Raw genomic sequence first — 72,089 nt, 5'->3', positions numbered from 1 at the left:
CCACTCATAAGGGTAGTTTCAAGAAACTCTTCAATATTAATTAGTAGGCTGTGAATCCAGTTCTATGCAATTATGATGAGCCAGTTTTGGGAGCATGAAAGAGCTAACTTATCATATTTTTGAATTACCCATCTAGAAGCCTGAATATTTTTATATTTCCATATTTCTCGAGTAGCACTTAATTTAATCTTAGCCCCATTGATTTCAATAAACCATTGTTGCGTCTCATAAGCAGCACAGCTTCTTCCTCTAACTCATCTCCCCGTGAAATTGGTTTAATGAAGCAGAAAGGTATGAAGCATTAGCAACAGTGGAATCCATGTGGTAGCACTTCATTTTTCAGAGGCACTCACATTTCCACCCTAATTTATAAAATCAGCACACAAATGATTTTTATCACGGCCATTACATCAGTATAAATTACTGCCTTTTCTATAACACGGCAGTTAGTCAAACTGTTGAAATGATATCTATTAGTCAAGGAACGGGGGTGGGGGAGAGGTTGGAAAGAGTTAGTGAAAATGAGGGCTGATGGTTGTCTTACAGAACTACTAACATTAATTTACCATAATGAACACCGATGGGGTATTTTGCAAATGTACAGATGAAAATTAAATTCACGAAGTGAAGCAAATAGGTCAATTTGTTCAGGACAAAGAAGGGAACCTTCAATAAACAAACGGTGCTATGTGGAGACAGGCAGCAATGCAATTAGTCAGGCACTCCTCCTGTCCGGTGGGCAGACTGCAGCCACCCTGGGCAGGAGCCATTGTTGTTCTCTCCCTCGTGGGTGTCTTCATTTATCTCATTGTAGGAACTGTCATCCTGGTTTTGTACCCCTCAGCTTCATGATGTCAAATCCATCCTGCCAGAGCCTCCTTGGAGAGTGCTACCCACTGGCATCCCTTCTTTTCACTATTGCCACCTAGGTTGCTTGCCAGAACCTACTTGTCCCCTCCCCGCCCCACTTTCAAGTTAGGCAAACCTCAGCCATCTGACCTCACTAATATGGGCCATGTGATTATTTGAGTGGGATTGAGTTGACGGGCTCCTTTGCTCTCACTGTGAACAACAGTTTACTAAGCAATTGATTAGCATGACAGTTTCTTTTGGAGAGAGGGTATGCATGGATAGATACAGGAAGAGTTTAACCTGCAGAGAATAGATTGTCCACATGCTTCAGAAGTGACATTTAAACATAAACAATGTGTGGACAAATTGGAAGTCATTCTTGTCTATTGAGTGACATGGTCAGGCAATCCAATGGAGGATGGTATTTTCAAAGAGGCAGATCTTCAGCAGTTGTGATATAGATTTCAATGAAGTTTGGTATTCTGGTCAACATCACAGATATTTGTTTGTATGAAATGAGGTCAGTAGTCCACAGACCTACTAATCTTTTTTTTTTTTTTTTTTTTTTTTTTTTTGAGATGGAGTCTCGCTCTGTTGCCCAGGCTGGAGTGCAGTGGCTGGATCTCAGCTCACTGCAAGCTCCGCCTCCCGGGTTTACGCCATTCTCCTGCCTCAGCCTCCCGAGTAGCTGGGACTACAGACGCCCGCCACCTCGCCCGGCTAGTTTTTTGTATTTTTTTTAGTAGAGACGGGGTTTCACCGTATTAGCCAGGATGGTCTCGATCTCCTGACCTCGTGATCCACCTGTCTCGGCCTCCCAAAGTGCTGGGATTACAGGCTTGAGCCACCGCGCCCGGCCAGACCTACTAATCTTAATCTTTGACAAACCAAAATGAGTGATATCTGGTATCAGGAGTGCTATAATAGAATCTAAAAACTTTTTGCTTTGGTTTTAAGATAATCATCATTTGAGTTTATGTGTTTTTATTGCCTGTCCTCATCTAATTAGGAAGATGGTCTCTTCTTTAAATGATGACTTTAGAGATGTAACTCATTCCTTAATTCCTTAAGTACTCTTTACTCCTAACCAATGGGGAAAATACTACGTTCTGTCAGTGATTTTAGACCAGGCTAGAAAAACTTTTTCTGTAAAAAACGGCCAGCAATAAATATTTTTGGCTCTGTAGGCCATACAGTGTCTGACTTAACCCACCTATTGTTACACAAAAGCAACCATAGGCAATGCATAAAAACCATGTGGCTCTGTTCCAATAAAACTATATTTATAAAAATTGGTGGTAGCCCCGATTCGGCCTATAGGCCATAGTTTGCTGACCCTGGTTTTGGAGCATAAGAAACTTTCATGGTATTAGGAAAATAAACACAAACCAAAGATAAAACCGCAAAGCATGGTCATGAAGCTTCATCAAGCTACACTTGCAGGGAGGTTCCCTTTGCTTAGTTACCCCTCCCCTTTCTTAGGAAGCACAGTTTCCGATTCACAGCTAAACTTCAGTGTTATGTAAAACCTTTGGAGCTGCACGTATGCACCTAGCTTTCTTCTTCTAGTCTTCATACATTTTTATACTATCATCTTTTTTAATCTTGAGTTTTTAATTGTAACTTTTAAATTTTCTCACTATGTTGCCCAAGCTGATCTTGAACTCCTGGGCTTAAGCGATCCTCCTGCCTCAGCCTTCCAAAGTGCTGGGATTACAGGTGTGAACCACTGAGACTGGCTGAGCTTTTAATTTTTGATTTATGGTCTTCTACAGTATTGTCTTTTGCTCCTGGACTTTATGGAGGGTGTGCCCTTTCTGATTGGTTCTTCAGGCCTGACTCTTGAGTTCAAATAAAACCCATCTCTTGGCAGTTCTCTTTTTCCCATAGCTCAGATTTCCCTTGCCCCAAAATAAGGTATTCGTTCAACTCAGTTCTTTCCTAAGATTCAACCCTGTTCAACCCCTTAGATGTTCTTTCTTGCATCTCTTGCTTTGTTTAACTTAGCATCCTTCTTAGCCCTGAAGAATTATATACAGGTGAGTCTAGTATCACAAAATGTGCTATACAGGGCTCCATGCTCCAAAGAGCCCTAGCAAGTGATACATGAGTGACACATGTGCATACCTGTTCTCTGTCTCTTGCTTTCTTTTCACAATGCACATGCATACATACACACATATACACATTTTTAAAATATTTACTATCTGCTAAGCATTCTCGTAAGTATTTTACATACATTAGCTCAGTTACTATAAACACTCTGTTAAGGCATGTTTTATATTATTAATATTATTTTTATCAACATCATCATTATTTTCATCATCTCTATTTTACAGATGAGAAAATGGAGACCCAGAGCAATTTAACCTTCCCAAGGTCACACAGTGAGAAAGTAACACAGCCCAGATTTACATTCAGGTTGGCCTGAACCAGAGCTTCTGATCTCATTATCATGACAACAGAATGAGAGTGGTCAGTGCTCTGCTGCTACAGTTTCCCCAGAGATGCTCATAAGAGAAATGCAAATCAAAACCATAATGAGATACTACTTTATATACACTAGGATTATTATAATTTTAAAAAGCAGATAAGTGTTGGCTAGGATGTGGAGAAATTGGAACCCTTATATATTGCTGATGGAAATGTAAAATATTACAAACACTGTGGGAAACCTTACCTCAGAAGATTAAACATACCATATAATCCAGCAATTCCATTTCTGGGTATATACCCCAAAGAAATGAAGGCATATGCTTATATAAAAATTTGTATTCAAATGTTTATAGCAGAATTATTCATAATAGCTAGAGAATAAATAGCCCAAATGTCCATTAACTAATGAGTGGATAAAAAACATGTATTATATCCACATAATGGAATATTGTTTGGCAATTAATGAATCTTGAAAACATTATGCTAATTAAAAGAGGCTAGTCATAGGCCAAACATGGTGGCTTACAGCTATAATCTCAGTATTTTGGGAGGCTGAGGCAGGAGGATTGAGTAACAGGGACTTGACTGCTAGATGTTTGAGCCCTCTTCCTGTCTTCCTGTGTTATCTCTATGTTGTTGTCACTCTGTCTTCTGATGCTACATAAATAAGTCTACAGGCCTTAGAGAAGCCTCTCCTAATTCTTGATCCAGGCCTCTAGTGTCATGTAGACAGCATGGACTACAGTTATACAAACCTGATTCAATATCTGGTTCTGACCCTTACTAGCTATGTAATGCTGGAAAGGTTACTTAACCTCTCCAAGACTCAGTTTCTTCATTTTTAAAAGAAGGGACAATAATAGAAACTACCTCACATAGTTGTTATGAGGAAAGAAAGAAATGAACATAAAGCTCTTGGACCAATATCTGGCACAAAGTCTTTGCTATATACATCTTGGCTATCTTGGATGCTGTCTGTATTCTATTTCCCTACCTACTTCAATCACCACTGCTTCCCATCCACCCCACACAATTTTCTTCAATCCCATGCCATCAACTATGATGAATTTATCATCTATTTTGGCTTCTGAGGGACATCCTGAACATTATACTCTGGGTGACCCATATAGCCATTCACTTAAGCCATCATTCACTCAATATTATCATATATTAAATAACATTTTTATTCAGATAGAAGCAAACATAATAAAATTCATCAATTTAAAGTGTACAATTTTATGGTTTTTAGTATATTTACAAACTTTTTGTATTCGTCTGCTCAGGCTACCATAATAAAATACCATAGACCAGGTGGCTCAAACCATAGAAACTCATCTCACAGATTTGGAGGCTAAGTCTAAGATCAAGGTGCCAGATCATTTGGCTCCTGGTCAGGGCTCTGTTCCTGGCTTGTAGACGGCTGCCTTCTTGTGTCCTCCCACTGGATCTGCTGGTACCTTGGTCTTGGACTTCCCAGCTTCCAGAACTGTGAGAGACAAATGTTTATTGTTTAAGCCACCCAGTCTATGGTGACTTCTTACAGCAGCCTGAATTGACTATGACACTAGTCATTAGGAAAATGCAAATTAAAACCACTGCAACATTATTGCATACCTGTCAGAAAGACTAAAATGAAAAATAATGACAATACCAAATGCTAATGAGGATGAAGAGAACCTATCTGTCTCATACATTGATGGTAGGAATCTGAAATGGTATAGATTCTCTTTAAAGTTGTTTTGCCAAGCCAATTATTTTGCCATGCCAATATAATCACGACTGGCCTTGCCCCCCACACCTGCCCGAGATGGAGCACACAGACCAGGGTCCTGTGGATTGCCATACCTATTCCACCACCTTGGGCACCTGAGCACTATTGCTGGGGGCCTGAAGTTGGACCTAAATTCCTGGACACCACAACTTCATTTGGTGCCTACCTACAAGCACCACCTATGGGCCTGGAGCCTGGCCTGCCCAGACAATCACGACCATCTCCAAGATCAATGCACACTCCTTGGGATTCAAAGAATCATTCTACCACTACTATTGCCATTGTCCATGCCACATTGGCTGCCTGTGGTCCCAATAACCCACCCACCCACCAGATACAGTGTTTTCACTACTGGCATCCAAGCAAATCACCTGGAGGCTCAAGAATTGTCATGCCTATAACTGCCAACACAGGTGCCAGTGTATACCACCCTGGGGCATATAATAAATATAAAAGTGCCCAGCTCACTGCTTCCACCACTGACTCCTGGAGACTGGTCTACCTGGCATCCCAGTGCCAGCACAACCTCACCATAGCCAATACTAATAACTTTACCCTAACCTACCAAGTAAATCACAGATGCCATCAATGCTGTTTACAGGCAAAGAAATCGTAGAGACTGTACAACTACATGAACTGAGAATCAAAGACAAGGTACCCTACCCAACCAGCACCAAAGATATATCTTCAGGAAAAAGTTATTCCCTATGAAGATAAATTCAAAATAGGAAGAAGCAATTGCTATACCAGATGTGCAGATTTCAAGGTAATGACATAAGAAACATGTAAAAGCAAGGAAATATGCCACCTCCAAAGGAACACAATAATTCTCCAGCAATAGATCATACTCAAAAATCCCAGATAAATAATTCAAAATGTTAATTTTAACGCAGCTCAGTGAAATACAAAATAATAATGAAAAAACAATACAAAGAAATCAGAGAAACAATTAAGGATATGAATGAGAAATTTACCAAAGTGATAGATATTTTTTAAAAGAACCAAATAGAAATTCTGAAACTGAAGAATTCATTGAAGAAAATACAAAGTACATTTGAAATCTTCAAAAAAGACTAGAACAGGTGAAAGAAAGAAGTTATGCAGGCGAAGAAAGGTCTTTTGAAATAACGTAGTTAGATAAACTTATTTTAAAAAGAATAAAAAATAATGAACAAAACCTCCCTAACATTTGGGACAATATGAGGGGACTGACTATTCAAATTATCAGTATTCTCAAGGGTGAAGAGACAAAGAAAGGATTAGGAAACCTATTTAATGAAATATTAGACTAAAACTTCCCAGGTGTAGCAAGAGATTTAGACATTCAGATACAGAAGGCTCAGCAATCCCTAAGCAGATACACTGCAAAAACTTCTGCATGACACATTATATTCAGAATGCCTAAAATCAAAGATAAAAACTGCAAGAGAAAAGCATCTAGTCTCTGTAAGGGAAATCCCATCAAATTAACCATGGATTACTCAGCAGAAACTTTACAGAGCAGATGAGAATGGGATGCTATCTTCAAAGTGAGGAAAGAAAAAAACTGTCACCCTGAATACTATATTGAGAAAAATTATCCTTTATAAATAAAGGCAAAATAAAATCTTTCCCAGACAAGCACATACTGAGGGAATTTGTTACCTCTAGACTAATCCTACAAGAAATGCTCAAAGGAGTCCTAAACCTAGAAGTGAAAGGATGACATTTACCATCATTAAAACACAAGAAAGTTTAATACTCGCTGGTAAGGAAATCACACAAAGGAGACAGAGGGAGTCAAAAGGTATAGAAAATATACTCTGTAGAAATCCAACAATGATTATTAATAGGAGAACAAGAAGAAAAAACAAATAATATGTAAAACAAACAGAAAACAATTAACATTATGATGGAAACAAAACCTCACATGTCAATAATAACCTTGAATGTAAATGGATTAAGTTCTCCAAATAAAAGACATAGAATAGCTGAATGGATTAAAAATATAACAAAACTATATGCTGCTTACAAGAAACTTACAAGTAAAGACACATATTAACTAAAAGGAAAGTTTGGAGAAATATATTCCATGCAAATAAAAACCAAAAGCAAGCAGGAGTAGCTATACTGGGATAAAACAGACTTTATGTCAAGAACAGTTTAAAAAAAGACAAAGAACATCATTATATAAAGGGATCAATTCGGCAAGATAATATAATTCTAAATACTTATGCACCCAACACTGGAGCACCCCAATTCATAAAGCAAATATTACTAGATCTAAACAGAGAAATAACCTGCAATACAATAATAGTGGGGAATTTCAACACCCTGTTCTCAGCATTAGACAGATTATCTAACCAGAAAATCAACAAAGAAACACTGGATTTAAAATGAACTTTAGATGAAATGGAACTAACAGACATTTACAGAATATTCTATCCAACAACTGCAAAATATATATTCTCTTCATCAGCATATGAAACATTCTCCAGGGTAGACCATAAGTATTCCACAAAATGAGTCTCAACAAATTGTAAAAATCGAAAATCTTTCAAGTATCTTTGCAGACTGCAATGGAAAAAAGCTATAAATCAATACAAAGAAGAATTTTGTAAACTATACAAATACATAGAAATTAAACAACATGCTCCTGAATGACCTTTTGGTCAATGAATAAATTAAGATGGAAATTTTAAAAAAGTTTATTGAAGTCAATGATAATTGAAACAACATACAAAAAAACTATAGGATACAGCAAAAGCAGTGCTAAGAGGAAAGTTTATAGCAATAAATGCCTACATCAAAAAAGTAGAAATATTACAAATTACTAATCTAATGATTTGCATCAAGGAACTAGAAAAGCAATGACAAACCCCAAGCAAAGAAACAAAGAAACAAAAAAAAACCCAAATCAGGGTAGAACTAAATGAAATAGAGACTAAGTGTATCTCATAAATTTGTAAAAATAAGAAACATAATTTTGCAACTTCTTGCAAAACAAAACCATACGACCCACAGCCTCACTCTTGAGGATTTATCCCAGAGAAATGAAAACTTACGTTAACACAAATGCCTCTACACAAAAGTTTATTGCAGCTGTATAGTAGCAAAAATTGGGGAAATACCCAGATATCTTTCAATGGGTGAATAAACACTCTTTAGTATATTCATACCATGAAATACTATTCAGCAATAAAAAACAATAAACTGTCAATATATGAAACATGATTCTCCAGGGACTTACAATTTTGTACTTAAAAGTAAAAAAAACAAAACACCTTTTCCAAAAGGCTACATGCAGAATGATTCTATTTGTATAACATGCATGATATGATAAAGTTTTAAAAATGGACAGATTAGTGGTTGCATCAGTAGGAAAAGATAAACCAACAGAAACTTTTCCTGAGGAAGCTAAACTTTTTAGACAAAATCTTTAAATCAACTGTCTTAAAAATACTTGAAGATCCAATGGAAGCCATGGAAAAAGAACTAAAGGAAACCAAAACAGTGTGTCACCAAATAGAGAATTATCATAAAAAGTTAATAATTATTTAAAAATGTAATAGAAAAATTTGAGCTGAAAAATATAACTGAAATGAAAACTGTAGTAGAGAGGTTGCACAGTAGATTTGGTTATGGTGAAAAAATAATTATCAAACTTGAAAATAGCTCAGTTGAGATTATTCAGTCCAAGAAACAGAAAAAAAAAAATTAAAGAAAAATGAACAGGCTAGGAGACCTGTGGAATACCTTCAAGCAAATGAATGTGCTGTTAATGGGTATCTCAGAGGGAGAAAAGAGAGATTAAGGAGGCAGAAAAAGTATTTGAAGGATTAGTGGCTGAAAAGTACCCTCATTTGATAAAGATTTGCATCTATACCTCCAAAAAACTAAATGAACCGCTATTATAAACTCAAAGAGGTCCTCACTGAAAAAACGTTATTGTTAAATTGTTGAAGTCAGGGCAAGAGAAAATCTTAAAATCAGCAAAAGAAAAGCAACTCATTACATATATGAGAAACAAAAAGATTAACAGCCACTTTCATCTCAGAAACCATGCAGGTCAGAAAGCACTGTGATTACATATTTAAAGTGCTATAAAAGCTATAAACTAAAATTTTTATATGTGGTCAAATTATCCTTCACAAATAAAGGAGAAATTAAGGCATTTCCAGATAAAAGCTGAAGAATTCTGTCCCTAGTAGACCTGCCCTACAAAAAATGCAAAAAGGGAATCTTCCAGGCTGAAATGAGAGGACATTAGACAATAAAGCCAAACAAAGAAATAAAGAAGAACACTAAAGATAGCTACATAAATAAATGGGAAAGAAAAGTATCGCACATTTTGTTTTAAATCCTCCTTTTTCCCTATATGATTTTAAAGGCAAATATATAAAACAATAATTATAAATCTTTGTTAAGGGAGATACAAAGTATGAAGAGGTAATTTGTGACAATAACAACATGTAGGGTAGACAGAGCTATAAAGCAGCAGAATTTTACATACTGTTGAAAGGAGGGAAAAACTGATATAATTGAAGAGAACAAGACAGTTGTCCAATAATAGTTGGAAACTTCAATATCCCACTTTAAGTCCTGGATAGGACTAGAAGACTGAAGATGAATAAGAAAACAGGGGAATTGAACAAAACTATGAACTTATTAGGCCATATATATATATACACACACACACATATACATATATATATATGAATTCACTCAACAATGGGAAAATATATGTTCTTCTGAAGTATACATGAAACATTCTCCAGGATAGACTGCATGTTAGGCCACAAAAAATGTTTCACTAACTTAAAAATGTTTTAAATCATACAAAGAATCTTCTCTAACCACAATGGAAGCAAACAATAACAGAAGGAAAATAAGAAAGTAAAATACATGTGAAAATTGAAAAACACAATCATAAAATTGGATTGAAGAAGAAATTACAAGTAAAATTAGAAAATACATTGAGATTAATGTAAAGAATTCACAGCAATCGACATGTATGAGATACAACAAAATTAGTGCCTGGAGGGACATTTATGGCTGAAAGTGCTTGGATTTAATAAGGAGAATGATCCCAAGTTAATAACCTAACATTATATGTTAAGAAACTAGAAAAAGAAGAGCAAGCTAAACCAAAAGGTACAAGAAGGAGGGAAATAATAAATATTAGAGTAGAGAAAATAAAAATAGAGAATAGAGAAATAATAGGGATGATTATATTATTCTTCTTTCATTCTGTTAATATATTGTATCATGTTGATTGATTCACACAGATTCAAACATCCTTGTATCATTGGGATAAATTCTACTTGGTCATGATGTATAATCGTATAAATGTGCTGTTGAAGTTTGTTTTTTAGTATTTTATTAAAGATTTTTGCATTCATGTTTATCAGGAATATTGTCTTGTAGTTTCATTTCTTGTAGTGCTATTGCCTAGTTTTCATATCAGGGTAATGCTGGCCTCATAAAATGCATATGAAAGTGTTCCTTCTTCTGTTTGTTGAAAGAGTTCAAGAAGAATTGGTATTCATTCCTCTGCTTTTTTCTGGGTAGACTGACTAAGAAAAAAGAAGGCTCAAATTAACAAAATCATAAATAAAAGTGGCATTATTACTATCTATACATTACAGAAATAAAAAGGATTACATTTCCTATATGATTTTAAAGATAAATACATAAAACAATAATTATAAATATTTATACTTATAGATTATAACTGTTTATAGATAATACTGGAAGCAGAAAATGGAACAGGAGGGAACACTTTCTAACTCATTCTATGAGGCCTGCATTACCATATAGATGCAAATATTCTCAACAAAATACTAACAAACTGAATACAGCAGCATATTAAGAAAATATACATCACAACCAAGTAGGATCTTTCCTAAGAATCCAAGTGTGTTTCAACGTATGAAAGCCAATCAAACTAATACATCACATTAACAGAACAAAAAAATTACATAATTATCAATTAACCCAGAAAAGGCATTTCACAAAAACCAACACCTTATCATAATAAAAACCCTCAACAAACTGTAGAAATAGAGGCAACTTCCTCAACATGATAAGGCCATATGTGAAAAACTCACAGCTAAGGTAATACTCGATATCATAAGACTAAAAGCTTTTCCTCTGAGATCAGGAATAAAACCAGGATGTCCACTGTCACCACTTCTGTTCAACATGGTATTGGAAGTTCTATCCAGGACAATTAGACAAAAATGTAGTCCAAATTTGAAATTAAGAAATTTGCAGATGATATAATCTTCTGCATTAAAATCCTAAGAATCCACAAAAAAGTTAGAGCTAATAAATGAATTCAGCAAAATTGTAAAATACAATATCAATATGTACAAATCTGTTCTATTTCTATACACTAGGAATTAACAATTTGAAATAAAATTATGAAAACAATTCCTTGTACAATAGAAAATAAAAGTCAAAAATTCATAAAGTAAAATTTCAGGATACAAAATTAATGTACAAAAATAAGTAGCATTTCCATACACCAATAATGTTCAAGCTGAGAGCCAAATCAAGAATGCAATCCTATTTACAATAGCCACAGAAAGAAATACTTAGGAATACATCTAACAAAGGAGGTGAAAGATCTTTTCAAGGAGGACTATAAAACACTGCTGAAAGAAATTATAGATGACACAAATGAAAAACCATTCCTTGCTCATAGATTGGAAGAATCAATGTCATTCAAATGACCATACTGCCCAAAGCAATCTACAGATTCAACGTTATTCTTATGAAATTACCGACATCATTTTCCACAAAATTAGAAAAAAACAAATCTAAAATTTATATGGAACCAAAAAAGAGCCTGAGTAGCCAAAGCAATCCTAAGCAATAAGATCAAAGCCAGAATCACCACATTACTTAACATTAAACTGTACTATAAGGCTACAGTAACCAAAACAGCATGTACTGATACAAAAACAAACATAGATAAATTAATTAGAATAGGGAACCCAGAAACAAATCTGTACATCTACAGTGAACTCACTTTTGGCAAAGGCTTCAAAAACACACTGGGGAAAGAACAGTCTTTTCAATAAATGGTGTTGGGATAGCTAGCTATCCTGATGCAGAAGAATGAAACTGAACCCATACCTGTCACTGTATACAAACAATAACTCATGATATATTAAAGATTTTAAATTTAAGACATCAAACTATAAGAATCCTAGAAGAAAACCTAGGAAACATCATTCTGGACATAGGCCTTGGAAAAGAATGTATGACTAAGTCCTGAAAAGCAATTGCAACAACAAAAAAAATTGACAAGTGGGACCTAACTAAACCAAAGAGCTTCTACACAGCAAAAGAAACTATCAATAGAGTATACATAAATGCACAAAATGGGAGAAAATATTTGCAAACTATGTATCCAACAAAAATAATAATAATAATAATAACCGTATTAAAAATGGGCAAAAGGCATGAACAGACACTTATCCACAGGAGACATACAAGTGGCCAACAAACACGAAAAAATAGTCAACATCACTGATCATCAGAGAAATACAAATAAAAACTATAATGAGGTATCATCTCATCCCAATCAGAACCCCTATTATTGAAAAGTCAAAAACCGACAGATGCTGGTGAAGCTGTGGAGCAAAGGGAATACTTATACACTTTCAGGGAAATGTAAATTAGTTCAGCCATTGTGGAAAACAGTTTGGAGACTTCTCAAAGAACTTAGAACTACCATTCGACTCAGCAATCCCATTACTGGGTATATATCCAAGAGAAAATAAATTGTTCTACCAAAAAGACACATGTACTCATATGTTCATCACAGCACTATTCACAATAGAAAAGACATGGAATCAACCTAGGTGCCCATCAACAGTGGATTGGATAAAGAAAATGAGGTATATATACAACATGGAACACTGCACAGCCATAAAAAAGAATGAAATCATGTTCTTTGCAGCAACATGGAGGCAGCTGGAACAGAAAACTAAGTACTGCATGTTCTCACAAGTGAGAGCTAAACATTGGTTATTTACAGACTTGAAGGTGACAATAAGAGACACTGGGGACTACTAGAAGGGGGAGGGAGGGAGAGGGGTAAGAGTTGAGAAACTAAGTATTGGGTACTATGCTCTTGGACTGGTAGACTTACTATTGTTAAAATGGCAAAGCTACCCAAGTTAATCAAATTCATTGCAATTGCTACAAAAGTCCTTTTATAAACTTTTTTTTGCAGAAATGGAAGAGCAGATTCTAAAACTCATGCAGAAAGTCAAGGGACTTCAAGTAGCCAAGACCATATTGAAAAAGAAAAATAATGTTGAATGATTCACATTTCCCAATTTGAAAACTTACTGCAAAGCTACAGAAATCAAAACAGTATGCTACTGGCAAATGGATAGACACACAGATCAATGAAATAGCACTGAAAGTCCAGAAATAATCATGTACATATATATCTCCAGTTAATTTTAAACAAGGGTTTTAAGACCATTCAATTAGGAAAGAATGATCTTTTCAATAAATGGTACCTGGACAACTGGATATTCACATGCAAAAGACTGAAGTTGGATCCCACTATGTACAAAAATTAACTCAAAATGGGTGAAAGACATATATGTAAGAACTAATAATATGAAACTCTTAGAAGAAAACACAGAGGTAAATCTTCATGACCTTGGATTTGGCAATGGGTTCTTAGATATGTCACCAAAACATAAGCAACAAAATTAAAAAGTAGATAAGCTAGAATTCATCAAAATTCACAGCTTTTGCGATTCAAAAGTTACTGTCAAGACAGTCAAAAAACAACCTACAGAATGGAAGAAAATATTTGTGAATCATATATCTATTAAGGGTTTAGTAAACCATAATTGATAATGACCTCTTACAAATCAACAGTGAAAAACAAGGACAGGCAAGCAGAGCAAGACGGCAGAATAGAAGGCTCCATGGATCATCCACCCTGCAAGTACACCAACTTAATACTTACATACACAGGAAAAAACACCTTCATAAGAACAAAAATTAGGGGAACCCTTATAGGGCCTGATGTTAACTTTGTATCACTGAAAGAAGCACTAAAGAAATAGAAAAAACAGTCATGAATCACCAACAATACCCCCCACCCCAACAGTGGCAGCCTGGTAGGGACACATCTCTGGGTACTAGGGGAAAGAGAGCACAGAAATCATGAGGCATTGAGCTCAGTGCTGTCTTGTTCAAGCAGAAAGGAAAATCTGACCAAACTCAGATGACATCTACCCATGGAGGGAGCATTTAAACCAGCCCTAGCCAGAGGGGAATCTCCATTCCCAGTGCCCCAGTGGTAGGAACTTGAGTTTTCCACAAACCTTGCCACTGAGGGCCAAAGGGCTCTGGGTCTCTAAGTAAACTTGAAAGGCAGTCCAGGCCACAGGGACTGAGACTCCTAGGTGAGTCCCGGTGCTAAACTGGGCCCAGAGACAGTGCACTGGGGGTGTGGGGCACACAACCTATTGAGACACCAGCCGGGGTGGCTATGAGAGTGTTATCATCGCCCTTCCCTAACCCCAGGCTGCATAGCTTGTGGCTCCAAAGGAGACCCCTTCCTTCCAAATAATGAGAGGAGATGAAAGAGAGGGGAGGACTTTATCTTGCATTTTAGATACTAGCTCAGCACAGCAGGATAGGGCAGCAGTCAGAGTCATGAGGCCCCCGTTCCAGGCCCTACCTCTGGGATGACATTTCTAGACACACTGTGGGTCACAAGGGAACCCACTGCTTTGAAGGGAAGAACCCAATCCTGGCAGCATTTATCACCTGCTATTTGAAGGGCCATTGGTCCCCGAATAACCAACAGCAGTACCCAGGTACTGTGTCGAGGGCCTTAGGTAAGCATCTGAGACTTGCTGGTTTTAGATACCACATGGCTACAGGGAGATAAAACATGTAGTGGGCTCTTGGGGTCCCTGATTCCAAGCCTTGACTCTTGCACAGCATTTCTGGACCTGCCCTGGGCCAGAAGGGAGCTCACTGTCCTGAAGGGTGAGTCCTAGGCCAGGCGGCATTTACCAGAAGCTGACTTAAAAGCCCTTTGGCCTTAAGGGAACATCAGTGGTAGTCTGGCAGTACCCCATGTGGCCTGTGGTGGCTATGGGGTGAGGCTCCTCTGCCTTTGGAAAGGAGAAGGAAGAGTGAGAAGGATTGTGTCTTATGGTTTGAGTGCCAGCTCAGCTACAGTACAACAGAACACCAGGTAGACTTCTAAGGTTTTTGACTAGTCCATGACTCCCAGATAGCACCTCTGGACCCACCCAGGGCCTGAGGAAGCTTGCCACCCTGAAGGGAGAGACACAGAACTGGCTGGCTCTGCCACCTGCTGATTGCCTAGCCCCAGGGCCTTGACTGAACATAAGCCATATTCAGGGAGTGGTTACAGCAGGCCTTGGGTAAGACCCAGTACTGTGCTGACTTCAGGTCTGACCCAGTGCAGTCCTAGCAGTGGTGGCCATGGTGGTGGCATGTCCACTCCACCTCCAACTTTAAGTGGCTCAGAATAGAGAGAGAGACTCCATTTCTTTGAGACAAAGAAAGGTAAGAGGACAAGAGTCTCTTGCTGGTAATCCAGAGAATTCTCCAAAATCTTGTCCAAGATCGTAAAGATACAGCTTAGAGCACCACATCCAAGTCCTTTCAAATATCTAGAAAGCCTTCCCAAGAAGGACAGGCACAAACAATCCCAGGCAGTGAAGACTACAATGAATACCTAATTCTTCAATGCCCAGACACCAAAGAACATCTATTAGTATAAGTACCATCCTTGAAAACATGACCTCAAACAAATAAACTAAATAAGTCACCAGGGACCAATCCTGGAGAAACAGAGATATGTAACATTTCAGACAGAGAATTCAAAATAGCTGTGTTGAGGAAACTCAAAGAAATTCAAGATAACACAGAGAAGGAATTCAGAATTCTATAAGATAAATCTAATAAAGAAATCCAAATAATTAGAAAAAATCAAGCTGAAATTTTGGAGCTGAAAAATTCAACTGGCATACTGAAAAATGCATCAGACTGTTTCATTAGCAGAACTCATCAAGCAGAAGAAAGAATTAGTAAGCTTGAAGATAGACTACTTGAAAATACACAGTGAAGAGGAAAGAAAAAAAGAATAAGAACAATGAAGCATGCCTAGAGAACCTAGAAAATAATATCAAAAGGGCAAATCTAGGTGTTATTGGCCTTAACGAAGTAGAGAAAGTGATAGGGGCAGAAAACATATTCAAAGAAATAGTAACAGAGAACTTCCTAAACCTAGAGAAACATATCAACATCCACGTACAAGAAGGTTATAGAACATTAAGCAACTTTAACCCAAAGAAGACTACTTCTAGGCATGTAATAAACTAACTCCCAAAGATCAAGGATGAAGAAAGGATCCTAAAAGTAGAAAGAGAAAAGAAACAAGTAACATAAAATGGAGTGCCAATACATCTGAAAGCAGACTTCTCAGTGGAAACTTTACATGCCAGGAGAGAGTGGCATGACATATTTAAAGTGCTGAAGGAAAAAAAATTACCCTAGAATAGTATATCTGGTGAAAATATCATTTAAAGATTAAGGAGAAATAAAGACTTTCCCCGACAAACAAAAGCTGAGGAATTTCATCCATACGAGACCTGTCCTACAAGAAATACTAAAGGGAGTACTGCAATCAGAAAGAAAAGGATATTAATGAGCAATAGGTAATCACCTGAAAATATAAGACTTACTGGTAATAGTATGTACACAGAAAAACACAGACTATTATAACACTGTAACTGTGGTGTGTAAACTACTCTTATCGTAAGTAGAAAGACTAAACCATGTGTATTAGTCCGATTTCCTGCTGCTGATAGAGACATATCCAAGACTGGGCAATTTACAAAAGAAAGAAGTTTATTGGACTTACAGTTCCACATGGCTGGGGAGGCCTCACAATCATGGTGGAAGGCAAAGAGAAACAAGTCACATCTTACATGGATGGCAGCAGGCAAAGAGAGAGCTTGTACGGGGAAACTTCCCCTTATGAAACCATCCTATCTCCTGAGACTTATTCACTATCAGGAGAACACCGTGAGAAAGATCTGCCCTCATGATTCAACCACTTCCCACCAGGTCCCTCCCACAGCACATGGGAATTTAAGATGAGATTTGGGTGGTGATGCAGCCAAACCATATTACCATGAATCAATCAAAATCAATAACTGCAACAACTATTCAAGACATAGACAGTACAATGAAATATTCTCCATGGTGTGCTTATTTCACATTGCATACCTGTATCAAAACATCTCATGTGTCCCATAAATATATACACCTACTATGTATCCACAAACATTAAAAATTTAAAATATTAAAAAAAAAAAAAAAACAAGGCCGGGCGCGGTGGCTCACGCCTGTAATCCCAGCACTTTGGGAGGCCGAGGCGGGCAGATCACGAGGTCAGGAGATCGAGATCATCCTGGCGAACACAGTGAAACCCCATCTCTACTAAAAATACAAAAAAATTAGCCAGGCGTGGTGGCGGGCACCTGTAGTCCCAGCTTCTCGGGAGGCCGAGGCAGGAAAATGGCGTGAACCCGGTAGGCGGAGCTTGCAGTGAGCCGAGATCGTGCCACTGCACTCCAGCCTGGGCGACAGAGCAAGACTCCGTCTCAAAAAAAAAAAAAAAAAAAGCCAAACAACCCAATTAAAATGTGGGCAAAGAATTCAAATAGAATCCAGTACTCCAAGGAATACATATGAATGGCAAACAAGCTGATGGTGGGATTACAAAATGATACAGCTGCTACTTTTAAAAACACTATAACATTTGTCCCAAAAAGTGCAACATAGAATTACCATATGACCCAGAATGCCAAACCTCATACCCAGGAGAATAGAAAGCAGGTATTTAAACAAAAACATGCACATGAATGTTCATAGCAGCACTATTCATAATAGCCTCAGGGTAGGAAAAACTCCAAATGTTTATCAAGTGATGAATAGATAAACAAAATGTGGAATATCCATATAAAAATATTATTCAGCCATGGAAAAGAATAATGTACTGATATATATTAAAACATGAATGAACCTCATAAGCATTATGCTAAGTGAAAGAAAACAGAAAAGGTCATTGTACTATACAATTCTGTTTATATGAAGTATATATAATAGGCAAATCCATAGAGACAAAAAGCAGGTTCATGGTTTCCAGGGGCTGGGAGAAGGAGAGGGGATGGGTGGCAATTCCGGGGGATGATTAATGTGTATAGGGTTTCGTTTTGGGCTGATGAAAATGTTTTTGAATTAGATAAAGGTGATGGTTGCACAAAATTGGTAATGTGCCAAACACCTTTGAACTGTACATTTAAAATACTTAATTTCATGTTATATGAATTTTACATCAATTTAATAAGTGATCATTCTAGCTGCCACAAAAAGAATGGATTTGAAAATAGCATGAATGGAAGTAAGACTAGTTAGAAGGTCATCACAGTGGTCCAGATGAGAGATAATGGTGGCCTGAATTAAGGTGCTGGCAGTAGGGTTGGAGAGAGGGAAATAAAATTGCTGTTTAGGGGCCATTATGTATAGGATTTGGCAGCCAATAAGATGAGGTATGGGTCATAGGCATTGAGGATGTCTCCTGGGTTTTGAGACTGGGCATCTGGGTGAACAGCATCACCACTGGGATTAAAACCCATTTTACAGAGGCAAAACTGGAGAGGCCATTGGCTTGTCCACTGTCACAAATCAGCCAGTAAGAGAAATCTCCCGAGCCACCACTCTCCTGAGTTCTCCTGATTCTGGTTCAGGAGGCTTTGCATAAAATATAGCAAATATGAGGAGGGGTTGTTTTAAAAAAATTACATAAATATTTTCAAACAATTGTATGACTGGTATCTTATTTACATTTATTTTAATACCTATGTTTGAATCATAATGTTATAGCCATGATCATATTCTAATGAAACCACATCACCCCTCCCTGAGACCTCCGCCCCCTAGTGTCTGCCACTTACCTCTATAATGCTTTTATATAGTACTGACAACCCTGAAAAACTCTTCTGTTATTGATCCCCCAACACAACTGAGTGAACATGCCATAGCCCCTAATTCTTTCTCTGAAGCAACCCCATTGTAAGGGACTGAATTTTCATAGCTTTGAGCCTTCTGATACTGGAATAAGGATGATCCACTCAGAGCACCCTCAGATATAGGGATGAGTAGAAGAGGGGGCCAGGTGGAAGGAAGGAGACAAACCAAGTGACTTATCATGGGGGACAGGTGGCAGGAGGCAGAAGGAGTGGGGGCACAGCAAAACCTCAGCTGCTGGAGTGGAAGAGCCAGGACCTTTTGTCTCATAATGTATGGAAGAGTGTGTGCGTGTATGTGATGATGATGATTAAATGGTACATGGTATCAGGGAGAATTGTCAGAGCTGATGCTGATTAGGGATGCTGGAAAACTAATAGTAAGGAAGGAAACTAGAAAAATTGGTCTGAATGTGGAAAAGTAATACTAATTACAATCATTTATGCGAACTGCTTACCATTTATTACTAATTCCCATCCAACAAAATAACTATTAGGTGTATCATTAAATATGTGTTAGATTAACTTTGTCGTCACTTTTATTTGTAATTAGAACAGTAAACTCTGCATGTATGCTCAGGCTTAATAGTTTGTTGCTCATGCAAGCATGGCTGTCAGCTCACAATTAGAAAAAAAAAAAAACTATTATGTTAGGGCTGGAGCATGGCAGGCTTTGAATTCCAGGCTAAGCAGTTTATAGTTAATTTAAGAGGCAATGGGGAGCCTTTACAGAATGATCAATGGCTGGGTGGGCGGGGGGGGCGGGGGTTGCTCGTTACACGATCAGCACTGTATTTTAGGAATCACAGATTGACTGGGCTGGGAGATTGCTTAAAGATTACTCACCCAGTGATGACTAGCCAGGGAGCACGGGCAACCACGCTGCGGGTTCTGGATGGATTATGAAGATTTCAGAAAGCCTAAAGGAACCACTGTATTTCTCTATAATAAGGCTATGGAATCCAACCACAGTGTCAGTATTATTATTTGCTTTGGGCTAGAATTAATCAAATGGGACACTGATCAGAAGAGATGATTGGTGGTTATGAAGTCATATTTTCATGTTTTTGATGGCAAAACAAGCTGAGTGATCAGTAACAAATAAAAAAATAGCTTTTTAGACAGAGTCTCACTCTGTTGCCCAGAGGCCTGGAGTGCAGTGGTGTGATTTGACTCACAGAGCCTCTGCCTCCCTGGGTTCAAAGCGATTCTCCTGCCTCAGCCTCAGGAGGCTGGACTAGGCACAGGCCACCCACACCTGGCTAATTTTTGTATTTTTAGTAGAGATGGGGTGTCACCATGTTGGCCAGGCTGGTCTCGAACTCCTGATTTCAGGTGATCCCCCCGTCTCAGCCTCCCAAAGTGCTGTGATTACAAGCATGAGCCACCACACCCGGCAATAAAAATTTTGACATTAGAAAAATTTTTATAGTCAAGGGCCCTACAGCTTGAAAACAAAACAAAAGGGGTATTGGGTGATGAAAATGTTGGGAGCCTCAATTGTCATCCAGTCAATCCTTTCATTTATAGATGAAGGAGCAGAGGTTAGAGATGGATGGAACTTGCCTTATAGGAAGATGGTCAAATGGACTGGACAGTGCAAATGGAAGGTAGGTGAGACTAAAGACTGGAAAACCAACTCAGTAGCAAACTGAGATGCCTAGATTAGAGTGGTAGAAGTTAATTTGCAAAGAAAAAGGGCAGATGGGAGAGCGTGAAAAGGCAGTGCCAGATAGTTTCACTGGTTGGATATGGATAGAGAGGAAAAGAAAGAAGTTGAGAATGACTCCAGAATTTCCAGCATAGTAGACTGAGCCAATGATGGCATTATTAGCAGAAATATAAAAAGCTGGAGGAATAATTGGTTTGGGGGTAGAAGGGATTCATGAATTTGGTTTCATACATATTGACGTTAAGTTATCATTTTGTGTATTCAAAAAGAATATAGCAATAGAAATTAGAAATGCTTGGCTTTATTTTTAACCTACTTTATTGAGGTACGATTAATGTACATTAAACTGTACATATTTAATGTATACAACTCAAGGAGTTTGGAGATAGGTATATACCCATGAAAGTATCACCAAAATCTATATTGTGAACATAGCCATTACCTTCAACTGTTTCCTTCCACCTTCCTTATCTATTATTATTCTTAATCTATTTTTTAAGAACTGCTTGGCTTTAAATTCTGACTTATTTACATTGTGCAGATTTTGGTAAAGAATTTTTCCTGTGATTTTCAGTTTCCACATCTGTAGATTTGGGATATTGATATTTGCCTTATGGGATTCACGAGAGGATTAAATGGGAAGACTTATAAAAAGTACTTAGCACAATATCTAGCAAAGGGCAAGTACCCATTACTCTTCTCTGGAGAAAGAATGGAGATGGAAATGTTTGAGGCAGTTAGAAACAAGGGAAAGCTCAGGAGAGCTGTTAAATCCAAAGCTATATTTTTAGGATCTAGCTGCAAAACATTGGTGGTACTTTCTGAGAGTTTCAGAAAGTTTGAAGTTAGAGGTCTGATAATTTGAGAAGGAATCTAGCAAAGGAGTCTGAAGGAATGGATAGAATGAAATAGGGAGCACACTGTCCAAGAAGCCAAGGGAGGCAGGATAATTTGAAAGTGGAAGAGTATTTCATGGGGTCAAATGAAATAAAGATAAGAGAGAGATATGAGACCATTGGGAGTTTACTTTAAGAGACAGCAGAGAACTGAGAATGAATTAGATAAGAGCCTAAGTAGTGAGGGTGGGGCAGTAGAGACAGTAAAGAAAAAGCAACTCTTTCAACATGAATGATGGAATAAGAGGGATACAGGTGACAGTAATTCAGGAAAAAAAAAAAAAAGCAGCCATAAGGGAAGGTTATTTTCAGATACTCAAAATCAGAGCATGTTGTATGCTAAGGGACCAATGGAGAAGAAGACACTGATAAGGCAGAATAAAGAGGACATATTTGTAAAGCAGGCTCTCTTAAACTATGCAGAGGTAGTCTTAGGTTGTAGCCACATTAAAGGTGTCCCTAGTGGAGGATCTGACATCTAATCCAGGAGAAGTGATGTGAGGTCAAATCAGAAGCAAGCAATCCCATTGATGTTGTTCTATGACAAAGTGGAATTTATACAAGGGAGGCAAGATTAATTCAATATTCAAAAGTCTATCTATGTTATCCACCATATCAAGTTAAGAAGAAAAATCACATGATGATATAAATCAATGATTGTTTGTTCTCATTTTTTAAAACATAATATTAGAAGATTTAGCCAGCAGAATAAAGCAAGAAAATACAATAAAAGGCATACGGACTGGAAAAAAGAAAATTAAACTTCTACTTTCAAATGATGTGACTGTATGTATAGAAAATCTCAAGAACTCTAGAAAAGAATTCCCAGAACTAATAAATAATTTCAACAATGTAACAGTATATGAGTATACGAGATCAACACGCAAAAATCAATTACATTTCTAAATGCTAGCAACTAACATGTGGAAATCAAAATCTAAAGATATAATTTACAGTCATGCCAATGAAAATCTGTATAAACACTTAGCAAAATACATAAAGGATCTATATACTGAACATTACAAAATGCTGATAAAAGATATCAAAAAAATCTAAAAATGGAAGAACATACTATATTTATGGACTGAAAGTGTCAGCATTATAAAGATGTTAATTTCCCCCAGATTCATCTAAAGGTTTAGTGCAATTTCTATCAAAATTCCAGCATAGTTTCATTTTAGACATAGACCTACTTATTCTAAAATGTAAATGGAAAGTCACAGTCCATATAACAGCTTTAACAATCTTGTGAAAAAAAACTAAAGTAAAAGAAACGCTTCTATCTGATATTAAGGCTCACTATATAGATAGAGGAATCATGACAGTGTCATGATTGGCAGAACGACAGGCATATGAATTAATGGAAGGAAATAGAGAACCCAGAAATGGGCCGACACAAATATATCCAATTCAATAGAGGAAAGATAGCCTTTTTTTTTTTTTTTTTTTTTTGAGACGGAGTTTCGCCCTTGCCCAGGCTGGAGGCAGTGGCGCGATCTCAGCTCACTGCAACCTCCGGCCCCGGTTCAAGCGAGCCTCTCGCGGCCTCAGCCTCCCGAGTTGGGATTACAGGCATGTGCCACCATGCCTGGCTAATTTTGTATTTTGGTCAAGCCTCCATGCCACTGTCTCACCTAGTCTGCTTGTCCTCTCTCAGGATCCTATCCTCCTCTCAGCCTGGATGAGACACTGCCCTGAGAGTCTTTTCACAGCTGTCCTAAACATTGAAGAGGAACTATAAAAGAAACTTGACTCTGATCCCCACACACACACAAACATTAATGCAAATGGATAATAGATTTTATTTTTAAATATTTCTCTTAGAGACAGATCTTGCTCCTTGTCATCCAGGCTGGAATGCATGATCACAGTTCACTGTAGCCTCAAACTTCTGGGCTCAAGAAATCCTCCTGCCTTTAGCCTCCTTAATAGTTGGGACTACACCTCAAACTTCTGGCTCAAGAAATCCTCCCTGCCTTTAGCCTCCCATTGACTACAGGCATGTGCCACCATGGCACCCTTTTTACTTTTATGTAACTAGGGTCTAATTGTGTTGACCAGGTTAGTCTTAAACTTCTGGCCTCAAGCGATCCTCCCACCCTGGCCTCCCAAGACACTGGTATTACAGACATGAGCCACCATGTCTAGCTTTAAATACCTATTTTTATTTAATATTTATAACAATGCTGGATCATAGATTTAAATGTAAAATGTAAAACAAAGACAATTTTAGAAGAAAATGTGGGAGAAAAACCTTTGGGAACAAGACTTAGTGAAGAATTTTTAGTTTTGAAACTAAAAGCACAATCCACAAAAGGAAAAAGTGATAAATTGGACTTCATCAAAATGTAAAGATTTTTGCTGTGTGAAATATCCCGTTGTAAAAATTAAAAAGACAAGCTACAATCTTGGAGAAAATATCTGCTATCCACATACTTGACAAAGGACTAGTATCTAGAATGTATGAAGAACTCTCAATTCATCTGGGTGTGGTGACTCACAAAGTGAGACATTCAAGATCAGCCTGGCCAAGATGGTGAAACCCCATCTCTACTAAAAATACAAAAATTATCTGGGCGTAGTGGCGGGCACCTGTAATCCCAGCTACTTGGGAGGCTGAGGCAGAGAATTGCTTGAACGCGGGAGGCAGAGGTTGCAGTGAGCATTGATCACACCACCACACTCCAGCCTGGGCAACAGAGCGAGACTCTGTCTCAAAACACCACCATCACCACCAACAACAACAACAAAAACTCTCAAATCTCAATCCTAAAAATACAAACAATTCAATTACATGATGACCAAGGACATTTCACCAAGAAGGATATGCAGTTGGTGGTAAAATAGCAATGAAAACATCTCTAGCCATTAGGGAAATGCAAATTAAAACCACACATAATGCAATATTACTGCACCTCTGTCAGAATTAGAAAAACAAAAAATAGTGACATCACTAAACGCTGGGGAGGATATGGAGAACCTAGTTCCCTTATTTATTGCTGGTGGGAATATTAAATGGTACAACATCTCTTTGAAACAGTTTGGCAGTTTCTTAGAAAAGAAACACCATGTGTTCTGCAGTCATACTCTTGAGGATTTATTCTAAAGAAATGAAAAATGGATGTCCACACAAAAACCTGCACACCAAAGTTTATAGAAGCTTTATTCATTATAGCCCTAAATTGGAAAAATAAAAACACAAATGTCCTTCACTAGGTAAATGCTTAAAGAGACTGTGGTACATCCATACCATGCAATACTACTCAGCAATAAGAAGAAATGCACTATTGATGCATACCACATCGTGGATGAATCTCCAGAGACTTACACTAAGTGAATAAGGCTAATCCCAAGAGGAAAAGTGCATTTATATGATGTTCTTGGAATGGTAAAATTTTAGAAATGAACAGATTAGTCATTCCAGTGCCTAGGGATGGGGAGATGGGCAGAGAGGGAGACAGATGTAGTTTGTAAAAGGGTAACACAAGGGATATTTTTGGTAATAGAACTGTCTGTTATTTTGATCACAGTGGTGGATACATCACCCTACACATGTGATAAAATTGTATACAACTAAATACCCTCATACCCACACAAATGAATACAAGTCAAACTGGAGAAATCTAAATAAGATTGGTAGATTGTATCAATGTCAATATTATAGTTGGGACATCATACTACAGTTTTATAAGATGCTATCATTGGAAAAAACGGGGTAGTAGATATACTAGATGTTACTGTAACAAATGCATATGAATCTATACTTATTTTAAGAAAATTTTCAGTTTAGAAACAAGTGATTAACTGCCATAAGTGGTGGAAATAAAAATGGTATGAGTGAAAATAGGGATACTAAGCAAAAGTCTATCACAGTCCTCCAGATGATAGATGATGGTGGCCTTAATTAAGGTGCTGTCAGTAGACATGGAGAAAAGCAGATGAATTCAAGTTATTTAGAAACCAGTATGTATAGGACTTGTCAGTGAATGAGGTAAGGACTGAGTGACAAGCACTGAAATCATCTCTAAGGCTTTGATGCTGGATACCTTAGAGAATAGCAATACAACTGGGATTTAAATTCATTTTATACAAGATCTATATGAGGAAAACTATAAAACTTTGATGAAATAAAGAAGATTCTAAATGAATGGAGAAATAGTCTATGTAAATGGATAGAAAGATTCAATATTGTCAAGATGTCAGTCTTTTCCATCTTAATCTATAGATTAAATGCAATCTCAATCAAGATTTCGGCAAGTTATTTTGTGGACATTTTGTTGGAAGACTAAAGCTACCTGACATCAAGACTTACCATAAAGCTATAGTAATCAATACAACGAGTTATTGGTCAAAGAATAGACAAATAGATCAGTGGAACAGAATAGAGTCCAGAAATAGACCCACATGAATATAGTCAACTGATTTTTGATCAGGGAGCAAAAGCAATTCAATGGAGAAAAGATAGTCCTTTCAACAAGTGGTGCTAGAACAACTGGACACCCTCATGCAAAAGGGTAGGCGTGGTGGCTCACGCCTGTAATCCTAGCATTATGGGAGGCTGAGGCGAGTGGATCACTTGAGGCCAGGAGTTCGAGACAAGCTGGGTCAACATGACAAACCCTGTGTCTACTAAACATACAAAAACTAGCTGGACGTGGTGGCACAAGCCTGTAATCCCAGCTACTCGGGAGGCTGAAGTGTGAGAATGGCTTGAACCCGGGAGGCAGAGGTTACAGTGAGCCAGGATTGCGCCACTGCACTCCAGCCTGGGTGCCTGGGTGACAGAGTGAGACTCTGTCTCAAAAAAAAAAAAAAAAAAAAAAGAAATTACACATTACATTCTTCATAAAAATTAACTCAAAATGCACCATAGACCTAAAGGTAAAATGTAAAACGATTAAGCTCCTAGAAGATAATATAGGATAAAGTGTAAGTGATCTTGGGTTTGGTGATGACTTTTTAGATACAACGCCATAAGCATGACACATGAAAGAAAAAATTGGTAAGTTGGACACTGCTGAAATTTACAACTTCTACTTTGTGAAAGATATTGTTAAGAAAATAAAAAAGCCACAGACTGGCAGAAAATATTTTTAAAACATATCTGATAAAGAACTGGTATCCAAAATACACCAAGAACCCTTAAATCTCAACAATAAGAAGACGACTCGATTTAAAAATTATAAAGCTTATGAAAAGATGATTAACATCATTTATCATTAGGGAATTGCAAATTAAAACAATGGAATACCACTTATACACGTACTAGAATGGCTAAACTCCAAAACACTGACAACACCTACCACTGACAAGGATGTGGTACAACGACAACTCCCATTCAATGCTAGTAGAAATGCAAAAACTCGTTTAAACTTTTATGGACGCTTAAAAGTTTCCCTCCAGTAAGGTGGTGCCAATTTATAGTTTCTGAAAATACCTGTGCATACTTGTTGAGAGTTATACATAGTACTTAAATACCTGGAATCTACAGCTAGGTTGCCTAGTTTCAAATCATTGCTCTGCAACTTGGTAGCTGTGTAGTTTTATGCAAGTTATCTAACTTCTCTGTGCCCCAGTTGAATCATCCGTAAAACAGAGATCATAACATTTAGTGTACCTCATGGGATCATTGTGAGGATTAAACAAGTTAATATTTGTAATGTTTTAAGAATTCTACCTGGAACAGTGTAAGTGCTATGTATTAGATGTTATTACTGTTCGTCATATACAGCCTAAGAGTGTTTAATTTATATTATGTATAATATATATACATATTATATATGTATAAACATATATAGTTTTTGTATATGTACAAATATAAATTTTAATAATCTGAGGGTTAAAAATATTGTCTCTTAGAAATATCCATTTGCATTTCCTTTTTATGTATTAAGGTTTAGATATATAGGATTTCATATATTTGAAAGCTATTTATATTTTCTGCTCTGTCTTTTGCTGATTTTTCTGTTGAGTTGTTGGTATTTTATTGATTTGTAGGAGTTGTTTATATATTAAGAAAATCTCCCTGTATCTGTGGGGTTTATTATTTCATTAGATATTTATTCAGTGCTTATTAAGTATAAAGTACTATACTTGGTTCTAGAGAGCAGCGCTGAACAAAACAAAGCCCCTGCTCTCATGAATCTTACACGTAATGGAGAGAGACAGACAATAAGAAAATAACTAATATGCTGGGCGATGATAAGTGGGATAACATAATGAAGCATATACAAGGAATAGGGAGTGCTTGGTATGAGGGAGTTGCTATTTTATATATAGTGGTCAGGAAAGGCCTTCCTAATAAGTGACATTTGAATAGACACCTGAAGGAAATGAAGTAAGCCATGTGGATACTTATTCATTTCAAAAGTATTTATTAAGCCTGTGCCAGGTACAATTCTAGGCTCTTGTGTTGCAGTAGTAAATAAGACAAACCAAAACAAGTTTTACCTCATGGATCACACACTCTGGGGTGGGAGGAAATAGAAATAAATAATAAAGGTAATGAATTAATTATATACTATTTTAGTAGTTGATCAATGCTATGGGTAAGAAACAGTAAAGTAAGTTCAGATGGATCAGGAGCGCCAGATCCAGAGTTCGTTATATTAAATAGATGACACAATGGTGGTAATGGGGTGCCAGATCTTGAAGGCCCTCGTGGGCCATTGTACGGATCTGGGCTTTGACTCTTATGCCAGTATCATGCTGTCTTGATTAATATAGCTTTGTAGCAAGTTTTGAAATCTGGAAGTGTGAGTCTACCAACTTTGTTATTTTTCAATATTATTTTGGCTCTTCTGGGTTCCTTATTCTGCCAAATGAGTTTTAGGATTAGCTTTTTCTATTTCTGCAAAAAATCCACCTGATTTTTAAAGGGATTATGTCTGATTTGTAGATCCGTTTCAGCAGTTTTGTCATCTTAGCAATATTTGTTTTCCCAATCCATGAAAATGAGATGTCTTTCCATTTACTTAAATCTTCTTCAATTTCTCTTAGCAGTGTTTTGTAGATTTTAGTGTACAAATTATATACCTCCTTGGTTAAACGTATTCATAAGTACTTTATTTATGATGCTATTATAAGTTGAATTGGGTTTTTAATTCTTTTTAAGAAAAATTATAGTTCGCTGGGTGTGGTGGCTCATGCCTATAATCCCAGCACTTTGGCAGGCCAAGGCACGTAGATCACTTGAGGTCAGGGGTTTGAAACCAGCCTGGCCAACATGGTGAAACCCCACCTCTACTAAGAATACAAAAATTAGCCAGTCATGGTGGCATATGCCTGTAATCCCAGCTACTCGGGAGGCTGAGGCAGGAGAATTGCTTGAATCCAGGAGGCAGAGGTTGCAGTGAGCTGAGATTGCACCACTGCACTCTAGCCTGGGCAACAGAGCAAGACTCTGTCTCAAAAAAAAAAAAAAAAAAAATTATAGTTGCCAAATAAAGCTTTTATATATTTACAGTGTAAAACATGTTGTTTTGGTATATTAATTCATGGTGAAATGGTTATATCAAGCTAATTGACATATCTCTCACCTCACATGCTTATTTTTTGTTGTGAGAACATTTAAGATCACTTTTTTTGTAATTTTCAAATATATAATACATTATTATTAACTATAGTCACTATGCTGTACAGTAGACCTCCAGAACTTATTTATCCTGTTTAACTGAAATTTTGTACTCTTTGACCAACATCTTCTTATTCCCAACCCCCGAACTGTAGCCCTTGGAAACCACCATTCTACTCTCTGCTTCTATGAGTTCAACTTATTTAGACTCCATGTATAAGTGAAATCATGGAGTATTTGTCTTTCTGTGCTTGGCTTATTTCATTTAGCACAGTTTTCTCCAGGTTCATCCATGCTGTCACAAATAACAGGATTTCCTTATTCTTAAGGTTGAATAGTATTCTATTGCTTGTGTGTGTAGAAACATTTTCCTTGTCCATTTATCTATCAATGGCTTAGATTGATTTTATATCTTGGCTATTGTGAATAATGTCGCAATAAAACAGTAGCACAGACATTTCTTTGACATACTGATTTTAATGCCTTTGGATATATACCCAGAAGTGGAATTGCTGGATCTTAGGTAATCCTATTTTTCACTTTTTGAGGGACTTCCATACTGTTTTCCATAATGGCTGTACTAATTTACATTCCTTTCCACAGAGTGCAAGCATTCCCCTTTTTCTACATCCCCACCAGCATTTGTTATTTTTGGCTTTTTGATAATAGCCACTATAACCTTGTGATTTTACCAGTTGATTTTTTTTTTTTAATTTCCTTTTTGGGTTACTTATTATAGTGCATAGAAGTACAGGTTTTTTTGTGTGTTGATCTTCTATCCTGAAACTTTGCTGAATTTCCTTATTAACCCTAATAGGGATTTTTTTTTTCTGGTAGATTGTTTAGGATGTTCCATATATAACATCATGTCATTGGGAAGAGGGAGTTTTACTTTTTCTTTTCCTATTTGGATGTGTTTAATTTATTCATCTGGGTTTTTTGGCTAGAGCTTGTAGAAAAATGTTGAATAAAAGTGGTGAGAGTGAAATAAAGGGATGGAGGAAATTTTGCCAAGCAAATGGAAAGAAAAAAAAAAAAAACAGGGGTTGCAATCCTAGTCTCTGACAAAACAGACTTTAAACCAACAAAGATCAAAAAAGACAAAGAAGGGCATTACATAATGGTAAAGGGAACAATTCAACAAGAAGAACTAACTATTCTAAATATATATTCACCCAATACAGGAGCACCCAGATTTGTAAAACAAGTTCTTAGAGACCTACAGACTTCGACTCCCACACAATAATAGTGGGAGAATTTCACACCCCACTCTCAGTATTAGACAGATCAATGAGACAGAAAATTAACAAGGATATTCAGGACTTGAACTCAGCTCTGGATCAAGTGGACCTAGTAGACATCTACAGAACTCTCTACTCCAAATCAACAGAATCTACATTCTTCTCAGTGCCGCATGGCACTTATTCTAAAATTGACCACATAATTGGAAGTAAAACACTCCTCAGCAAATGCAAAAGAACGGAAATCATAACAGTCTCTCAGACCACAGTGCAATCAAATTAGAACTCAGGATTAAGAAACTCACTAAAAACCACACAATTCCATGGAAATTGAACAATCTGCTCCTGAGTGACTCCTAGGTAAATAATGAAATTTAGACAGAAATCAAGATGTTCTTTGAAACCAACGAGAACAAAGAGACAATGTACCATAATCTCTGCGACACAACAAAAGCAGTGTTAGGACGGAAATTTATGACACTAAATGCCCACATCAGAGGCTTGAAAGATCTCAAATTGACACCGTAAGATCACAACTAAAGAGCTAGAGAGGCAAGAACAAACTAATCCAAAAAGTAGGAGAAGACAAGAAATAACGAATATCAGAGAAGAACTGAAGGAGATAGAGACACAAAAAACCCTGCAAATAAAAAAAATCGATGAATCCAGGAGATGATTTTTTGAAAAACTTAACAAAATAGGCCACTAGCTAGACAAATAAGGAAAGTAGAAGAATCAAATAGACACCATAAAAAATGATAAAGGGGATATCACCACTGATGCCACGGAAATACAAATTGCCATCAGAGAATACTATAAACACCTCTATGCAAATAAACTAGAAAATCTAGAATAAATGGATAAACTGCTAAACACATATACCCTCCCAAGACTAAACAAGGAAGAAATTGAATTCCTGAATAGACCAATAACAAGTTTTGAAATTGAGGCAGTAATTAATAGCCTATCAAGCAAAAAAAGCCCAGGACCAGATGGACTAACTGCTGAATTCTACCAGAAATACAAAAAAGAGCTGGTACCATTCCTTCTGAAACAATTCCAAATACTAGAAAATCAAGGACTCCTCCCTAACTCATTTTATGAAGTCAGCATCATCCTGATACTAAAACCGAGAAGAGACACAGCAAAAATAGAACACTTCAGACTAATATCCCTGATGAACATGGATGCGAAAATCCTCAATAAAATACTGGCAAACTGAATCAATCAGCACATCAAAAAACTTATCCACCACAATCAAGTCAGCTTCATCCCTAGGATGCAAGGCTGGTTCAACATGTGCAAATCAGTAAATGGAATCAGAACCAAAGAAAAACTCAAAACATAAACAGAACCAAAGACAAAAACCACATGATTATCTCAATAGGTGCAGAAAAGGCCTTTGATAAAATTCAACATCCCTTCATGTCAAAAACTATCAATAAACTAGATATTGATGGAACATATCTCAGAATAATAAGAGCTATTGATGACAAACCCACAGTCAATATCATATCGAATGGGCAAAAGTTGGAAGCACCCCCTTTGAAATCCAGTACAAGACAAGGATGTCCTCTCTCACCACTCCTATTTGGCATAATATTGGAAGTTCTGGCCAGGGCAATCAGGTAAGAGAAAGAAACAGAGGGTATTCAAATAGGAAGAGAGGAAGTCAAATTGTCTCTGTTAGGGATGACATGGTTGTATATTTAGAAAACCCCATCATCTCTGCCCCAAATCTCCTTAAACTGATAAGCAACTTCAGCAAAGCCTCAGGACACAAAATCAATGTGCAAAAATCACAAGCATTCCTTTACACCAACAATAGACAAGCAGAGAGCCAAATCATGAATGAACTCCCATTCACAATCGTTACAAAGAGAATAAAGTACCTAGGAATACAGCTAACAAGGGATGTGAAGGACCTCTTCAAGGAGAACTACAAACCACTGCTAAAGGAAATAAAAGGAAACACAAACAAATGGAAGAATATTCCATGCTCATGGATAAGAAGAATTAATATCATGAAAATGGCCATACTGCTCAAAGTAATTTATAGATTAAATGCTACTCCCATCAAACTACCATTGACATTCTCAACAGAATTAGAAAAAAAAAACTATTTTAAATTTTATATAGAATCAAAGAAGACTCCATACAGTCAGGACAATCAATACTAAGCAAAAAGAACAAAGCTGGAGGCATCATGCTACCTGACTTCAAACTATACTACAAGGCGACAGTAACCAAAACAGCATGGTACTGGTACCAAAACAGACATATAGACCAATGGAGCAGAACAGAGATCTCAGAAATAACATCACACATCTACAACCATCTGATCTTCGACAAACCTGCCAAAAACAAGCAGTGGGGAAAGGATCTCCTATTTAGTAAATGGTGCTGAGAAAACTGGCTAGCCATATGCAGAAAACTGAAACTGGACCCCTTCTTTACACCTTATACAAAAATTAACTCAAGATGGATTAAAGACTTAAGTGTAAAACCCAAACCATAAAAACTCTAGAAGAAAACCTAGGCAATACCATTCAGGACATAGGCATGGGCAAAGACTTCATGACAAAAACCCCAAAAGCAATTGCAAAAAAAGCCAAAATTGACAAATGGGATCCAATTAAACTAAAAAGCTTCTGCACAGCAAAAGAAACTATCATCAGAGTGAACAGGCAACCTACAGAATGGGAGAAAAATTTTGCAATCTACCCATTTGACAGAGGCCTAATATCCAAAATCTACAAGGAACTTAAATTTACAAGAATAAAACAAACAACCCCATCAAAAAGTGAGCAAAGGATATGAAGAGACACTTCTCAAAAGAAGACATTTACGTGACCACCAAACATATGAAAAGAAGTTCAACATCACTGGTCATCAGAGAAAGGCAAATGAAAACCACAGTGAGATACTATCTCACGCCAGTCAGAATGGCAATTACTAAAAAGTCGGGAAACAATAGATGCTGGTGAGGCTGTGGCAAAATAGGTAAACTTTTACACTGTCGGTGGGGAATGTAAATTAGTTCAACCATTGTGGAAGACAGTATGGCGATTCCTCCAGGATTTAGAACCAGAAATACCATTTGACCCAGCAATCCCATTACTGGGTACATACCAAAAGGAATATAAATCATTCTACTATAAAGATACATGCACATGTATGTTTATTGCAGCACTATTTACAATAGCAAAGACATGCAACCAACCCAAATGCCCATCAATGGTAGACTGGATAAAGAAAATGTGGTACATAGACACCATGGAATACTATGCAGCCATAAAAAGGAATGAGATCATGTTCTTTGCAGGGACATAGATGAAGCTGGAATCCATCATTCTCGGCAAACTAACGCAGGAACAGAAAACCAAATACTGCATGTTCTCACTCATAAGTGGGAGTTGAACAATGAGAACACATGGACACAGAGAAAGGAAAAACACACACTGGGGCCTGTTGGGTGGTGGGGGGTGAGGGGAGGAAACTTAGAGGATGGGTCAATAGATACAACAAACCACCATGGCACATGTATAACTATGTAACAAACCTGTGCATTCTTGTACATGTATCCCATTTTTTTTTAGAAGAAAAATAAAAGTATGGTGAAAGTGGGCATTTTTGTCTTGTTCCTTTTCTTAAGGGGGTAGAGCTTTCATCATTGAGTGTCATGTTACCTGGGAGTTTTCATACATGCCCTTTAGAATGTTGAGGAAGTTTTCTTCTAGTTCTAATTGTTCTGTGTGTTTGTTATGAAAGGGAATTGGATTTTGTTAAATGCCTTTTTTCCATTAATCAAGATGATCATGTAGTGTTTTCTTCCCTTCATTCTATGAATGTGATGCATTCCATTGATAGGCTTTCATATGTTGAAAACCCTCACATTCCTAGGATAAATCTTTTTGTTATGATGTTAATCCTTTTAAATTCTGTTGAATTTGGTTCGCTAGTATTTTGTTAAGAATTTTTGCATCTATATTCATACAGAATATTGGTCTATAGTTTTCTTTTTCTCATGTGAAGAAAGAAATGGTGGGGAAAGGGAAAAGAAGAGAAAACTCCAGTTTTCTGCACATTGGCTCTATGTTGGAGTCTTCCTTCTATGCCTAGCCAGGCCATTTACAACTCTGTCTTAGCCTTCACTTCCTGATTACACGGAATCTAAACATTATCTAGCATTGAAAGCTATGTTCTTCTTGGGTCTTTTCTGAATCTGTGCTCTGCCCTGGGCATGCATGTGGCTTTCTAAATTCCAGAGTATACACAAGACCTATTTCAAAGCCTTACCCTCCCCAAAACACATCTCACTTCCTAGGTTTTCCTTCCAGGATTTTAGCATGTCTATCATTTCTTCCAACTGTTATTTTTTGCCCTAGGTTGTAGCAAATTTTTCATTTGTCTTTCAACGTTTTCAGAGAACGTCCTCCATGAAACCACTCTGCCCTAATAGATTTCCAACTTAGGCAAAACTAAGGGAGACCTTTCCATCATTCTTTCAGGGAAACCCCAGAGAGGTCAAAAACAGACAAACCAAACTATTTGGGAACAAGTTCTGCTTTGCTCCCTCTGGAACCTGGTAGTCATCCTTGAATGGTGGCCACCATCTTCAAGATCAGCACTGAATCCAAGAAGGAAGTGGGTCTAGGGTGAGTTAAAATGCCTCAAAGACCTCCCACAAACAAAGTTGCCTTTCTCCTGTGAAGTGTTACCTTTGTTGTTGTAAACCTTAGACTATTTCCCAGACTTGGCATGAGGTTCGTTCTGATGGCTTCTGTAGGATGTTTTTGGTGTTTCAGGAGAGTGATGGACACTTAAGTTTCCCTAGTCCACCATTTTTACTGACATACAGTTTGATGGTCTTTTTTATATAAGTAAATTTTATCATGTATATTTAAAGTATACAATATGATGTTATGGCATAAATAGTAAAAATGTTACTATAGTAAAAAATTAACATATACGTTATCTTATATAGTTATGCATTTTTTTTTGTGGCAAGTGCGGCTAAAATCTACTCATTAAGCATGAATCCCATATACAGTACAATATTTTTACCTGGACTTCTTTTTGAGACAACCATTCTCCAAGGAGGCTGTTAGACCAAGTCAATAAATGTCTGTGGAAAAAAGCAATAGATGTTCAGCATTCCTCATCCTACATGCTGCTATCATAAATTTTGTGTTATTTAGGTTCATGATCTTAAGTTGTCTCATCAGCTTCCACACCCACCCCTCAGAAAATAGACCAATAATGGAAGATTTTTCTAAGATCTTAAAAAAAAACCCACAGTATTTTTACTTGCTGCTTTAGAAATCTGAAAATGGCTTTCCTATGACACCAGAAATGCTCAAAACACCTAGGGAAAGGGGCAGAGAAGAGAAAATTCAGCAGTGAGCAGTGACTATCCTTGCTTGTTTATTCTTTTTAACTCTCAGTAGGTAGAGAAACTGCCCTCACCTGGTATCTGAGGCCAAAAGAGGAGAAGAGACAGTATCTTTGACAGACTTAGGTAGCAATGATGATGGTCTGGAGTCAGAACAAATCTTGGTTCAAATCCTACTGCTGCCACCTACTGAGTAATTTCAGGCAAATCACTTAACTTCTGTGTGCCTCAGTTTCCATAGCTGAAAACTAGGAATAATAATTATGCTTACTTCAGACGGTTGGTTTATTCTTACATGTAAATCACATAGCATAGTGTCTGGCACATGAAGAGAGGCTGAGCTATAATAAGCAGCAAAAGTATCTCTGTCTGTTCAAATTTATTCTGGTTCCTGAATTTGGATAGTAGGGAATTCTCAGAAAATTTATCTTAATCTACTCAAGTTCTTATTTCAGAAAGCAAGAATTTGAATAATGTTGTAGTTTGGCCTGCTATAACAAATTACCACAGACTGGGTGGCTTAAACAACAAACATTTATTTCTCACAGTTGTGGAGACTAGGAGTCTGAGACCTGAGTGCCAGCATAGTTGAGTTCTAGTAAGGGCCCTCTTCCAAGATGTAGACTGTCAACTTCTGGTTATATCCTTGCATGGTGGAGAGACAGCTAGCTAGCATTCTGAATTCTTCTTATAATAGCACTAATCCCATTATGAAGGCTATGCCTTTATGACCTGATTATGTCCTAAAGACCCCACCTTCTAGTACCATCACGTTAGGATTAGAGTTTCAACATGTGAATTTTAGGGGGAACACAAACATTCAGTCTATTGCAGATAATAAAGTGTATCTCCATTTATATAGCGTTTATTGGATTGTAGACTCTAAGTGTTTCACATGTAATAACCTATTTATTTATCACAATAGTTCTATGATAGCAGACTACAATCACATCTCCCATTTTACAAGTGAGGAAACTCAGAAACAGAGGGATAAGGTGACTTGCCACAAATTTTATAGCTAGTAAGTAACAAAGCTGGGATTTGATCCTACTGAGTCACTCTGGCTCCAGATTCTGTGCCCTTAAACCCTCTTTTATTCTCCCCTTTCCTCTCAGATACACAAATAATCACATCTTTCTTCACGTATTAATCCTGAAACTCTTAGATGGTATTGAGAACTATTAAACCAAGAAGAGGTTCCAAGATGGCCGAATAGGAACCGCTCCAGTCTGCAGCTCCCAGCATGATTGACGCAGAAGACAGGTGATTTCTGCATTTCCAACTGAGGTACCTAGTTCACCTCATTGGGACTGGTTAGACAGTAGATGCAGCCCATGGAGGGCGAGCTGAAGCAGGGTGGGGTGTCCCCTCACCCAGGAAGTGCAAAGGGTCAGGGGATTTCCCTTGCCTAGTCAAGGGAAGCCATGACAGACTACCTGGAAAAAAATGGGACACTCCTGGCTCAAATACTGCGCTTCTCCCAAAGTCTTAGCAACCGTCAGACAAGGTAATTCTCTCCTGTGCCTGGTTTGGATGGTCCCACACCCATGGAGCCTTGACCACTGCTAGTGCAGCAGTCTGAGATTGATCTGTGAGGTGGCAGCCTGGCTAGGGGAGGGGTGTCTGCCATTGCTGAGGCTTGAGTAGCTAAACAAAGCAGCCAGGAAGCTCGAACTGGGCAGAGTCCACTGCAGCTCAACAAGGCCTACTGCCTCTAGACTCCACCTCTGTGGGCAGGGCATAGCAGAACAAAAGGCAGCAGACAACTTTCGCAGACTTACACGTCCCTGTCTGAAGAGAGCAGTCATTCTCCCAGTATGGCGTTTAAGCTCTGAGAACAGACAGACTGCCTCCTCAAGTGGGTCCCTGACCCCCGTGTAGCCTGACTAGGAGACACTTCTCAGTAGGGGCTGACAGACACCTCATATAGGGTGGATGCCCCTCTGAGACGAAGCTTCTGGAGGAATGATCAGGCAGCAGTATTTGCTGTTCTGCAATATTTGCTGTTCTGTAGCCTCCGCTGGTGATACCCAGGCGAACAGGATCTGGAGTGGTACTCCAGCAAACTCCAACAGACCTGCAGCTGAGGGACCTGTTAGAAGGAAAACTAACAAACAGAAAGGAATAGCATCAACATCAACAAAAATGTCATCTACACCAAAATCCCATCTGTAGGTCACCAACATCAAAGACCAAAGGTAGATAAAACCACAAATATAGGGAGAAACCAGAGCAGAAAAGCTGAAAATTCTAAAAATCAGAGTGCCTCTTCTTCTCCAAAGGATTGCAGCTCCTCACCAGCAATGGAACAAAGCTGGACAGAGAATGACTTTAACGAATTGACAGAAGTAGGCTTCAGAAGGGTGGTAATAACAAACTCCTCTGAGCTAAAGGAGGATGTTTGAACCCATCGCAAGGAAGCTAAAAACATTGAAAAAGATTAGACAAATGGATAACTAGAATAAACAGTGTAGAGAAGACCTTACATGACCTGATGGAGCTGAAAACCATGGCATGAGAACTTCGTGATGCATACACAAGCTTCAATAGCCGATTTGAACAAGTGGAAGATCAAATGAATGAAATAAAATGAGAAGACAAGTTTAGAGGATAAAGAGCAAAAAGAAATGAACAAAGCCTCCAAGAAATATGGGACTATATAAAAAGACCAAATCTACATTTGATTGGTATACCTGAAAGCGATGGGGAGAATGGAACCAACTTGGAAAACACTCTTCAGGATATTATCCAGGAGAACTTCCACAACCTAGCAAGGCAGGTCAACATTCAAATTCAGGAAATACAGAGAACACCACAAATATACGCCTCGAGAAGAGCAACCCCAAGAGACATAATTGTCAGATTCATCAAGATTGAAATGAAGGAAAAAGTGTTAAGGGCAGTCAGAGAGAAAGGTCGAGTTACCCACAAAGGGAAGCCCATCAGACTAACAGTGGATTTCTCAGCAGAAACCCTATAAGCCAGAAGAGAATGGGGACCAGTATTCAACATTCTTAAAGAGAAGAATTTTCAACCCAGAATTTCATATCCAGCCAAACTAAGCTTCATAAGTGAATATTCAACATTCTTAAAGAAAAGAATTTTCAACCCAGACTTTAATATCCAGCCAAACTAAGCTTCATAAGTGAAGGAGAAATAAAATCCTTTACAGATAAGCAAATGCTGAGAGATTTTGTCACCACCAGGCCTGCCTTACAAGAGCTTCTGAAGGAAGCACTAAACATAGAAAGGAACAACCAGTACCAGCCACTGCAAAAACATGCCAAATTGTAAAGACCATTGATGTTAGGAAGAAACTCATCAATTAATGGCCAAAATAACGAGCAAATATCATAATGACAGGATCAAACTCACACATAACAATATTAACCTTAAATGTAAATGGGCTAAATGCTCCAATTAAAAGACATAGACTGGCAAATTGGATAACGAGTCAAGACCCATCAGTGTGCTGTATTCAGGAGACCCATCTCACATGCAAAGATGCACACAGGCTCAAAATAAAGGGATGGAGGAAGATCTACCAAGCAAATGGAAAGCAAAAAAAAAGTGGGGGTTGCAATGCTAGTCTCTGATAAAACAGACTTTAAACCAACAAAAATCAAAAGAGACAAAGAAGGCCATTATATAATGGTAAAGGGATCAATTCAACAAGAAGAGCTAACTATCCTAAATATATAGGCACCCAACACTGGAACACCCAAATTCATAAAGCAAGACCTTAGAAACCTTCAAAGAGACTTAGACTCCCACACAATAATAATGGGAGACTTTAACACCCCACTGTCAATATTAGACAGATCAACAAGACAGAAGGTTAACAAGGATATCCAGGACCTGAACTCAGCTCTGCAATAAGCAGACGTAATAGACATCTAGAGAACTCTCCACCCCAAATCAACAGAATATACATTCTTCTCAGCACCACATCGCACTTATTCTAAAATTGACCACATAATTGGAAGTAAAGCACCCCTCAGCAAATGTAAAAGAAGAGAAATCACAACAAACTGTCTCTCAGACCACAGTGCAATCAAATTAGAACTCAGGATTAGGAACCCCACTCAAAACTGCACAACTACATGGAAACTGAACAACTTGCTCCTGAATGACTACAGGGTAAATAACAAAATGAAGGCAGAAATAAAGATGTTCTTTGAAACCAATGAGAACAAAGACACAACATACCAGAATCTCTGGGACACATTTAAAGCAGTGTGTAGAGGGAAATTTATAGCACTAAATGCCCACAAGAGAAAGTAGGAAAGATCTAAAATCAACACCCTAACATCACAATTAAATGAACTAGAGAAACAAGAGCAAACAAATTCTAAACCTAGCAGAAGGCAAGAAATAACTAAGATCAGAGCAGAACTGAAGGAGATAGAGACACAAAAATCCCTTCAAAAAAAATCAATGAATCCAGGAGCTGGTTGTTTTGAAAAGATCAACAAAATTGATAGACTGCTAGCAAGACTAATAAAGAAGAAAAGAGAGAAGAATCAAATAGCTGGAATAAAAAATGGTAAAGGGGATATCACCACCGATCCCACGGAAATACAAACTACCATCAGAGAATACTATAAACACCTCTATGCAAATAAACTAGAAAATCTAGAAGAAATGGATAAATTCCTGGACACATACACTCTCCCAAGACTAAAGCAGGAAGAAGTTGAATCTCTGAATAGACCAATAACCGGCTCTGATATTGGGGCAATAATTAATACCTACCAACCAAAAAAAGTCCAGGACCAGACGGATTCACAGCCTAATTCTACCAGAGGTACAAAGAGGAGCTGGTACCATTCCTTCTGAAACTATTCCAATCAATAGAAAAAGAGGGAGTCCTCCCTAACTCATTTTATGAGGCCAACATCATCCTGATACCAAAGCCTGGCAGAGAAACAAGAAAAAAAGAGAATTTTAGACCAATATCCCTGATGAACATCAATGTGAAAATCCTCAGTAAAATACTGGCAAACCAAATCCAGCAGCACATCAAAAAGCTTATCCACCACGATCAAGTTGGCTTCATCCCTGGGATGTGAGGCTGGTTCAACATACACAAATCAATAAACATAATCCATCACATAAAGAGAACCAATGACAAAAACCACATGATTATCTCAATAGATGCAGAAAAGGCCTCCAACAAAATTCAACAGCCCTTTATGCTACAAACTCTCAATAAACTAGGTATTGATGGAACATATCTCAAAATAGTAAGAGCTATTTATGACAAACCCACAGTCAATATCATACTGAATGGGCAAAAACTGGAAGCATTCCCTTTGAAAACTGGCCCAAGACAAGGATGCCCTCTCTCACCACTTCTATTCAACATAGTGTTGGAAGTTCTGGACAGGGCAATCAGGCAAGAGAAAGAAATAAAGGGTATTCAATTAGGAAAAGAGGAGGTCAAATGGTCCCTGTTTGCAGATGACATGATTGTATGTTTAGAAAACCCCATCATCTCAGCCCAAAATCTCCTTAAACTGATAAGCAACTTTAGCAAAATCTCAGGATACAAAATCAATGTGCAAAAATCACAAGCATTCCTATACACCATTAACGGACAAACAGAGAGCCAAATCATGAGTGAATTCCCATTCACAATTGCTACAAAGAGAATAAAATACTTAGGAATCCAACTTACAAGGGATGTGAAGGACCTCTTCAAGGAGAACTACAAACCACTGCTCAACGAAATAAAAGGACAAAAAGAAATGGAAGAATATTCCATGCTCATGGATAGGAAGAATCAATATCGTGAAAATGGCCATACTGCTGAAAGTAATTTATAGATTCAATGCCATCCCCATCAAGCTACCAATGACTTTCTTCACAGAATTGGAAAAAACTACTTTAAAATGCATATGGAAGCAAAAAAGACCCCGCATTGCCAGAACAATCCTAAGCCAAAAGAACAAAGCTGGAGGCATCACGCTACCTGACTTCAAACTATACTACAAGGCTACAGTAACCAAAACAGCATGGTACTGATACCAAAACAGATATATAGACCAATGGAACAGAACAGAGGCCTCAGAAATAAAACCACACATCTACAACCATCTGATCCTTGACAAACCTGACAAAAATAAGAAATGGGGAAAGGATTCCCTATTTAATAAATGGTGCTGAGAAAACTGGCTAGCCATATGTAGAAAGCTGAAACTGGATCCCTTCCTTGCACCTTATACAAAAATTAATTCAAGATGGATTAAAGACTTAAATGTTAGACTTAAAACCATAAAAACCCTAGAAGAAAACCTAGGCAATACCATTCAGGACATAGGCATGGGCAAAGACTTCATGACTAAAACACCAAAAGCAATGGCAATAAAAGCCAAAAGAGACAAATGGGATCTAATTAAACTAAGGAGCCTCTGCACAGCCAAAGAAACTACCATCAGAGTGAACAGGCAACCTACAGAATGGGAGAAAGTTTTTGCAATCTACCCATCTGACAAGGGGCTAACATCCAGAATCTACAAAGAACTTAAACAAATTTACAAGAAAAAAGAAAATCAAAAAGTGGACAAAGAATATGAACAGACACTTCTCAAAAGAAGACATCTATGCACCCAACAGACACATGAAAAAATGCTCATAAGCACTGGTCATCAGAGAAACGCAAATGAAAACCACAATGCGTTACCATCTCATGCTAGTTAGAATGGCAATCATTAAAAAGTCAGGAAACAGTAGATGCTGGAGAGGATGTGGAGAAATAGGAACACCTTTACAATGTTGGTGGGAGTGTAAATTGGTTCAACCATTGTGGAAGACAGTGTGACGATTCCTCAAGTTTCTAGAACTAGAATTACCATTTGACCCAGCAATTGCATTACTGGGTATATACCCAAAGGATTATAAATCATGCTACTATAAAGAAACATGCACACATATGTTTATTATGGCACTATTCACAATAGCAAAGACTTGGAACCAACCCAAATGCCCATCAATGATAGACTGGATTAAGAAAATGTGGCACATATACACCATGGAATACTATGCAGCGATAAAAAAGGATGAGTTCATGTCCTTTGTAGGGACATGAATGAAGCTGGAAACCATCATTCTCAGCAAACTATTAGAAGGGCAGAAAGCCAAACACTGCATGTTCTCACTCCTAGGTGGGAATTTAACAATGAGATCACTTGGACACAGGGCAGGGAACATCACACACCAGGGCCTGCTGGAGGGTTGGGGGGCTGGAGGAGGGACAGCATTAGGATTAATACCTAATGTAAATAATGAGTTGATGGGTGCAGGAAACCAACATGGCATATGTCTACATATGTGTCAAACCTGCATGTTGTGCACACATACCCTAGAACTGAAAGTATACACACAAACACACACACACACACACACAAACCTACTGAAATTGTATGTGAAATGTGGTGCATTGTTTTCTAACCAGGATTCAAATATTAGCTGTATGTTTTGCTGGCTATGAAACCCGAGGCAAGTTGTTTAACCTCTCTGAATTTCCATTTACCTAACTCTAAATCAAAGATCAAAATATCCATCTCATCAGGGGCTTATTGTGGGAATTAGGGTGAGGTATGTCCAGAACCTGGCACAGTGCTTTGCACAGTAGGTGCCCATTAGATGGGAGCAGTTAGAACCCAAGCCTCTTTCCTCCTGGACTGTATGGTTCCCCTTGACCATGCTGCCTTCCTGAAGATCAGAACTTCTGTGCTAGGTAGAATTCTAAGAAAATCTTCAATGAGCCACATTTCTGTATAATCTCCTCCCTTTGAGTGTAGGTAGGAACTGTTACTTACTTTTAGCCAATAGACTATCACAAGGATTATGAAATATCACTCCCCTGATTAGGTTATCTTATTTGCTGAAGGTGAAGCGATTTTGCCCATGTAATTAAGGCCTTTATCAGTTGACTTTAAATTAATCAAAAAGGAGACTGCATTGGGTGGGACTGACCTAATCAGGTGAACCCTTTATAAAAGGAGGTACAGGACAGAGACAAAATAACTCTCTTAAAGAAGCAAGCTGCCTGGAAATAGACTGCCAACAACCATATGTGCTTGAAAGAGGTCTCCAAGTCTCAGATTAGATGATAGCCCTGACCAGCACCTTGATCTCAGCCTGTGAGACCATGGCCAGGTGACTCAACTAAACTAGAAACTGTGAGCCTCATAGAAACTGTGAGATAATAAATATGTGGGTTGTTTTTTTTTTTTTTTTGACACCACTAAGTTTGTGGTAATTTCTTATGCAGCACGAGAAAGTTAATAGAGCTTCTTGGCCTCTTTGTATGCTGGAGACCCTTTTGGCAGTCTGATAAAGGCTATGGAGCCCTTCTCAAAATAAATATATGCCTGAAATAAATAGGATTCCCAAGAAGATTATCATGAAAAAAGTTATCCAACTATTTGAAAATATGTGATATATAATATCATTTTCTGAACATATTAAACAAAATCTAGTAGTGAGTTTAATAACTTTTGTAATTTTGAAATAGTGGTGAGCATGATCTTTGGAGGTATACCTACAACAACTGTAATGTTATATAAAAATATCTGTGATTTCTATTGGTGACCATGTCATCGGCACTGCTGATGTCAGTTTGTTCTGCTGCTTACACCATAAGGAAAGGAACTGTGACATTTCAGTTATAGGTTAGTAGAAATAGAGATGTCATTTTTTTTCTACCTAAATTAATAGACTTCTGAATTCTACCTGTGGATTCTAGGTTAAAAACTCTTACTGTAGATAAAGTCAACGATCCAAATAAATAAGAATACTGTAAAATTTGTATCTGCGTTATTTAAAAACCAAGATTCATTCATGAAATTCAAATGTTACTGTGTAATCAACAAAAAGATAATTAATGTCAAAAGAATGATAGATGACTTAGACTGAACTATTATCTGTCTTGTTATGGGAAGATTAATTCAGTGTAGAAGACTATTTTGGTAGTCCCTTCCTATTCAAGTGCGATGAACATATAATATTACTATCCTTTTAATAAGAGGACTAATGGGATTCAAATTTTATCTAAATATTCTAATCACTCTAATTCCAACTAAAGGTTATAAACATACATAATTTACTTTCTGGTTAGATTTATTCAAACAGTTCTCAGAAGAGACAAGCCTGTTGAGGCCACCATCTGCTCTGGGTATTCTCAGGCAGATAATCGTGTTCAGTTGTAAAGGAAAAAAAACCCCAAATGCTAGAAATAGATTACAGAAGAGAATGTCTGAGGGCAAAATGCAAGGAGAGGGTTGTATTTTCTAGCTTATTGGAAATAAAACCTTCCTCCTAATAATCTGTAGATATTTGCTATTATTATAGCTTTGAATAGATACCATGTTTACATGGTTAAAAAGTCAAAGCAGTATAATAAGGAACCCACATAAAAGTCTTATTCTAACCCATAGTACAATTCACCCCACCCCATCCCCTATAGACTGTGACTCTTTATGGAAATGCAATAAAATATGTATGTGTATATACAGTGTATCACACTTGCACACTGTGTGATACATACATCACACAAACAGTGACATACTATGTATACTGATTTGTACCATGTGCTTTTCACTTAGTGGTAATATTGGATATCTTTCTATATCAATGTAGTAGGAGTGTCCACATGCTCTTTTACAGCTGACGAGCATCCTCCAGTGGGAATGTACATGCCATAATGCATTTCACACCTTTTTTTTTTTTTTTTTTTTGGTCCAGGCTGAAGTACAATGGCGCAATCTCGACTCACCGCAACCTCTGCCTCCAGGGTTCAAGTGATTCTCCTGCCTCAGCCTCCCGGGTAGCTGGGATCTCAGGCATGTGCCACCCAGCCTGGCTAATTTTGTATTTTTAGTAGAGGCAGAGTTTTTCCATGTTGGTCAGGCTGGTCCCTAACTCCCAACCTCAGGTGATCCGCCCACCTCAGCCCCCCCAAAGTGCTGGGATTACAGGTGTGAGCCACTGCGCCTGGCCGATAGGCTACTTTTAAACTTTTACTTATTTTATTTAGAAGTAGTATTGGTTCAGACTTCTTTGGTTTTAAATGACAGAACTCAGCTTAAACTAGATTAAAAAATGGGATTTGTTAGAAAAAGACTTGAATAATTTGCATCATCAGGAAGAACTGCAGGAACTAGGGAAGTTCTGTGAACCTCAGGGCCTGGAACTGGGGTCTAGACATGCTAGAATACTCTCTTTCACTCTCTCTGTCTCTTACACTTTTCCCTGTCAGGGTGTTTGGCGACGGTGGGGCCACATCCTTACAGAGGCAGGCCCTAGAGGAAAACAGATCTTCCCCTACTGCTCTACCAGAAAAACCTCAGGGAAGATCTTGAGTTGACTTGGATCATATGGACATCTGATGTTGTTTGGATATTTGTACCCTCCACAGCTCATGATGAAATTTGATCTCCAGTGTTGGAGGTCGGGCCTCGTGGGAAGTGTTTGGGTCATGGAGGTGGATCCCTCATGAGTGGCTTGGTGCCCTCTCATAGTAATGAGTGACTTCTCACTCTATTGTATGTTCACCTGAGAGCTGGTTGTTTGAAAGAGCGGTTGTTTAAAAAAGCTGGTTGCATAAAAGAGAGCCGGTTGTTTAAAAAAAGCACTCCTCCCCCTTGCTCTCTTTCCTTCTCTCTTGCCATGTGGCTGGCTCCCCTTTCCCTTATGCCATGAGTGGAAGTTCCTTAAAGCCCTCACCAGAAGCAGGTGCTGGCAACATGCTTCTTGTGCAGCCTGCAGAACTGTGAACCAAACAAACTTTTTTTCTTTATAAATTACCCAGCCTCAGGTATTCCTTTATAGCCACACAAAACAGACAAGGACAACATCTCTTGACCAATCACCATGGCCAGGGGGATAGATTACTTAATATAATTCAGTATTTGTCACATGTACCACCCTTGGAATCAGGGGTAGGATGTATTACCTAGAAGAAAAAGAGAAGCATAAGACAAATAAGACTGCAGCCACCACAGCTGTGATTGTCAAGCTTGGGTAACCCTTGGTCCTATTTAAAGGGCAGAACATCTAAGGGACTGCCATCCCTCTGATTTAAATTAGGTTTATTAGAATATTACTTACATATGGAAAAATCTAACATGTGTAAGAGCTCCTAGCTCTTAATACAACAATAAAAGGAAAGTCAATTCACAAATTAAATAGAAATAAATCCATAAAACCAATAACATTGAAATAATCACCATTGATATGATGTGATGATTGATGTTATTTTGCAGACATTAATATAGGGCTTGCAACTGAATATGACACAGATTTCTTTTGAATTATTTGGTATGCTTATACTACTAAGTGATAACTCAGTCTCTTTATTTTTTTCCCATTCCAACTACTATGAAATCTTTGCTGTTATAACAAACATCTGGCCTTTGCTTCTTTTCTTTACCCATTAGCTCAGTACAATTCAAGTATCACTGCTTGGAATCTCCTTGATCTTAAATAAATAGGAGACTCAAGCCCAGGAATCCTATGTCAATTCTCTGTTATAAGGTGGCCATCCGGATGATTTGTAACATGCCTACCTAAAGGTCTTTTTAGATAAACATCAAAATGAGAACACAAAATTTAAATATTCGCATAGAAAACTCATATCCTCCTAGGATTATTTCTGGAAGTCCCAGTGGGGCAAACAGTGGACTTTAGTATAATGTTTCCAGGACTATTTTAGGTGCAAAACTAAAGGTTTGATTACACAGAGAAAGAGAGCTTGATCTAAGACAAAAATAGGCATTCCTGTAAAATTAGAAGACTTGCCCAGCAAGTGAGAAAAATCTGTACTCAGGTACTTTAGGGAGCTGGGAAGTCCTGCCACCCTCAGAAATCAGCTTAGTGCGTGGAACAGTTGAGCTGGCCTGCATCAAAAAGGTCCTCTTACTCAGAGTGTGGAGAACTTTAAAAACAAACAAAAGAAGACATTTGAAAGGACTGGAAAATAGGCGTATATTTTTTAAAAATGAAATGAATTGGTGTTAATCAGATTGAGGATGAAAAGAAAGAAGCAGAGTCAAATATATGAATCAGGATAATCAGTTCATCTCTGTAGGAGGAAGAGAAAATAAGCAACCTTCACTTGCAGGTAAATTACGAATGAGTAAATAATGCATGACAATTAGAACGTGTGTCAATGGAAGAAAATGGAATTCTTTTGCCTACAGGTAAAAAGCAGTCATCTGTTTATGTGTGGAAGCAAGGCAATAAATCGAAGAATCTTGAAGCACTACTTTTAAGCATAATGGTAGTGTCTATGGCGCTCACTAAGGGTTGAGGTAAACTGGAAATGAACTATAGGTACCTTTGGGGAATTGAATCAGTAGACAGAACTTAAGAAAAGATGAACATCTTTTCCCCAAATCTATTTTAACTGGTGGAAGATTTATATTACAGATGTGTTCATGGAAGAAATGGTTGGACCTCTTAGAAGAAAGAGAATGATGAATTCTGCTATTTTGTCTACTCTTAGAAGAAACTGACAAGTTTTGTGTGTTCACTTAGTTAAATGAATTGTCTGGGATTAATCTTATTGCATTGTAGCTGCAAGACACACAATCTGACATTTTATCTGTTTGGAGATTTTTCTCCAAAATCAACGCCTGTCCATATACCTAGGATGACCTTGTTTTCTGAACCAGAAATGTAACACATGGTTTGAGAAGAACACAGTTGGGAATAGTGGTGTGGATATTTATATTTATTCATTCAACAAATATTCACTCATTGTGCACCTACTATGTGCCAGGAACTGTTTTAGCTACTTGGAAAATGGGAATGAATCAAACCTGTGAAGATCCCTGCCTTCATGGAACTTACATTTACTGTGAGGGGATGGAGAGTAAACAATGGAGATTTTTAAAGTAAGTAAATTGTATAATATGTTAGAAGGCAATGAATGCCACTGAAAAAAGAAAAAGAAAGCCAGACAAGGTGATGAGGCATGCTGTCATGGGGCAAGAAAGCAGGTTGCAAGATTAAGCAGAGTGGTTAGCATAGGCCTCTCTCTCAGAGAGTGAGTTTTGAATAAAGACTTAAAAGAAATGAGGAAAGCAGCCAGGTGCCTATGGGTCGGGGAGGGGGGTGAGTGTCACAAGCAGGGGGGACAGCCAATGGAAAGACTGTGAGAAAGAACAGCAGGAGGACATTGTGATCAGAGGGGAAGGAATGAGATACAGAGTAGAAGAAGGGGAGAGGCAGATCATGAGGGCCTTGTAGATCACAGGAAGGCTTTGGCTGTTACTCTGAGGAAAATTGGAGTCACTGTTGTTTTGAGCAGAGGAGTGTCAGCTGATTTCTGTTTAAGAAAGATTACTGTGGGCTTGGGCATGGTGGTTCATGACTGTAATCCCAGTGTTTCAGGAGGCCAAGACAGGAGGATTGCTTGAAGCCAGGAGTTAGAGACCAGCCTGAGCAAATAGCAAGACCTTGTCTCTACAAAAAAAAAAAAAAAAAAAAAAAAAAGGCAGATGTGGCAACATGTACCTATAGTCCCAGCTACTCAGAAGGCTGGGGTGGTAGGGTCTCTTGAGCCCAGGAGTTTGAAGGTACAGTAACCTATGGTCACGCCACTGCACTCCAGCCTGGAGTTAGATTCTGTCTCTAAAAAACAAACAAAAAATGATTACTGTGGCTGCTGTATTCAGAATCACCTGAAAGCAAGTGGCATACATGGTTCCCATATCCATGAATTCAATTACCAGAGCTTAAATAACACTAGTCCCCCAAGAACACACTTCAAATCTTAGTTACCATCAAATATTAACTAATTGCATCAAGTACAGATTGGGTTGATCACTCTTTTAAGTCCACAAATCACTATATAAATAACAGATGCACATCATGATCAGTGACTAATCATTTCTTTCAAAGTTTTTTCATGTCCGTTGGTGACTGTTCACTATTCACATTACTCAGTTCATGCACAGACAGCAAAGTGTGTACTTGTGTCATCTTGTCTCACAGTGATAAACTCATATGACATTTTATAAAAATGAATAATCAAAAAAGGGGAAATTGGCTAACAAAGATGCAAATACAGCAAAGAAATGAAAAATTATGATGCTGAAAATGACATTCAATCAAAAGTATATGGAGTTATAAAAGAAATAGCTGACCGTGGGACCATAGGAATGTTGACATTGGCACCATTCCAGAAACCCTAGACATGCAGCCAGAGAAACTTAGTGAAGGTGAACAAAATTGACATAAACGAGAAAGTTGTAACAAAAAGGATAAAGATGTCCCAGAGGAAGTCACATCAGCAAACAACTTCACATTGAAGGAACTCTTGGAGATATTTCACACTATTAAAAGTACAAAACATAAAATGTTGGAAGCTGATCCAAACTTTAAAAGGAATATGACAGTTCATAGGCATAAAAATGATGCTCGCTGGGTATTTTAAGTTATAAAATGAGAAGAAGAAGGCAAGTACTGTTCAAACTACCACTGATGAGTTTTTTATAAAGGAATAAAACATTTTAATGCTCAATGTTTCCAATGCTTTAAATTACACTGCACTAAAAAAAGTTAGTTTCACTAATTTGCTTCCCCATATTTGATCCAGTTTTACTAAGTCATTCGATCCCCCGTTTAGTACAGTGTAACATATATATTACATAAATATATTATATAAATTACACAATATATATAATATGAATTATGGATCAAAATAAATTAGTAAAATACATATAATACATAAAACTTATAAATTTGTAAATTTAATAAATTATATATATATTTGTGTTTTTTGAGACAGACTTTTCCTCTGTCACCTGGGCTGGAATACAGTGGTGCTATTATAGCTCACTGCAACCTCCACCTCCCTGGCTGAAGGGATCCTCCCACCTCAGCCTCCTGAGTAGCTGGGACTACAGGCTCATGCCACCACACTCAGCTAATTTTTGCATTGTTTTAGTAGAGACAAGGTCTCACTATGTTGCCCAGCCTGGTCTCGAAATCCTGGGTTGAAGCGATCTTCCTGCCTTGGCCTCCCAAAGTGTTGGGATTACAAGCATGAGTCACTGTGCTTGGTCATTCCCCTATATATAAATAATGGAATGAATAGTAAAGGAGTTTTTTTTAATGTTTTGGTAAAAATTTTTAAAGGTGACCGAACAATGGCACTTTTCCCCATGATTAAGATTGCTTTGTACTGTTTCAGTTTTCATTTTCAGCATCCACACTACCATGCAGTAAGGACTGCCTGTATTTGGTGATAATGACTAGATCTGGGTTTTGACCGTGGAAGTTAGTGGCTATGGTGAAGTGGAGGTAGTCTTGTAGTTGAAGACTTTTTGGCCCTCCTTTTCAGTAGAAAAATCTAGAATCCATAACAACTGTTGGCAAAAAGAAAAAGACTGGAAGAAAAGGTGGCAACATGTCATCATGGTTACTTCTGGGTGCAGGAATTGCAGGAGATTGAAATGAAAAGAAGTTCATGTGAATCGTTAAAACAAAACAAAACAATAATCCACAGGCTCTGGGGCCAGACTGATGACTAACTGCATTAACTTTGAGTAAGCTCCCTAGCTTCTCTGTGCCCTGAGACCTCCTCTATGAAATATAGATAATAGTATTATCTATATGACCTCATAGGTTTATCAAGATAGAACCAATTAATACTTATAAAACATTTAGAAGTTTGGTATGTAGTAAGGGCTCAATAAATGTTAACTATTACAATTATTATTGACGTGTATACAGTTAAAAATAGAAGATGTATTTTTTATTCATTCTCTACATTTCCACTCTTCAGGAATAATCATTGTTAACAATTTAATGGGTATCCATCCAGTTCTTTATTATGCAAACACACATACATATACATATATGTGTGCATAAATATATACACATACATATATGTATATATGCTTATATATGTGTATATACACACATACGTATTTGAAATATAAATGGGATCGTACAATGAACACTATTAAACAGCCTGCTCTATATATCTAGCAATATGTAAATATATCATTGACATCCTTGTAAGTCATAATGCAGATCTGCTTTTTTTTTTTAATGGTGGCATTTGTGTTCCAGAGCATGTACTATATTTTATTTAACCATTTCCTTACTGATGAATACTTAGATTATTCTCAAATTTTTCACCTTTACAAATAATGCTGCAATGATTTTGACCTTCTGCATATTTTTAAACATTTATACGAGTGTTTTTGTAGGACAGATTTCTACAAGTGAAATTGTTGAGTCAAAAGGTGTGTGCATTTATAATATTTGCATATACTTCCAATTTCTCCTCCAAAGAAGTTGTACCAGTTTATCAATATATAAGCATGCTATTTCCCCTAGGGCTTCATGCACTCTGGATATTATCAATCTTTAAATACTTTCCTACCTATTAGGCAATGTGGTATCTATCTCTTTAGGGTTATAATTTGCATTTCTCTGATCACTATTGAGGTTGAGCATCTTTTCATATGTATATCGGTCATTTGCATTTCCTCTTCTGTGAATTGCTTGCTCAAGTCCTTTTCTGTGAGTGATTTTCTTTTTTATTTATACTTTTCTGTTTTTATAAAGAAAGGGAAATATTTTGTATTTTTTAAGTAACCTTGCGATCTCTTCTTGATCAACCATATTAGCAGTGGAAAGCGTTTACTCAATTCAAAAGAAAGGAAAAATTAAAATTTATATTTCTTGCTATGAGTTTCTTTTGGGGGGAAGGGGAACAGGAAACAATTTTAATTGCTTAATTCTGCTTTTCTCAATATAAAAACGACCCTCCTTTCATTCCCTGGGCCTTCATACTGGAAGACACTATTTGGTCATTTCAAATTCATCGTGGACTTCTGACACATTCTTCTAAGTTGCTCAAGTTTAAACTTTTAAAATTTAACTCAATAGTTAATAGTTTAAGAGTTTTTTTTAAAAGCCATTTTTGAGGTTGATACAGAAGGAAGTACAGGGCTGCACAGTTATTTCATATATTCAGACCCACTCTAACAACCCATTCTAACTGTTCAGACAGAGGCAGATGTATTTTTTTCTCTCAGAATTCTTTCAGAATGACCTCATAATTGGGCTGCCCCTGTAGGCTCAGCATTGAAGAATAATGAGTTTTTGAACCGTGAGGAGGACATGTTTTGAAACAGAAGCAAATAGTGCAGATTATTTACAATGCTGTCATCAAGGGAATCTGTGCTAGAATGGCTTGAAATGCTTCTGGGACTGAAGCTGGGTATGGCCATTGCGAAGAGTCCAGAGTGGCAGTGGCTGGCTTTTCCTAACTCTTCCTGATTCCATTTTTCCTTCACATGGGTAACACGCTAATTGTTGAACAGCAGAGAGGCCAGCCCAAGCTGATTAACAGTCTGGCTTAGTGACAATTTAGTTGAGTTCCATTTCTTCTAAAAGAGACTTCAGTTGTTCAGGGAAAAAAAAAAGGCATGGGGTAGGTATGTTTATGTTACCTTATTGTAAGGTAAACATAGGGGCATTTCTGTAGCCAAACACAGGAAGTATTAAAACTTTAGTAACCTGGTACCTCCTAGACCCTTTTCACTCATATATTGCATGAAAAGACATGCAGATGCTTTCTGACATTTTTACTCAGTGTCTTGACTATTAAATTCACCTTGAGCATTGTGTGTGATGTTGGATCCACCAGAAAGCAAGTATTTACCTTTACCATAATTAGTATCAAAGAATGTTATTAATATTTTAGGACACAAATTTAGATTACTAGAATCTGAAGCTTTAAAGGTCATCCAATCTAATCCCCCTCCCAGGCTTCAGTATGCCCGGGTCTTCCGTCCCCCACCCCCACCCCCCCAGCTCCCACCAAGTGGGGAGATACATCCTCAGTTCATCTAGAATCTCTCCAGTGATATGGAGATATGGAGATCACTGTTACATGAGACAGCCCAGTCCATTTTTAAATAGCTCAGAGAGGTAGAAAGTTTTATTTTTTTACGGAACTGAATTTTTTCTGTCTTTAGATTCAACCCACTGAGCCAATGGGAGTCTAGTGGTGTCTCCCAGAACACGTCTAATCTCTGCTATACATCATAGACCTATAAATATTTGAAGATGTTTTTCTTCCCCCTCTTTCCTTAGCTCTACTACTGTTTCCACTCCAACAGTCAGATTAACTATTCCAGGCTTTTGTGACTTTTGTCATATCAAGCCCCTGGCTACTTCTGTAACCTAATCTTCTCCTCCCTGCCTGTGCTTCAGCCACATGACCTCCTTCTGTTCCTCAAATACGAAGTGCATATTCTCTTATATTTCTTTTCCCACTGATGGAAATATTCTTCCCTCACCTAGCAGCAAGGTTTATTTCCTTACTTCATTTTGCTCAAATATCAACTCCTCAGAGAAACTTCTCTTGACCTCCCCCATCTCCAACACTATCCTTTTATCCTCATGTATGTTCTTCATAGTATACATCACTCCCTGAAAGATGATTATGTATCCGTTTTTGAGTTTGTATATCTCTCCAGCTAAATATAAGTATCATGAGGACCAGGGACATCTGTCTTGTTTAGCATATAGTAGGTGCTCAGTAAACATTTGTTGAACAAATCAATAGGATACGATTTTTAATTCCTTTACCATTCTGATGACTGTCTTGACTTTGTGCATATCTCTGTCAAAGTGCAGTGGCCAGAACTGAAAACAGAAACCTAGCTATGATCTAACCAGAGCAGAATAAAGCAAAATAACCACATTATTTAATCAATGAGTATATCCTATGTAGCAGGCACCATCCTATGTCATGGATATATGACAGTGAAGAAACTCAACATGGTCCCTGCCTCCAGAGAACTCATCTAATATCTTATAGACATTACTCCAGTATGATGAAATCTTAAGATCACATTTGCTGTTTTGGAGGTTATATCATACATCACACTGAAGAATTTACAGTCAATTAAGACTTTAAGCTTAATAGAATTTGGGGGCTCAATTCAAAATCATGTATTTATTCTAACTATTAAACTTCATTGAGTTAAATTTCATCCATTATTCTATTAATTCAAATTATTTGGGGATCCCAGTTCAGTCAATCTTAACCCTAGTCTTCCCAGCTTATGTCATATCTAAATTTAATAGGTGGGCCTTCTACATATGCAAGTCATCTATAAAACATTCACCAGGACAAAGATAAAGACAGACCTCTGTGGCACACCACCAGAAGATTCCTTTCACCTTAACACCCAAGTCACAATACTTACAAATGCCTTGATGCTGTTCAGATTTTCTGCCTACCATGTTTTCATACTTACCAATTTGAAAACCCTGTTAAAGAAGGAGTTGAGGTTAGTCAGACATACCTCATTCCTAGTGAACCCATGTTGGGTACCAAAGACTGTTTCTGGACCTGAGAAACCACTATAAATTCTGTTAGGTAAACAGAACTTTAGTTCTGTATTAGTACTTTAGTACTAAATTTTAGTTCTGTTTTAGTACTTTAGTATTTCATTTGATATATTTATTTGATCTTAACATCAAGCTATTTGATTTGTTATGTCCAGAATCTAACTTTTTGCCATTTTTGAAAATCAAAGCAAATATCCATTTCCTTGATTCTAGATCTTCTCCTATTTGCTCTGATTCCTCAAATTGTGCCATAATAGTATTCTTTCTCTCTTTTTTCTCTCTCCTTGTGTTCTTTTTTCTAAGCTTTCTTAGATGGGGGCAGAGTCACCTGGGTAATGAGCTTAAAACACATTTAGATAGCACCTATGTGTTCTCTTACACTCATCTCAATTTGAGGCTTCTGCTGCTTCTCACTAAGGTTTTCTCTAAACTTTTCTGTCTTAAGCTCATTGTCTTGTACAGAGAATGCAACTAATTTGGAGTTCTGGGGTTCTGCTTTTCTTGTCTTTCATCAGCAATACCCCTCCAGCCCGAAGCAGCACATCTCTCCCCTGACTTCTTTGTTCTTGCTCAGAAAAAAGTTAACAAAGCCCCATGCTTTTATCCTAGACATTGTCTCCTGATCTCAGCTCTTTGGAGACTTTCACCTTTCTGAAATTATTTACATCAGCTGGTGATCCTCTTTGGGTTTGTCTTTAGTCTCATTTCCTACCCACTCTCCTCACACTCTGGTTCAGCCACAAGCACCTCCTTGCTGTTCCTTAAAGATGCTAAGCCTATCCCCAAATCAGGGCATTTGCATTTGCTGAAATTTCACCCTGTAATACTCTTTACCCAGATATTTACAAGGTTTGCCCCTCACCTCATTCAGATATCTGCCCATCATCAGAGAGGCTATCCTTGACACTGTAGCTGAAACAGCAAAAACATATTTCCACCTCTGCTGGTCACTCTCTGCCCCTTTCCCTGCTTCATTTTTCTTCTCTACTATTATCACTATCTGATATATTTATTTGGCTACTGTTTGTCCCCTCTCACAAGTTGCACAAAAACAAGGATCTTTGTCTATTTTGTTTATTGCTACAACAGTGCCTGTCACATAATAGGTGCTCAATAAATATGTATTAAAAATTAGTGATGCTTAGGTATTTCTCTTAGAATATTGTTCCATGAGACCTACATATCATTTTTTCACCTTCAAGCTGACTTTGAAGACCCTAACAACAAATAATACTGCTATGAGAATATTGATTGAAAAGTGGCTGTAAATACCACTTACCACTTAGAATTTCTATGAACTGATCCAAGTGATGTGCAAAGTCAAGTTGAAGGTCTAGTACAGGGTGGTACAAGTGGGATTGCGGTATTCACTGGAATTTAGTGAGACAAATCTAAAGACTGCAGGCCGAAGAGGCTGTCTTATGTAAAAGGAGCATATCTGCTAGGTGAAGTCGTATGCCATATTAAATTGATATTCACTTAGATCGATAGGTGTTGACACAGAAGGAAGTCCATGATATTCTGTTACATTTAAAAGGCTGAAAATGGAACATGTGCAGTGTGTTTCCATTTGTATGCAATTGAGTATATACACACAGGTATCTGGAGGGATATATTAAAACATCAATATGGTTATCTCTAGATGGTGCATTTTATTTTAGATTTTAAAAAATTATTTTTGTTTCTGAGTTGTTTAATTTTCTGTTAAAACAATGGTATGGATTATTTACTACCCTTTCCAAAAAGTATGGAGTTTTTTTTTTTAAAGGGTTCACAGGAACCGGAAAAAGTGGTTGCCTCTGGAGAGTAACTGGAGAACTAATAAAGAAGAAGGGGCACTCACTTTTCACATAACTTGCCATTACACTGGTTGATTTTATACCATGTGCTTGTGTGTTTTTTTTTTAATATACATGTGATTAGAAAGCTTTGAATTTGAGAATGCATGTTATGTATATTATACGTGGGATGTTAAAGGTCACCTGACCAGAAAGCAGCTGAAAGGTATTAAAATTGTGATGACAATTTCTGGAACCTAGAGAGAACAACTAGAGAGACTGTGAGTCTAGAATTAATTCTGACTAACTGGGGGAGTGGTTCAGAAAGTGGAAGTGATGAAAATGTAACAAGAGAATGAATGAAGAACCACAAAGTCTTTGACCACCAGAAAGGGTGATATGGTCTGGCTGTGTCCCCACCCAAATCTCATCTTGAATTGTAGTTCCCATAATCACCATGTGTTGTGGGAGGGACTGGGTAATTGAATCATGGAGGCAGTTACCCCCATGCTGCTGTTCTTATGATAGTGAGTGAGTTCTCACGAGACATGATGGTTTTAAAAGGGGCTTTTCCCCCTTTTGCTCGGCACTTCTCCTTCCTGCTGCCACTTGAAGAAGGACCTGTTTGATTCCCCTTCCATCATTATTGTAAGTTTCCTAAGACCTCCCCAACCATGTGGAACTGTGAGTCAATGAAACCTCTTTCCTTTATAAATTACTGAGTCTCAGATAGTCCTTATAGTAGCCTGAGAACAGACTAAGACAAGGGGTATTGGTGAGGTCTAATGTCCAAGTTCATAGCACGACTCTACAAGAGAAGATAATTCAAGAGGGTTGGGAAGCTCTCTAAAATGACGCTCTGGCTACAACTACAAATTATCTATATAGAAGAAAATGTAGAGAGGTTCTTAAGGAAACCAGATAATTTGTATAGGGAAGTCTCAAAACTCAGATTTTTAAACATTAATTTTTTAATAAAAAAGGGGCTTATATTTTACTGGGCAGGGAAGACAGTAACCAAAGAATATGTTGGATTATTATAATTATTATAATTGATAAAGAAGAAAACCAAGGCAGAGTAAGGGGGCAGAGACTGACCAACAGGAGTGCATGTTAGTGTGTGCTCTTTCTGCTATAGTGGTGAGCATGGCCTTTTTGATGAGGAGAAATTAGGAAGAGATCTGAATTAAATGAGAGGGCAAGGCCTGCACATATCCGGTAAAGAGCATTCCAGGTGGAGAGTTCAGAACATTTAAAGGTGCTGATATAGGAATATGCTTGGTGTATTTAAGGAACCACAAGAAAGTGAATGGAGCTAGATCAAAGTGCTGGGACAGTAGTAGGGATGATCTCAGAGGAGTAGAAGGGAGCCAGATCACACAGGGCCTTGTAGGCCATGACAAGAACGTTTAATTATATTCTGAGATGGGTTAGCACTGAAAGGTTTTGAGCAGAGGAGTGGTATGATCTGACAAGAATGGAAGGAAGGGGGAGCATTTTAGAGGCTACTCTATTAATATAGGCAAGAGATGTTAGTGGCTTGGACTGAAGTCCCAATGATAGGGCTGGGGGACAGAGTTACTTTTCAGATATATGTTGAAGATAGAGTCAATGTGATTTTTAATGGGGGTAGATATAAGATGCTAAAAAAAAAGAGAGAGATAAAAGTCCAAGATAAGTCCAAGATACTTGGTCTGAGCAACTAGATAAACAGTGATTGCATTTATTGAGTTTGGAACGTTTGAAGGATGATCAAGTTTTGGGAGATGGGAATCTAGAATGTGTTTTAGACATACTGAGTTTAAGATATCTATTCAAGTGGAGACGTTGAGTTGAAGATACATTCATGAGTGTGGAATGTAGGGAGTGGTCTTTGCTAGAGATGTAAATTTAGGAGTTCTCAGCATATACATTTTTGTGTGTGTGTTTTTGAGACAGAGTCTTGCCCAGGTTGGAGTGCAATGGCACGATCTCAGTTCACTGCAACCTCCGCCTCCCAGATTCAAGCGATTCTCCTGCCTCAGCCTCCTGAGTAGCTGGGATTATAGGCGCCCGCTACCAGGCCCGGCTAATTTTTGAGTGTATACATAATATTTAAAGCTAAGGGACTGGAGAAGCAAGTGGACAGGGCTGCTAATTAAGCTTTTCTTACCATCACCATCCCCCTTCCTTTACCCTACCTGCACTATACCTGGCCACAGGGATAATTTATCGCTTGGACATATTTCATGTACCTTTTCAATGTGTTCTGCTCGGCTCTTTTGACCTTCAGATGACAAAAATCAAAGGGAATGTGGTCAGCATAGAGAGTAGGAATTGAACAGAGGAAAAATAAGCAGCCACTTTCATGAGATGAATTCTGGGGTCCTGAGAACATCTATTACTCCCAATTTGTGGTAGCTTCCTTAGCTGCTGGCAGAATTCTTTGATCATTCCCGCCCCACCCCACCCCCTTTTTTTTTTTTTTTTTTTTTTTTTTGGTGATGGAGTTTTGTTCTTGTAGCCCAGGCTGAAGTGCAATGGTGTAGTCTTGGCTCACTGCAACCTCTGCCTCCCGGGTTCAAGTGATTCTCCTGCCTCAGCCTCCTGAGTAGCTGGGATTACAGGCATGCACTACCACACCCGGCTAATTTTGTTTTTAGTAGAGACAGGGTTTCACCATGTTGGTCAGACTGGTCTTGAACTCTTGACCTCAGGTGATCCACCTGCCTTAGCCTCCCAAAGTGCTGGGTTTAGAGGTGTGAGCCCCTGCGCCTGGCCTTTTTTTTTTTTTGAGACTGAGTCTCACTCTGCTGCGCAGGCTGGAGTGCAGTGGTGTGATCTGCTCACTGCAACCTCTGCCTCCCAGATTCAAGCAATTCTCCCGCCTCAGCCTCCTGAGTAGCTGGAATTTCAGGCACGTGCTACCACTGCTGGCTAATTTGTATAATTTTTTTTTAGTAGAGATGAGTTTTCACCATGTTGGCCAGGCTGATCTCAAACTCCTGACCTCAGGTGATCTGCTTGCCTCAGCCTCCCAAAGTGCTGGGCCTACAGGCGTGAGCCACCACACTCGGCCTTCTGATCATTTCTTTAGCTAATCTGGAAGTGGACAACTTTTGTTGTTGTTGAACATTCATAACTTCTAGAGGGGAAATTTTGCAGGCCGCTACACACACACACACACACACACACACAAACACCTTAAAGAAAATAAACTATTCAACTAATCTACTTTTAAATTGAGGAAACATTGATGGTTAACTACAGAAAGTATTAAAATTATGTTTCACTATCATATAATAGCTGGTTGTAGAGGGGAGAGAGGGGAAAGAAGGAACGGGGATGTCCCTGTTTCCCTGCCCCTGCCCCACCCCCCGCTCCCCACAGACACAGCAGAAGAAAAGGTGAAGAAGTCATGTTGTATTCCTATTTTATACAGTGTAGTGTGCTAGGCCTTGTACATTAATTAGGTCAATAATCCTCACAACAATTCTATCATTGGACCCAGTTTACAGATGAGGAAGTTAAGGCTTGAAGAGTTTAAGTCACTTGCCCAAATTATCATATCTAGGTAGCAAGTGGCAGAGCCAGTAATCCAGCCCGGGGTTCCCCTAGACTTTAAAGCCCATGTGCTGCCCAACAAGGTAGAGACGTGCAGGAGGTGATAGTGTTCATCAGAGGCCACATCCTGGGGCTCTGGGATTCACAGTATTTATTGCTTGTTACCCCCCTCTTTGAAATGCTAATTAGCTATTGTTCCCTGCTTGTTAAGTGCTTTCATCCTTAAAGCTTTACAGGTTTTTTCTTTTTTCTTCTTTTACTAAATGAGGCAACCATCATTTCCCACAAAGCTGCAAACTATTTTCTACCCTTAGGCCAAATAAGCAGAGTCATCCCAGGTTTAGGTGAAGCCCAGCCCAAGGACCTTATCTGACCCCCCATTCTCCCAATGGTAAAGGTTTGAATTCCCATTAAAATGCAGATGCCTCTAAAAGGAGTTAACATTAGCACTGTCAGGTCTCTGCAGTCCGAGGGTATATGATTATATGACCTTTTCCAAGGACAGGTTTGAATGGGGATGAAGTCATATTTGCAAAAGAACCCTGGAAAGTGAGCTGGCCCCAGCCAGGAGAGCACACGTACACACCTCCCCCGTCTCCTCACACACCAGGTGGATTTAAGGCCGTTTAAGAGGAGGTGGCTTCAATTTAGCAATAAGAAGCCAGTGTCATCGCTTACAAACTGTGTGACTATTTGGCCAGTGGTTGGGAATCAGGGAGTCAGGACGGGATCTGTGTCCTGAAGGGTAAAGCAGAACTGTTCATTCTAGGTTTTGTTGGGCCTGAAGGAGTTTCTTTCTACCAATTAACTGCATTAAAGTGGAACTTGGGCTTCCAAGACAATGCAGGGGCCCCATCTAGGTACAGCCAGAATAGTCTAAAGTCTTAATGGCATTTTTTCCCCTTCTCAGGTTGTTAGAATAAAACAGTGTGTCATATTTATCCCTTCTTCTGCCAAGAAAGCTCTACTGATGTTCTCAGTTGAAATTAATTTTCCCCTTCCCATATTCCCATAGCCTTTTGCTTGCACTTCTATTCCAGCGTTTCCCAGTGTCATCCTTATTAGTGTTATTTATGTGCACGTCTGTCTCCTCTTCCAGATCATGAGCTCCTGGAGGGCAGAAACTGCAGTTTATTCATCTCTATCCCCCATGGGCTGCACACAGGGCCCCGCACATCGTAAGCACTCAATAACTGCTTGTTGAATTGAATTATTACTCTCCACCGCTGTTGTTGTGATTGGCATTCATTCATTTAGTCCATTTGCCCCTTAAAAATCTCCTGCCAAGACTCAAAAGTAAAGATGCACCAAGTACAAAGAGACGCGTTTTTAACAGTTGATGTTTTTTACTTGTTTCATTTAAAATGGACCCAAATGAAAAGAAATGTTTTCTTAGGTCTTGCCGGCTAGACAGAAAAGGTTATCAGCAGATTAAGAGGAGTGTTCTCAAACAGCATCAAGTGTCTTTCAGTGTGCCCAATGGGTGAAGAGCTTTGTGTGGCCGTAAAAGCTGGCTTAAAGGCTACTTGGATTCATTCTGACATATGTCATATTTTCAAGAGAGGTGTTGAAAGCAGAGTCAAACAAACAGCCAGTCAAAGTGCCGCTCCGCGCACTGGAATTGGCATTACATGAAAGCGTTAGTGAGCACCTTGGTGAACAGGGTTGCCCCCAGGTCTTCCCCGGGAGCTACTTGAAAAGTTGAGAAGTGTACTGGGGGTTCTCATCACATAGTCACATTCCCTCCATTCCACGCCATGTAGCTGGCCTCACGGACACTTTGTAGCGACTACATTCTAGCTGTCAGGTTGTACTTATCTTCAGTGCATTGATGCTATCAGTTGAAAACAGCACATCTTTATAGACGGACACATTTTAGGAAACTCCACGGCATGTAAAGTACAGATTCCCCTTGCTGTTACTGACATAATTGAACATGGAAAGAGAAGACCTACTGTCGGCAGCACCAAAGGCAAGGAAGGGTTAAAGCAGGCAGGCAAGTTGTGAATATTTACTGTGCACCTACTATGTTCCTGGTCCTGGGCTGGTGGTAACCACAACAGAGAGTATTAGTCCTTGTGGAACATGGAGCGGGGGGAGGGGGAGGTAGAGAAGGGACAGGGCAGAGACAGGCATTTAAAAAGTAATTCTATAAATCATGAACTAATTCCACATATAACAAGAACTCTTGACAGAGATACTAAGAGAGTTTGTAAGAGAAAAGTCAGACCAAATTTACAGGGTCAGGGTAGGTTCCTCTGAGGGAATATGCTTTCAATAGAGGCCTGAAGCATGAGTAGGAATTAACCAGGTGAAATACATGCATGCACGTTGGAGGGGGTAGTATTTAGGGAAATGGGACAGCATTTTCAACAGCACTGCAGTAGACAAGATCATTGCACATTGGAGGATTCGGAAGAAGGCCATATGCTTGCAGCATGGGAGGTGAAGTGAAGTGCTACAGGTGTAAGAGGTGAATTTAGAGAAGTCAGCTGGATTGTGTAGGGCATCACATCTGGTATTTGTTTTTAATCTTGAGGAGTTAGGGAGGAACAAAGAAATAGCTTTCAAATGCTATTCAGCAGGAATGGAAGAGGCAAAGGAATGAACTGCTGATACATGCTACAGCATGGATGAACCGCAAAAATATTATACTAAGTGAAGGAAACCAGTCACAAAATACCCAATATTGTTTGAGTCCACTGATATGAAATGTCCAGAAATGGTAATGCACATTAGTGGTTGCTCGGGAGTGGGAATCGGGAATGGAAGAAAATGGGCATAAGACATATTTTGGGGGTGATTAATTCCATTATAAAAAATTGAATTATGGGAATGATTGTACAACACTGTAAACCTATTTAAAAATCATTGAAGTATATACTTAAAAATAAATCAATTGAAAGTTAAAAAATAAGAAATGAACTTTCTGCTCTCCGGTGTAAGGAATGTGAGACGTGTCAGATAAGGAGAAGAAGCCTTCTTCCCATGCAGCCTAAACCACCCCAAGGGCTGTGCAGGTCTCAGACCCCACTCTTAGTCTCTATGGGCAAAGAAGGCTAGGAGGAAATCTGTTGATTTCCTTGGTACCTTTAGCTCCATGTGGAGAGTGGGCACAAGCAGACCATATCTTCGGAACTATGAATTGGGCGCAAAATAGGGGTGGTTAGTTACCCAAAAGATAGCTGTCATTTTTGTAGATAGGAAAACAGAAGTGTCCATGATCGGTCATTAGAAGAGAGTGATTAGAGCTCAGTGAACGCCTCTGCTTTCCAGAAGTTGCACTTTCACGTTGGTTCCTGGCCAGAGAGCCAAAGGAAGCTGGGCCATGATAAGAATTACAAGCTAACTGCCCATCCAGGAGTTAGGGGGACAGTGCCATCATTTATGAACCTCTATGGTCCCTTGGCCTCTTCTGAGGGCAGCCTCCATCTATTAAATTTCAACAGTTTTCATAATAGTCACCTAATTAGGGGATTGAGAGTAAAATCAGGGGGAAATCTGTGCCTCATTCACTGGAAAGCAGTGACTTTCCTGTACTTTGGATGAGAGACAAAAGATCATAACTGAGTTTCTGCCCTTCCCAAGGGAACAGTTTGTAATAGTCTAAAGCAATCAAGCAGAAAAATGAATTGGCTTTCCCACTCTGCAGTCCTAGGGGAAAGTATTATAAAAGGTCACCAAATTGCTATATTTGTGTAATTATATCCAACACTTTGATCAATTTGATGAGGACAGCATTCTCGGTTGCCTTTGAGATCTGTAAACCAACTCTCTCTTCTCTGGCTTTGCTGACTTTCTAGCTGATGTTCATGAGTAACATCAAAGGCTTGCTGTTGATGAGAGCCCCTATCTTGCTTTCATACCAACAGAATTGCCCATGGAAATAATAAAATGACAAGAGTAAAATTGAAGGAAGTGATAGGAATACAGAGGGATGGCTTCAAATGAGTGAGTTTCTGAATTACAGGCACTCCGTAACCAGTCTGCTACTTGGGGAAGATTTTCCATGTGCTGTTTGATGAAATCAATGTTCACTTGAAGAAATAGACCTTCTGCTCCTCTAAGTTCTCTTTGCTGTTAAGTTAGCAATGAATGTCACCAAAAAGGGTATGACTGGACAAGACCAGACAAGACCACCATCTGTTCCCAATGGAAGGTTGCGCAGTCTCGGTTCTGCCACTGAGACACTCTCTGTGTAACTTTGTCTTAATTGACTTCTAGGAGCTGTGTTCTCTCTTCCCCCAGCCCACATTCTGCTTAGAACATAAGTAACTGCACTTTTGTATTTCTTGGTCTCTCCTTCTGGTCTTCCTTCTGACCATCAGGAGGATGCCAAAGAAAGAGCGCTCATCACACTTGCAGTGAATACCAAAAGTTACGAGTCAGAACTTGGCAGAAGATGAACCACTTACTGGTATGATGACCTTGGGCAAGTTACTAAAACTCTGTACACCTTCATTTCTTCATTTCCAAAATTAGGATAATAGAAACAACCTCACAGGATTGTTGTGAGATTAAAAGTAGTTTGAAACCTGTAAGGTACTTAAAACATTGCCTATATCACAGTAATCGTACATTCTTCATTAAAGCAACCACTGGATTGAATACCTAGTATGTGTAGAAAGTGCTGTGGGGCATATGGTACATTATGTGGAGATTATACGAGTGTATGAAAGGCAACATAGTATAGTGGAAAGAATGTGAACTTGGACTCAGAAATCTGGTTTAAATCACCACTCTGACTCTTGCTGTGTGACCTCAAGCAGATAACCCAAACTCTCTGATTCTGTTTCCCCATCTGTAGCATGGGGTCGATGACAACTTACATGGTTTGGCTGATAGTTAAATAACATAATGCACATGAGAGGTTCACAAATCTACAGGGGGAACACCTATAGCCTAGTACATGAGGGATGAATAAATGTAAGACTGATTTTTCTTAGGCATGAACCATGAACCTCTCACCAAATGCACCTTCATACCAGGAAAAAGACAATTTCAAAGCTGCCTGTGTTTTCAACCATTATGTTACTCTGTTTTACTTTTAAGTTTTCCTGCTCCCTTATTTATAGATGGAGACACTGAGGCATAGGAATACTGTTGAAAAGAAATGGCAGGCAAGGATGTGACACTATCAATTCCCATCCTCTCTAATTTTGCCTCTTTGTTCCAAATAAACTGAAATTAAAAGTGAATTATTATCACTTAATTCACAAAAATGCCATGGCATGCATTTTCTCTCCCTACACTGAATCTGAAATAGTAGACTTCATTCAATTTTTTTTTTTTTATGTTTATCTTCTGTCTACTTGTAGTTTATTGGAAGCTTTTAGGAGTGCCCCAGTTTCTCCCTTTCATGAGGGGCTTGGATAATGAGACTCTAGAAGGTACCTGCCAGCTCTGACATTATGCGTTTACAGGGATGTCTCGAATTTTCAAGAATGCATGCAATGGTGTTTCCTTAGTAAATGTCCTTGTAAAAGAAGGTTATGTCCACCTTTCTTTGTATAATCCCATCGGATACTTTGGGAAATCACTAGGAATAATTAACACGTTCTGGATGACGCGTGCTTAGCTAATTGGGCTGAAAGCCAGGGTTGGTTAGCAAGTTGGCTGAGTGCCAAGTAGCAGGTGTCTGCATAGAGTCAGCACTGATTCTTTATTCAAAGAAGGGAGGAAGACCTATGCATGTTTTGTTTTTGAGCAAGTTTGTCTCGATTTTACCCCACTCCCACACTCATTTAAAAATGGTGAGATTAAAAAAAAGTTTATTAGCACTAAAACAAAGATTATTTCTTTTACTATAGTTTTGTTTCTTTTCACCGTTTTCAGTCTGGATTTTCAGAGGTCACTACATGTTCCTACCCGTCTTTAATTACCTTATATTTTGATTGGAGGCATACAACCAAGATTATTTTATGAAGTTTTGCTTCGAGGCAAGTTGAATTGGGGCTCTTTGCACAGAGATGACTTTTCTTAATGTACTCCCAATTGCTTAATGTTTTGCATTTCCAAGTTAGTCTATCATTTTTAGCTTTGGGCTAATTTGTAGCATAGTTCTTCAAGCAACACATTTAAATGATTCACTTTCCTCCTTCCAAGTATAAAATTTCTATTCATCAGAAGCCTTCCAAGGGAAAGTTAAGAACATTCAGTGATGGGCACATGGGTATTTAAGCAGGATTTCTGGATCTTGTAAGTGGGGAACAACATTCCCTACATACCACTGATAAATAAGCATCTTGGGATATGCATTCAAATCACTGCCCTCAGGGGTCATTTGGATAAACACATGCTTGAGTTTATGGAGGTAGGATTTCCCTTGGCCTGAAAAAAAAACTGGGCTAGAGAAACTTTTCCATGAATTTTAGGAATTTTGCTGCAAATAATAGAATCCCACTTGAGCTAGCATTATAAAGATTCTAGAAGTCTCACAGAACTCTAGGGTAGGAAGTGAAAACCCACCAGGAAGCAAGGCAGCCATTGTCTGTCTTTTTCTCTCTGGTCTCTCACCTCTGCATCTTCTAGCAGCATGTCTTCTTCAATCTCTACTTGCAGAAGGGTTTTCTTAACATTCTCTCTTTGTCTATTGAAAATGTCCCCCAGTGTTTAGAAGTCCCTGGGCTCTTTTGTGAAAAGAAATGTTGTAATTTTAGAAAGGCTGTTGGTGACATTGATTGCTTTTTTAGCAAGAAAACAAAGGGAGAGTAGTGGATGATCTCTTCCCACTCTTCTAACTCTGACTTCTTATGATCCTGTAGGGATCTGAATGTATCTTAGAAAATAGTCTAGCTATTAAGTAACATTTGTCTTCAAGTATACAATTTTATCAATTTGTTAGACATCTCAGATCACATTGGGCAGTAGTTGTGAATGAAACCACTCCTCTGTCAGCAGGATAGAAAATTTGTGGTACATGGGAAGCACCACAGCTCTCTCTCCCCCAGCACCTGACAGACACCCATGGCCATGGCTTTCTTCCCTGATGCTCCCAGAGCTGGCCTCAAAATCCTTCTCAGAACCAACTGGATAAACGAAATGTGGTCTATGCATACAACGAAATATTATTCAGAAACAATAAGGAATGAAGTACTGTTACATGATACGACATGGATGAAATTTGCAAACATGATGCTAAGTAAAAGAAACCAGGCAGGGCCGGGCGCGGTGGCTCAAGCCTGTAATCCCAGCACTTTGGGAGGCCGAGGCGGGCGGATCACGAGGTCAGGAGATCGAGACCATCCTGGCTAACATGGTGAAACCCCGTCTCTACTAAAAATACAAAAAAAAAAAAACTAGCCGGGCGTGGTGGCGGGCGCCTGTAGTCCCAGCTACTCGGAGGCTGAGGCAGGAGAATGGCCTGAACCTGGGAGGCGGAGCTTGCAGTGAGCCGAGATCGAGCCACTGCACTCCAGCCTGGGTGACACAGCGCGAGACTCCGTCTCAAAAAAAAAAAAAAAAAAAAAAGAAACCAGGCAGAAAAGGCCACATATTATATGACTCCATCTATGTAAAATGTCCAAAATGGGAAAATCCGTAGAGGCAGAAAGGGCTCTGGTGGTTGCCAGGAGCTAGGGGGAGGGGATAATGGGAGGGACTGCTTAATACATATGAGGTTTCTTTTTGGGGGTGATAAAAATATCTTGGAACTACATTGCAGTGATAGGTTGCATAATCTGTGAATATATGAAAGCCATTCAATTGTACACCTTAAAAGGGTGAATTTTATGGTATGTGAATTTTACCTCAATTAAAAAAGAATCCTTCTTAGCACAGCATTCCAGGGAACCACCACTAGTGGGATTAGCGTGTGTCATAAAATCTGAAGTTTTGCTATTTAGCTTTTTAAGTCCACCTGTGCATGGGCTGAGATCCCTTCCAGCTATGCACTACACAATTACAGACCTTTGGGTTTTTTCTTCTACTGGCATGTTATACCCTTTCCCCTCTCTATTTATTTTCTATGCCTCCAGCACCAGTGGAACATTCTCTGTGAAGCCTTTTTTCCTTACTCTCTACACCTCTACCTTCGCCCCAGAACAACTAAATTACCTATTCTCTACACACCAACATCACTTTGTGTATCACTCTAGCCCAGTCCATATCACACTGTATTGTAATTGTGTACTTATTGCTCAGAATTTCCTTCTCGACGGCCTTCCTCATCTTTGTACCTGCAACCCCTCTACAGAGCCTGGTCCAGAGCAGTCTCCCTCAGAAAATAAATAAATAAATAAATACAATATGGTCCCAGCCCTCAGGATAACTACAGATTATTAGGAGACAAATACTCAATTAAAAAGCATGTACCCAAAATTAGACGCTTGGATATGTGGGCCCTGGAGAAGAAAATGATTGAAGGGGCATCACAGAGAAAGTGACATTTGAGCCTGGCTTTCACATAAGGGAATAAGATTTCTCCAGCTGGAAAGACTATGTGCAGTGCTGGAGTATGAGGAGGTAACTTCTAACATTCTAGGTGAGGAAATAACAGCTGCTGGGACAAGCATACCAAAGTGCATGGCACATCCTACGGCTCCAAAAATAGGCTACTTATGACTGGCAACCAAAGAGAGAGGTCGGGATCAGGGCATGAAAAGCTTTTGTTACCATATGCAAAGGTTTAGACCTCCTTCTGTGGGCAGTCAGGAGTCATCAGAGTTTTTTTTTTTTTTTTTTTTTTAAAGGGGTGACATCATCAGATGTAAATTTTAACGTGAGTAAGAGAGGACCTAAGGGACCTAAGAGGGGGCCAAGTAGATCACTATTTCGGTAGTCCAAGCAAAAAATAATGAAAATTAAAAGTAGGGCAAGCTGCTATGATGTAAACTGCCTATTGCAGGTAGCCTCTAGGAGTTGAGGGCCTTAGCCCATAGTCACAAGGAACTAAATTCTGCCAACATCCCCAAAGCTACGAAGAGGACCCCAAGCTTCAGATGAGAATGCAGTTGCCAACACTTAGATTGCAACTTTGTGAGATTCTGAAAAGAGAACCCAGGAATCCCATGTTAGACTTTTAACCTACAGCACTGTGAGCTAATAAATGTCTTTTCTAAACCAGTAAGTCATGGCAATTTGTTGCACATTATAAAAAAACTAATACAGGACCATTCACCATTCATGATTAAATTTACCATTTGCCATTCATCATAAAGTATTTCAGCAAATTAGGAAGAGAAGGAAACTTTCTAAAGTTGATAAAGGCTTCTATGTAAAAACTTGCAGTGAATATACTTTTTACTGGTGAAATATTTAATATTACCTCCTTAACAATGGGGAAAAGCAAGAAAATTAGTTATCATCACTTCCAATTCACATTCCACCTGCAGTTCTAACCAGTGCAATAAGGCAAACAAATAAATAAATAAAAGACATACAAATTGGACGTGAAGAAATAAAATGGTCTTTATTTGCAAATGGTATGGTTGTGAGTAGAGAAAATCATAAGAAGTGCAAAAAATAGCCATAGGAACAAATAAGTAAATTCAATTAGGTTGTAGACTGCATGATCAATATGCAAAAATTAATGATGTTATCTTGGGAGTGGGTTTGTTATCACATGAGTGTGCTCATTATGAAGGGACAATTTTGGTCTTTATTTTGTCCCTTTATCTCACCCTCTTTTGCCTCTCTGCCTTCTAGCATAGAATGAGGAAGCAAGAAGGCTTTTGCTAGATGCCAGCCCCACAGGTTCTCAGGCCCTTGGCTTCATACTAAGAGTTACACCTTCAGCTTTCCTACTTCTGAGGCTTTTGGACTTGGACTGAGCCATGTTAGCAGTAACCCCTGGCCTCCAGTTTGCAAATGACCTATTGTGGGACTTCCCAGCCTCCAGAACCATGAGCCAATTAAATTCCTGTTCATTATAAATTACCCAGCCTGAAGTATTTTGTTATAGCAGTATAAAACGGACTAAGAGATATGCCGGGGAATAGTGTGACATTCTAAGAAGGGCGTATAGAATGGAGTGATAACAGAACATATTTTACTATTGAACTGTTTGATTGGGTTTTTTCCTCCCAAACTGGCTTCACATCTTAACATCTGCATGAAATATATATTTCCAGTAAGTTCATTTTACATCTGTAAGTCTAGGGCCCAGAGAGGGAAAGAAGCTAGTCATTCAGCTAGTCAGTGGCAGAGCCAGGATTAAACCTTGTTTTCCCTGATTCCCAAATTAATGTTTTTCCACACACACCAGGCCAACTCACTGTCAGTTTCCTCTGGATGCAAACTATAAACCAAACAAGAAATATTCTTGATCAGAGAGTAGAAAAATGTCATGGAAGCTTTCCTAGATGTCATTTCTCATAAATAAGGCTGTGATTATTCATGCCATCATTGGCTCATTATTGAACCTTCAGTTTACTCACGAGGTTTGGAAATAGTAATAAGCCATGAAAAATGACACTTGTCAATCAGCGCATTCAAAGCAAATCACTTTTGGATGAGGCTTACCCCAAACAAACAGCATTTTTTTTGTTTCTGATTTAAACAAAAGGTCTCGTTAGAGCAGGGGATATTTGTGGCTACCTTTCCATTGGCACTAAATTGTGATGGTAGGAACATGAAGATAGCAGGTTTAAACTCTCATTAAAGCAGTAGTTCCAGGACCAGCAGTATCAACACCAGTTAGGAGCTTATGAAAAATTCAAAATCTTCAGTTTCACTCCAGACGTACTGAATCAGAAACTCTGGGGTGAGGTCTAGCAATCTCTCTCTCTCTCTCTCTCTCTCTCTCTCTCTCTCTCTCGTTAACCAAAGCTTCTAGGTGATTCTGAATGTACAGTCAAGTTTCAGAACCAATACATTAGGGAAAATGAGGCTCTTGAAGGAAGAGAAAAAAAGGTGGTCCAATTTCAGGTGGAAAACTGTATTAGTTCATTTTTGCACTGCTATAAAGAAATACCTGAGACTGAGTAATTTATAAAGAAAAGAGGTTTAATGGGCTCATGTTTCTGCAGGCTGTACAAGAAGCATAGATGCTTCTGCTTCTGGGGAGGCCTCAGGAAACTTACAATCATGGTGAAAGGTGAAGGAGAAGCAGGTACTTCTTATGCGGCCAGAGCAGAAGCAAGCGCGGGGGAAGTGCTGCACACTTTTAAACAACGAGATCTCACGAGAACTCACGATCGTGAGAATAACATCCGAGGGATGGTGTTAAACCATTCATGGCAGCAGTTGCTCCCATGATTCAATCTCCTCCCACCAGGCCTCACCTCCAACAGTTGGGGTTACAATTTGACATGAGATTTGGGCAGGGACACAGATTCAAACCATATAAAAAACTCAGGCAAAAGACACACCTTGTAACAGCATGAAAGTTTTTTTTGTTGTTTGTTTGTTTTTTCCACCAATTTGGAGCTTAGGACATAAGTGAAGATTAGGTAACAGGCAAGAAAATCGTATAGAGCCATTCAAGAAAAAGAAAGGGAGCCTGA

Source organism: Papio anubis, chromosome X (assembly GCF_008728515.1).
Source record: "Papio anubis isolate 15944 chromosome X, Panubis1.0, whole genome shotgun sequence".
NCBI lineage: Eukaryota > Metazoa > Chordata > Mammalia > Primates > Cercopithecidae > Papio > Papio anubis.
This window is presented reverse-complemented; position numbering follows the sequence as displayed.